The sequence below is a fragment of the Microchirus variegatus genome (assembly GCF_963457635.1).
Source record: "Microchirus variegatus genome assembly, chromosome: 11".
Taxonomy (NCBI): domain Eukaryota; kingdom Metazoa; phylum Chordata; class Actinopteri; order Pleuronectiformes; family Soleidae; genus Microchirus; species Microchirus variegatus.
In genome coordinates, this window is record NC_139812.1 from 20,676,475 (window position 1) to 20,748,563 (window position 72,089).

Consider the following 72,089-nt stretch of genomic DNA (forward strand, 5'->3'; position numbering starts at 1 on the left):
AACACATCGGGGCGGGGCCAGGTAATCACAGAGGAGGGAAACTTCAGCAGACATGAGAGGCAAACAGGAAAAGGGAACATAAGACCACTGTGCGAAATACAGGGGGGTCTGGGGGGGGGGTTAGACCCCCCTGAATAACATTCAAGACCCCCTGAAAGCTTCAAATGCAAAATTTGAGGGGGGGTCTAAACATGTTACAGTGTAATTGGAAAGCATGTTTTTTCCTAAAGAGTTTTGTCATTTCTGTTTTCCCTTTTACATACAATTTGCATGCTTTCTTATCCTTTTTAACCACACAAAATGTCAATTATTGTATTTCTAATTGTATATTTTTAATGTATGGCACTGTGGAAAAGGCCCACACGAGCCCACATCTGACAGGGAATATAGCCAATACTGCAGGGCGGCACCTGGGGTGGTGAAACAGTATTGCGCAACAAATGGGAGATGGGACCCCCCCGATTATTAATGGGTATTTCGCACACTGCATAAGACAGTTACCACCAGAGAGAAAGAACACAGAACCATGATATCGGTGATAATAAGGTCATAAGACTTGCAGATGCATTTACCAAAAATAACTGTGTGGCAGCCATTTGTAGTCCTGTATTTACATCCTATCCGAACATGATCATGTTTATTGTGCTAGAACCACACACACTCCAAAAAAAGATATATATACATTAAAGAGACTGGAGGTTTACTTTGGTGTAGTATGGTCTGGTCCTTAAAGCGAAGGAGTGTAAGAAAAAAAAAAAAAAAAGGCCTGGCTCTGTTCATTTGATAGTTTACCTTGACCCCTGAAGTGTGTCGCTCGCACCCCGAGGGCTTGGGCTGGCAAAACCTTTCCCGGTCCCCCCGTGGGAATGATAATCTCGACGTGGGCGTTTACCACGGACACCAGACACAACACCATTAGCCACAGCTCCGCTGCTGCTCATTAGGACCTTCCCGATCGATACAGGCGGCCACAGGAATCGCCAGCGCTGCGGAACCGGCTATCACTCTTCAGAGTTATTATCGTAAACAGCATTGGCCAAGATTTAGGGCAGTACCCCACTTTCGCTGCGTCTATTAGAAATAGAGGGTTGGAAGGGTAATAACTGACAGACTAAGGGCCTTTCTTTTTTTTTTTCTCTCTCTCTCTCTTTCCAGGACGGCTATATTGGATCACTTGTCCTGAAACTTTGTGCTGTGCGGAGTCATCGCCCTGGCAATAAAATTAGAAGCAGTCAGGAAACATTCCCCGCGAAACGCTGCCGCGCTCTCTAGGGTTTCGGCGTTATGACACGGACGGAGCAGGAAAAAACACTGACACGGAGGAAGTTCACTCATTACTGCCCGAGATATTCAAGTGCTGATGTCTCCCTCAATGAGCGTCGGGAAAAAAACAAAGTATGATTACGCTTAAGCACGAGCGCATGCGAGACGTGCCGGCGCGCGGCGATTTGCTGAAGCTGCAAAAGTAACGCGGCTCGTGTGATGACATTAAAAATGTGCTGTGGGAAAAAAATAAAAAAATAAAAAAAAATCTGTAGGGAATCTGAATGTGAGCAAGTAAATGCAGATGACAGTGCTATTTTTAAAAAAACATTTCAGCGCACCACCACGTGACCCCCCCAACACCCCAACACCCCAACACCCCCCCATGGATGATATCACCACGAGTGGACAATTTAATTATTTTCCAATTCTTTCCCTCTGAAACATGAGGTGTGCAGACATTAGTCAGAGGAAACTGTAGATGAGAAGACACACACACCCTCACACACACACACACGCACACACAAAGGCTAGTCCATCGGTTTCTGGCAGAGAAGAGAATAATATTGAGGCAAAATTGTGAAAATAAGAAAAAGGGGAGATGTATTGATTTTCGGTGGAGCCAGGGAAAGAAAAGAGAGGGAATAAAGAAGTGCTCTTTGGCCGATGTGTCCAAATGATGTCTCAGGGGAGGTTCTTAATGGTGGGGGGAGGGGTGGAGGAGGGTTATGGGGGTGAGGTGGGGGTGACTGGGGCAGGTGCCTACCCTGACTAAGGCATGGAACTGCCCTTAGGCTAGGGCTAATGGTATTGGCTGAGCTTACTTTAAGCAGCTCTTTCCTAATGGCCAACTATGAGTGTGCCACAGGATAGACAGGTATTGATTGGTTCAAATGCTCTTGAGTTGACAAGAACTGAAAGTCCCTCAAGCATATACAATCTCGCAGCAAATTATGTCACACGGAAAGGTGATTAAAAACAGAGGCTCGGGGCAGGCGCACTCATTAAAAGTGTATATGATATTTCTCGTGTTGTCCTTGTAGCCCATTGCTCTCTCTCGCTCTCGTCTTTTGTGTGTTTTGTTTTTTTGTTGTTGTTGTTGTTTTTTTTTTTTTCCATTTTCCTGCCAAAGCTTTTGTCTTTTTTCTTTCTGGTGTTGTTGTTGATTTTTTGAGTTTTTCCTGAGTGAGAAATGTCTCTTTGTATTATTATATAGCAGCAAAACACGCTGCAGACACTTAAGTTTGGTATAACTTTGTGTTACCGTACTGGTAACTCTGGCAACAGGAAGGCAAATAACTTCTTTATATCCTGTTTTTTTTGTTTTTTTCCCAGTAACATTATAGTAATAGCTTGTTAATGAGCATTACTATAGGCTACTGTCAGTGTAATACCTTCACATGAAACTATAATAGATCCCTCAGGCTTATGCGCATTTTATATTGTTATTACTAATCTATTAATTAGTAATTACTACAGAAATGAGAAGGTATAACCATAATATTCCCTTTTACAGTTGTACAATAGGTACTGGCATTCAGGGGATTTGCTTGTGTATTTTGGTGTAGAACAAACACAGTAACAAGACAAATTAAAGCTCAGTAGAAAACAAATTAGGTTGATTTCAGTAAAGAAAAGTGCTTAATTTACAACAATGACTCTATGATATAGAATTACCTGTGGAGATTCTCATTCATCCACGTCATCGTCGTCCAAAATTAGCATCAAACTGGACTTGTGGATCGTATTATTATCTGTACACTGGTGGTAAAATGTAAAGTGATGCCTTTATTATCTTTAGCAGAGATCAATTACATTGATATTTGTGCCTCGGTGCAATCAATCAACGCTGCAAAACAAGCATTTGAATGGAGTCAAATGCTTGTACTTAAAAAAAAAAAAAAAAAAATGAATACAGGTTGTAGGTATTTTCTGCTTTTTCTAAAAAAAAAAAAAAAAACGGTGCATCATACGGGTACACAGTAGTACAGAGAACAATGCCATATATTTGCTTTGTTGTCATGCCCCCCCCCCCCCTTCCTCATACACACATACAAAAAATGCTGTGTACAAGATTTTCTCTTATTCACAAGGGGCGCTTTCTAGACTGCTTGAGGCATCTGCTTTGATTGCATAATTCCCACGAGGCGAACAACACAAAACAAAAATACTGACTGAATTCAGACTTATAATATACCGAACAAATAACATACCAGCCTCACTCTTCAAAACCATAGTTCTCTAAAGAAAAGGAATTGGAGAGTAAATTCAAAGTTGAAAGCTTAGCTCTTTTGCGGTGAAAGCGAGGATGAGGGTGAGAGATGAAACAAACTTTCTTTTTTTTTTTTCGTGCCCGGCTGAAAATGTGCAGCATTACCGAAAACAAATAGGCCATAGCATTCGCATTTACGTACACTTTAACTTAAGTGGCACGTATCTGAAGTAACTTAAAGCTATTTTTTTTTGGGGTTGTGTTTTTTTTTGGAGGCATAAACGCAGGCCTATATTTCAGGAACGACTGCTGAGGAAATGTTTTATTAAGCAGAGGTTCTACAGCAGGTCTCCCATGTCAACTGGTGCTGTGCCAAGTGTAGCGTGACAGTTTCGAGCAAAGTAAACAGCGCTGAACAAATGAAAGTTAAATAAAATGACGGCTGCTTTTCCTCAGGAAAACAAAACACAACAGAAAAAAAAAAAAAAAGAAGGATTTTCTGCATCCAAATGATAGGGGGCTGCACTCAAAGCTCACAGTTTTCTTCTCTTTCGATTAAATGCTCTTTCTCTGGCTGTTTGTGCTTTACAGTGGAGTGTGCTACATCGCTACTTTCTTCTCTACAGGGGCCCCTGGGCTCCCCAAGCAATAGGAGTAAATTAGAGTGCACCTGTTCCAGCTCCAAGATAAGCCATCTCCAGAGGATTTCCTCTGAGTAAAATGAAGTGAGTGAAGAATAAACAGAATATCACAGCATTACTCCGCCAAGGTGAAGTTGCTGCTGCTCTGGGGACACGGTTCGTTTTGCACAACACCCAGCAAAATATCCTCCATAAACCTCTGGATGTAAGACTGTAGGAATGGTCTCTGCTCACAGCGGAGAGAATAGGTGCTGCACTTTTTTTGTGTGTGTGTGTGTGTGTGTTTTGTGTGTGTTGCAACCGAGTCTGCTTCTCGTCTGGATCTGCTCACAACCTTGACTTGAAATGCTGTTATTTGTGGTCTAGGTTTTTTTTTATTTTTTTGTGGGTTGTTTCCAACATGTTTTGACTCAGTGTCAACACATCTGTGATAGTGAAACATCAAACCATGTACTCCCCCCCCTCCCATCCACAGATACCCCCCCCCCCAAACTTTCTTTTGCTATTGCTGTACCACTGCCAAACATTTCGGAAAGTATCTAATTAAGTCAACTAAGAAAACTGTTAGTGCATCACTCTCCTCTTCCCATCAGCTTAGCCACATGAGTAACTCCTTGTATGTTTTCTTGGAGGAAATAAAAGATGTAACCCCAGTGTGCTGCTCAAAGACCACTGACCGTAGATGTCTAGAATGCAAAATTCACTCAGTTGGTTCACACATAAAAGGCATGGATAATTAGAGGAATAATGTAATTCATCATACGTTTGATAATCAGTCTGATTTGGACTCCTGTCTGCACCAGGGCCTTCAAATAACCCCCCCTACTATTAGCACCCCACTCTCCCTCACACCAGTAGTCTGTTTTACCCTCTCTTTGTTTCCCGACAACACATTATCATTATTGTGGCTAATTGCATGCTTTGCCTTGAAGTCGTGCTGGAGACTCGTGATCCGGGGTTGAAACGTGGACAGGGATCCAGTCTTCTCCACAGCTTGCTTTACGCTGCTAATTGCCGCTACCACAGGATAAGGCGTGCTCCTCGCTGTGGCCAGGCGGACGAGGCTGGAGCGAGCGCGGCGCAGGGTTTGGGCGGGGGGTGGGATTCTATCACACGGAGGAGTGGGGGGGGGGGTGGCGAGACGTGGGAGGGGAAGCCAAGGGTGGCATAACTGAGGTGGGATGGGTACGCCAGATTGGGGAGGGAGAGGGTTGTGGTTGGGGGGTAAGCAGGGGGGATGAAACTGGCGTTAGATGTAGGTCAGTGGGAGTGGAGGACCCTAAAGATTACAGTTGGTTAGTGCGACCCCTCTCTGACAGGATCTGAGCCCTTCCTCCCAACAGAGGTGGACCCTGGCTTTTTGTGGAACTCAGCTATTAGTGAGGCTAATAAAGCGCCAGGCAGAAAGTTTTGAACCTCTGATAGTCCAGAGACTCTGTCCTGCCACAGGTCCTGGCTGGATGTTAGTTAATATAGCCCTAAATGACTGGAGGAAGTCTTTAAATGATTGCTAATAAGACGGTGGAGCGCCGGTGTGGTGTATTAAACAGAACTATAGGCACCAATTTTCATTTTACAATCTCCCCTAATGATTGCGTTTTTTTTTTTTACGAGCTCATCTTTTTATTATCTTTGTTTATTAAAGGAGCGTAATGCGAGCGATGAGTTCATCTAACTCTGAAAATCAGAGATTTGCGCGAGCTCTGATAGTTCCCCCCCCCCCAAATTCAGCTGGGAGCGTTAGTTTTACGCCACAGTATCAACTTCCAACTTCAGAAAATGAGTCACAGCTCCCCGATGGGGCTTTAGGAGAGGAAATGGAATCACAGACATAACTAGTGACAAAACCTCCATCACCTCATATAAGATCTCATTCCATCTGTGAGAACTTTGGGTCTAGCCTAGAAAAATAATAAATATCCTCCTCTCATAGCAGGCGCTCCTTTTGTTCAAAAAAAATTGGTTTCAAGCCCAAACAAAGGAAATGGTGTCATTAATGATACATATTATGAACTAGGGCCTCTTAGAACGGTTCCCTACAAATGCAAGGATGAGGGGTTGATCTCTTTCCTAACAAAGGATCTCTGAAATATGAAGTGAAAAGCTACCCGAGATGAAGCTGCTAGAGAAACAGGCGAGGAAGAGCCTATTTCCACAACACAAACAGATTTTCCTGGCCTTTAGCAGTCTCTTACTGGGATACTTTGAGACATATCCATCAAAACACAGCTGTAGTCATTCATATTTCATACCACCTCCTTCTCCCAGTGCTTTAACACTGTTCTTTGATCAAAGGAGAAAAGTCGGATCACAACAGGAAGGTTCCCTGCCAGCCAACAAGGAGATGGAAAAGGCCAATTCACTGCGATTGCTACTGTACACGCTAACGGCTCACTGTACTTCAGCCTCACTCTGGTAAAAGAAAAAAAAAAAAAAAAAAAAAAGTGGAAAAATTAGAATGAAATAAATGAACACCTTGAAAATGTGAAACTAAACTATATAAAATATTCATGACTTTTCCGCAGATGAAATGCTTTTGTATAACATGTTCCTGCGTTTGCTTTCAGGGCCACGGTGCTGCTCTGTTTGCAAAATTGTACAAAACACTTTTTTGTTATAAAGACAAACTCCATCAGTCAGCATGCAGAGTAAAATTCATAATTTCTTCTCTGTCTTTCTTTTTTTCTTTTTTTTTCTTTCCCCTTTGCAGAGTTTGAGATGACTGATGGAAGTCTTTGTTGGATTTAAGAAAGAATAACTGTTCCTGCAACTTAAGTGATGGAATTGCTTGAGAGGCCCGGACGAGACAGCTGGGAGTCGGAGCGCGCAGCTCAAGAGTGTCACCATGTGGAGACACGTGCACATGGCAAAAGAGTGAGTGAGAACTGCTCAGAGCTAATGGTTCTTTTACCTGAGGACGCAGCAGCAGCTCGGATGCTTCATTCCTTCCCTGACCCTCTCTTTCCTTATCATATTTTTTTTGCATGTTTTTCAATTAAGTTTGAACATCAACTGCTTTACATGAAGCCCTCATCCTCACCCACCTTCACCGCATCAATTCCAAGACACGGGCGACTTGCAAAGATCCCTTTTTCCACTAAGGCTCTGGGACAAAAGTGTTTGAAGACCTCCCTGACATTTTAGACTCTCTCTGAAGATGACTTTGCCTTCTACTATAGCCTGCGGGAACGTAGTAAGACCCACACTAAACTTCAATTGATATGCGGTGGCTGATTCCTCCAGGGGAAATTATCATTCTGTTCATAATAAGAGCCCACAACAAGCACCTGGAAAATGACTTTATTATACACCGCGCTTCAATAAAAGTTTCCCCGTGACCCACTGGAAAACGCACACGCTGCGCGGCGCGAGTGTAATTGTGGGGAAATGAATTGAACTGTATTATGCATATGATAAGATGCTTATTCTGAGGCTGAGGCTGCGCGCCGAAAAAAAAAAAAAAAGGATGCACATCTGCTCGGGTGATTGACAGGTGCGCTAACGTGGCGGTAGCCTTGGATGGACCTGCTCTGAGACCTCCCTTCTTTTTTATTTTTAATTTCCTGGAGCCATTATCCAAATATGTTCTGTGTTTTCAGACAAATGAATGGCACACACACACACACACACACACACGCACAAAATCAAAGAATCAAAAATGTATTGCCCTTCATAATGGAATTCCCTCAGAGCAAGGACACGTAACAATGGGCCGTTCTCGGCTTCCTGTCCTTTCCTTCTCTCGGTGTGCCAATGGATGTGACCTCCACACTTTTAACAATGGGGCATCCAGCAACACAAGCACTTGGCTCCTCGCCACGGCAACTATAAGGTTGCTTTCATCGTTGTTGTTATATTTAAGGGTGACATCCTAGCCCTGTCGGCCTCGGCTATTGTCTTCCGCCGTGATTATTTTCTACCGTTGTTTAGCCCCAGTTGTGGCTCTTTGATGAAAAGGTCGCCACTCAATTGGAAAACAGTCATTAAAATGCGGTGGGTACTATTCACCGCCGTTCATGGGGGAACCAACTCAACTGAGCTGGTTAATCAAAAGTTAATTATATAATTTTCATGCAGATGAGGGAAACATTCAGATGAATCCCCAACCCTACAATCATTACGGAAAAATAAATAAAGAAATAATTCTAAAATGCTATAAAATGTTCAGGGACCGGGAGGCTGTAAACAATATGAAGTTTAATTTGAGGTAAACAAAGTGAATATCCACCAGGGGGTCTGGGAAGGAGAAAGTGAGGTTAAATCAAATTTGGAAACATAGATACCAGCAGGTTTTGTTGTCCTGATATACGTGCAATTAGGCAGGTCCTTGATGAGGACACTGGGAGGGAGAAAGTTGGCTTTCACAGCAAATGCTCTGGGATTATTTAAAAGGGGAATTTATGGGATTTTATGCTTTATCTGTAAACATTAATTATCCTCGCACAAGTGAAACCAAATTGAATTAAAACCATATTTTAGGAAGCGTTATAAAAGCATAATTATCTTTTTTATGGGCGTGTTGTAATATTACCCGGAAAAAAAAAACCTCCTCGTAAAGATAAACTGAATTAAATCAATTCACCGAAGGTCTCTCCCTCCGCGGTGACTTTTTTTTTTGTTGAAAAGAGAAAGCACCGGACAAACATCTTCTTCTTCTTCTTCTTCTTCTTTGGAAACTTTGTCGAACACGTTTCAGGAAAAAAAAAAAAAAAAAAAGTCTTTCCCCCCCCCTCGTCAGAGGAAATGATTGTGTTATGCAAATAAGCGGCGGTGAATATTAAACCAACGACGCGAAGTTTCACAAACGAACAAGCATTGTTCTGGAGGTGCAATGGAATGGTGGTTTAATTTCTCTTTAATTCTATGTGCTTTATAATGTTCACCTTTTTTTTTTTTTCTCCTTCCTTCACTCTCTCCCCACACTTGTGCCGGTGGGTTTGGGGTTCATTGGTGTGCATTACAACCACGCTCTAACAATGCGGGGGCCTCCCCGGTGTCAGCACAGTTCATGAATCCCGGGCCCCTTATGCACCGAGCGATTAGTACGGTGCTCCGTCTGTGGGGCTTTGCCAGAAAATGAGTTCTCTTTAAAACATATGCCCCCTGCTGATTCTTTCCCTTTCCTGATATGAAATTCCAATTTTTATAATGAACACCAATTTCCTTTAACGGAGAGGGGAGGGGAAGAAAAGTTCGGCACTTTTGTCTGTTTTGGATGAATGCAGTTATGAAAGCTGCTGTGGACATCACACACACACACACATGTACACACACACAAGACCAAATATTTGGATGAGTGTCTTCTTTTTTTTTTTTTAATTTTGAGGGATAATCAACGTTCACGAGCCAGCGACGGGAATCATCCGGCGTAATTTTCCACATCGCACATGTACGCAACGTGACCGCTGTGGCAGAAAATGGAATTAGCGAAAGTGCGGCGAATTCAATTAAGTCATTGATTTCTAATAAATTGGCTTAATCACCAGCTGTTGTCATGCTAGGATTGTTGTGTCACGAGTGTTGCCATGCTTGTCGGTCGTGCGCCGCTTTCGCAAAAGACGCATTAATCAATTTGAAGTCATTAAAATATGGTTTACAACTTAAAGAAACACCATCAATTTTGGCCCTAATGACCAGATGTGGAAAGAAAGAAAGGAAGGGAAATAAAATGTAATAATTGAATCACCTTTCAGGAAAAAAAACACCAAAAACTTTATAACAGTTTCACACAGATTGATATTTAAATGTTACAGACACAATATTTTGTAGTAAATGTGATATTTGTTGAAGTTTCCCGTCTCCCATGGGCGCTGTTGTGGATGATTCAATTCCAGTTTCTTTCTTCTTGTTTGTGCCGTTGTCGTCGTCGTCGTCGCTCTTTAATTGTTGGGGAGCCTTTTCTTTCGGTCGAACTGTCTGGAATCGCCATCAATCTGAGGAAATTAAATCTCAGTTAGTGGTTTTAACTGCCCACCCACCCCCCTCTGCTTAAATATTTAATCCCACAAATATTTAAAATTTTCATTCGTAGATACGATATCGAAATCGCAGCCCGGGCAAGTTAGATACACATCTGAGAAGAGATAAAAATTAGACATGCACACGCTCAATCATGCAAAATGGGACAAATAAAAACAGTCATTGAGCAGTTTTGTATATTGTCATTGCCGCTGTGGAGCGCGGCGGAGCACAGTGGTGTAGTGTACATTAATATTGTACAATTGAAGTAGACATTCGGTAATAAATTATGTATAATAAGCACTTACTACACTGTATGGTCGGAGTCTCTCTTGGGTTTGGGCACTCGCCTCCTCAGGAAGAGACAGCACTTCTCCCGTGCCCATCATCTAAACACAATAAAAGAGATTTTTACCATGAATGACATTAAACCAAACCCAGCATTTACAGTATGTGCTGTGACAAAAAAAAAAAAAAGAGAAGAAAAGTGCAGGATCAGGTTGATTTGACAAGGTATTTCCGTTTAATTTCATAAAGGCACATTTCCTGAAACTGAAGCCTTATTAAAAACACACACACACACACACACACACACTCACTCACTCACCCTGATTGTTGCCTCCAGCTCTCCCACACTTCTCTTCCCACCTGGTAGCCATCCATAGGACCAGTGCTGGGACAGAGTGACCTGACCCACCAACGCCAACAACAACACCTGCACCATCACTCTGCTGCCTGTTTCCATTAGAGCGGCTGTGGAGGAGGAAACCACATTTGTAATAAAAAAAAAAAAAAAGAAAGAAAGAAAGAAAGAAAAGAAAGAAAAAAACTGTGTGACAGTCTCCTCGCTCTCGGCTCCACAACCTTACACAACACGCTGGGAGTTATAAACCATCGCCCAACATTAATACACGACCACGTCGGACAGTAATTAATAAGAGGAGCAATTGTAACTTAATGAACACTGAAAGTCAACTTCGCCGAGGACTCAGTCCACTCACCTCCTGTGTTTGCCTTGTTAGCATGTGGTGCATTAGCAGAGGAAAGGGGGTTTTATAGGTGTTGCACAAGGCTGCTGTCAGGATTATAATCCCCACTATGCAGGTGTGACACACTAATGGGACACAGAATAGCACTAATGGAGGTGGCTAAGTGCTCAGATATACGGACGTCAACATGGGAGCTCATATATATATATATATATATATATATTTATACACATAGTCGGACAAACACAGGTTTTAACCAGTAACATTAATTCAGGTTTCGCTCCAGTTTTTAGGGCTTTTGCTCCGAAAAAACGTGACACTTTAGCCGTTATTTTAAAAACGGCGTACGTATTTCCTGTGTTCTCTGGATGTGTTCCAACAAAATAATTGAGAATAATCGTACTGTACGGTCGTTATAGCGTGGCTAAAACAACAAATCTAATGGTAAATGCATGTGTGTGTGTGTGTGTGTGTGCTGTATCAAGGGAGACGAAAAGGGGGGGGGGGGAACAAAAGATGCAATCTGACATTTACCTTCATCTATAATTTATTGGTATCAGCTTTTAGCAAACAAATAGTACTTCAAAATCCATACAGATTTCAAAAAGGCAGAAGCACCGTTGGAAAAAAACGAGATGCTTGTGCGTTCATACATCAGCTGCAAGGCCTCTTTGTCGTGATCCCTATAATGTCTCATCCCATCAGCATGACAATACATTTAAGAAAAAAAAAAAAAAGAAAAAAAAACCTTAGTGATGAGTAATGACCACAGCAAAGAGTTTATGTACAATAAATAAATAAAGCAAGAAAGCAAAATGACCATTAAGTGTCATATATATATATATAAACCCATCTCATGACTTAATAATAATAATGGCAGTATAAACACAGTCGAGATTATTCACCCAAACTTAAGACTTAACAGTCACAGAAGCCTCGCAAATAAATATATATATATATATATATATATATATATATATATATATATATATATATATATATATATATATATATATATACGCTTTTGATTTGGCAGAAATGTTCCCTGTTTAAATATGAAAGTAAGCCTAACTATCATAGTCAAAATATGTCAAAAAAAAAAAAAAAAAAAATGCCTGCATGCATATTTTATCATTTTGGCTGAGTTCTACTTCATCTCAATATTTTTTATTTTAATTTTTTTTTTTTTTTTTTTTTCATCTCAGTCCCCGGAGATGAACAAAGTTCAGCCGCATCAATTAACACTTTTCATTCACTCCTCTGCAAACTCAACTAAAAACTTATATATGATACATTATTATGAGGGGCGGTGTAGGCCATAATTCATTTTTTTTTACCTCTCACATAGAACAATTTTACCTCTCACATACACGATTTTACCTCTCACATTTACAATTTTACCTCTCACATACAATTGTTTTACCTCACACATTAAATGTTTTTACGGCTCACATTAAATGTTTATACACATTACATGTGAGAGGTAAAACAATTGTATGTGAGTGGTAAAATTTGGAATGTGAGAGGTAAAATTGTGAATGTGAGAGGTAAAATTGTGAATGTGAGAGGTAAAAAAAAGGAATGATGGCCTACACGGCCCCTCATACATTATACTGTATATGTTAGCCATATAATAATCTGGAGAGATGATCTGACAGACGGACAAACGGCGCGACGATCCCGTTTAGTACAAACTCAACATAGATATCTTTACTGAAGTTGTGTCACTCGGTGACAAGGATTTCACGATTAGAAACGGCTCTCTAATCCACATGGCACTGTTGTTGTTGTTGTTGTTGTTGTTGTTGTTGTTGTGGTTTTTAAAACGCGAAACATGCGAGTGCGTTCAAATTATATGTACATTTGTCAGCAGGACCGTGGACACTTTATTTCCAAGTGCATTTTTCAGTCGTATAAACTCGCAACAGGCAGCAGCTGTTGAGTTATTCACACATAAAAACACATTAAGTTCCTCTTTTTTTTTTTCATTTTCAGCTGAAGGTAAATCACAAATTATTATCCACACATGTCAGATTCCCAAAAGCATGAATGTTGTTTTTTTTGTTTAACTGTATATATCAAACATAAAATTTATGATCCTCATGGCAGTGACATAAGTTAAGTAAGCAGCATGAAAGACAAATAATATTTACAGTAAAATAAACCAAAGGCATTGTGTGGTCAGTGACAGAATAAAGCAGCCACACAGTGGTGTGAAAACGGAACACAAGTGAAGTGAATGTTCCCTCTTAAACACTTTATTGGACCAAACCATAACATTATTAGTTCCTATATTTTCTTCCTTTTTTTTTTACATTATGACATTTGAAGGTCAAGACACCTGAAGCACAGATGCTTTAAATTATCTTACAATTATTTCTGTTTTTTTTTTTTAAACATCTGTGCAAAATGTAAAAAGAGCTTGCTTTTAGAAAACAACATTCAGGAAGAAGAAGAAAAAGAAATTGCATATAAGTTAATAATTTGACCCCTAGAATTATTACAGAACAGTATCTGGCGTGTTATTTAAAATTGGCGTAGTCGGAGAAAATGTCAACAAAATCCTGAACCACCCTGTAGCAGAAGTCGTATTGCTCCTGGAAAGAGAAGCGAAAAAGGAAAGAGAAAGTGTTATTGTACTTGTGCAAAACTCCCACCCCCCCCCCCCCCACCCAAAAAAAGCGTGAATTAAAAACTTGTTTTCCACCTACCACAGTCTGAACCATGTGTGGTCTCTGCATGCGTAAACTCTTGACGGTCTGAAAAACGTCCAGGAGGCCCTCCGCCTTCACCCTCTCCAGAATATTACTGAGGGCGATGAAGGTGCCTGTTCGACCCGCGCCCGCACTGAAACACACAATAAAGAGTATATAAGTTAAAAACAAAAAAAAAAAAATGTCTTGCAGAGAGACTGCACCTGTTGAAAAAAAAAAAAATCTATCTCTGTATGAACGCGAGGAGCGTGTGTCTGTCTAACTGTTCACTGGTTCAACGGACAGGCTTCAAACTTGGCAGGTGAGCGCACACCAGTGTGTGAAGTGCCCACTTTAGCCATGTTTGGAGAGGAAATGGAAGGAGATGTTGGTGGAAAAGAGACAGATTTATCGCTATATATCGCTAATCTGGCTACTTTTTTTCTGAATTAATCAGAAGTGGAAAGTAACGAAATACATTTACTCAAGTTACTGTATTGAATACTTTTTTTGTGTATTTTGTATTTTTTTATTTAAAATCAGGATTTTGTATTTTACTTGAGTACGTATTGACTCAAGTATTGTACTTAGTTACTTTATAAATCCTATCCGTTACTGAGTAAAAAAAAAAATTCAGCACAATGAAGACCTACAGGGGGAAAATATACACCAGAACCAGACGAATGATGATGTGATTAGCACCAGCACTGGTGCGTAAACATAGAGGGCGCGCGACAAAAGTGACGTCATATCCTGTGATTTTCAAAATAGTTTTGGGTTTCTGACCCCTTGTCATATTTCTACTACCCTCACACCCCATGCAAAGTAACTAAGTAACTTTTACTTAAAGTACATTTCAAATGAACTACTTTTTACTTCTACTTGAGTAATATTTCATCAATGTATTGGTACTTTTACTTGAGTACAATATTTTAGTACTTTTTCCACCTCTGGAATTAATAACATAACTGTTCCTGAATCACATAAATTCAGAATAATAGAGATGATGGAATAGGTTGTAGAGTGCTGTCTTTGGCATGGTGTGAATAAGAAATAGGGATAATAATACTGGTCACAATCAATGGATCGGATATCGTAAAGATAACCTCGATACTGGTCATGATATACAGTGCTGAACCAATTTATTGAACCACCTGTTAGAAAAATTAAAAAACATATATATTTTATAAATCTACTTGGCAAAAAACAAGCTGAATTCTACCTTTAAATACTCAAATTTGAGGCTCACTGGGGCTTCTTCTCTGAGATGTCACAAATGAATCGCAAAGCATCACATTCAACCACTAAAACTCATTGTTTTATGTAAGTAAATAACTATAAATGACATCTCAATCAAGAGGTAAAGCTTTGAAAATTTACGGATAACAATAATAATTATATTTTAGCATTAAAACTTCTACCACCTGGTGTATTAAACATTACAGAAACATAAAAAAAATATGATTTGGATAATTATCAGTGCTGTTAATTTTGGTGGTCTAATAAATAGTAAGATCATTTTAGCTGAGTCATGTTGTGGACTGTTTATTTCTTCTTTACGGGAGCAGAATATTTAGTTTTTTACGACACAGTTGGAGAATGATGTCTTTAAAATAGCTTGAAAAGGCTCCGCGATGAACAAATGCAATAATTAACAGTTTTGTAGTTTTAAAAGTGTAAAATGACAAACACTGAAGGTTGTGAAATCGGTATATTGGACACAGAAAAGTGGCATTGAGGCATCCGTAAGGCTTCTAACTTAGGGCACCAGTGTGTGCAGTGCCTATGTTGACGTTGTTTGGATACGAAATGTTAAGAAAAGAACAAAAACACTCTTGTAATCTCGTTTTTTGTTTCCACATTTGAGTGGAAAAAAAGTTTGCAAGAGAAAAAAAGGTGACCTTTGTTTCATAGCACCAATAATCACCCTCACTTACAGAGAGGCTAATCCAAACGCTAACACTAATCAGTGTTTGACTGAGTCAATGTTTACAATGATGGCGGGATGGATGGATGGAGAGAGAGAAAGAGAGATGCAATGCAAGAAGAGATAATGCAACATAAATAAAACAAATTCAGATAGTGGAGAGATGAGTGCGAACGTGGAGAGAAGTGTGCAGAGACGTTGGGGATTGCATCGGGTTAGCCCCGCTCCCCCGAGGCTGAGAAAAAGCTTTAAAAAGCCCCTCTTAGACAAGTGGTGATGAAGGAATAGCAGAGAGTGATGACACCATTTCCTGTCGTTAGCTCATCTTATCAGATTAATCATAGTGGGAGTCAGAGGAGATTTCACTTTGAGAGGTTTTAATTGACTGTGAATCAGTGGATTGGATCAATCCCATAGGGGAGCGCTGCTTTAGAATCACTTCACCTGAAGCTAGGTTCTGATCAAAGCTTTCACAGCTAAGTCTTTATAAGGGATCACAAAAATGGTTGAGGCACAGAACAGCTACGGGTCTACTGAGGCAAACTGTACCATTTATTGTAACAGGCGTTTTGGAGGAAAGAGAGAAAAAAAAACACGCATGCATTAAAACTCCACGATTCGACTGCAAGATGACGCCAAACGAGCGTTTATTGCAGAGTGTGTCATTTCTGCCCATAGGGGACACGACAGAGAAAACGACAAAAGACGTCGCGTGATGACGCCGAGGGAACAGCAGCATGGAATCATGGGAAGTGTTGTATTATTGGGTTTACAGGGAGAGTTTAATTTTCTTTCAGTTTAGGGGTCACCACAGCTGATGTCTATGTCACTCGGCTTAAAAAGAATTTTTGAAAACGAAAGTGGACTGGACTCTTGGAGAGGAGTTTTTGCGAAATACCAAAATCATAGTTTAAGCTGCATCAAACACTGAGACACAGAGACGTCCCACATCTGTCACACATGCATTTTTACTGCTTTAAAACAAAGGGGTTTACAGCAGGGGTCTCAAACTCACGGACGCCCACTTCAAAGTTTGTTTTTGTTTTGATTTAGATTCATTTTCCATTGTAATTTTTTTTTTTTTTTTAAATAAACTATACATTATTTGGAATAAATACGATCACATATGTTGTTATTGCTCACGTGTCACTTATTTCAATGTAAAGTCTTGACTTCCTGTTTATCCAGTTCGTGGTGATGAGGTCACATGGTGACCACAAACACCTCTGTGGCGCCTCCTGCTGTGCATTAGTGCCTCGTGTGAGTATAAACAAGGCTTAAGCGATGAATATAATTAGTAGAAGTGAATATTTCCTTCCTCATGCTAACGTTTCATATGTTGTTGTTTTTTTTGCCTGTAAAGTTAAAGCAGAGTTCATTAAAATGCGACCAGCAGCCATTTTTTGTCGATATTTGAACACAGGAATGTTACATAGTGTGTCTTTAAAGGGGCCTGAGTGTTTTTTTTTTTTTTTATATAAAAACACACACTCTGTCTTGTCCATCTGCAGCAGTGTCAAACTGAAGGTCCTCACCTGCAGTGCACAATTATGGGACGGTTTCCAGACTGCTGCTGCTGCCTCTGCACAGCGGCGATAATGTCAATCATTCCTCTTCCCTCGGCTGGTATTCCGATCTCAGGCCATCCGTGGAAGTGGAAGTGCCGGACATGTTGCGACTGCTTCTCCTGGTGGGATGGAGAGCTTACAGTTTTACAAACGCAGCAGGGGGGCGGGGCCCGCGGTGGAATTTAATTACATTTTAAGCGTCAGGAAGAGTATTAATTCAGGATTAATGCGTTTTAACGTGATGTGTTAGCGGAGGTAGATCATCTACGCACCGGTCTGCAGGTGAGCACCATGTCTTTGAGAGTGAAGGTTTCACACTGTGTGTCAGCCGTCAGCTCCACAGTATAATCTCCAAATGTTATACTGCCCTCTGATGGCCAGTACTGGAAGCACTTTTCCTGTTTTGGCAGGATGACATGGAAAAACAACAATTAGGGTTGACTTGAACCTGTTTATTGTTTCAATCTAATGTCTCAAAAGCACACAGTTGATCTGACGCCAACACGATCTGTATGTTTATATATGAACAGTGAATTTGTGAGTCTTTATGCACAATGGGAATATGCAATTATAAGTGCAGTAAAATGAGGACAATGTGTAATTAATCTCTTAATCTCTATTGCACTAGAATAAGCACTCATTTTTTACATTTTGCTCCGTTAATCAACCTGAAACCTATGGTCCCTACATCCTGATTTGCCTGCTACATCACATATTATTTTTTATTATCAATAGCTTGTTAAAAGGAGCATTTTTTTTTTAAAGTGTATTTACTTGTGTATTTTGTCTTTTTTCCCTTTCAACCTGCCTTGGGACAACAGATGCAAATTAGCCAATAATCTGGCTGCACCGTTACGTTGACGTTCATTAATGTGCAGTGTCCCACATTAATTGGGGGGGGGGGGGGTGGGCATAAATAAATAATTATACTGCAACAACAACAACAACGCGGTGCAATTAAAAAAAAAAGAAAAAAAAAAGGCAAGAGCGGATGTGAGAGGACGGGAAGAAGAAAAACAAAAAAAGAAACTGTAACACAAAACGCAACCAGCACCTTTTTGCAAAGAGTGCCATAACTGTACCTGCTCCCGCTCTTTGAGCTCGGTGAGCGTAACGATTGAGTGGCACCTCCACACCCACACCATCCTCCAGAAGTCCTCCACCGTGTGAGACAGCGGGCCCTGGGTTGCGATAAAATAGTCCTTCTGCCTGTAGCCCTGGAGGGCAGATCATCCAGTAAACAACACTTGAGAGTGCAGCAAACATAACATTTTTGCATTGTTTGTAAAGGAAGCAATGAGCCTTTTTTATACATATAAAAATATATATATGTGCACTTCTATGGGAAATCTGTGCAGGAGGTCGTGTGGGGGTTGCTTACATCAATAAAGGAGGCATTGATGTAGTCGGTGAACTCCTGTCCTCTCTTCACTGACAGTATTACTCGGTTGAAATCATCTGCGGAAAAAGAAAAGAAAGGGAAAATGAAACTTTTCACAAGTGATCCCTAATAAAATAAAAGTATAATAAAGAGGCAAAAAAAAAAAAACAACAACTCTGCTAATTTAAACTTTGCAGTCTCTCCTCAAACTTTAAGGGCCAATTTAAATGTCATTGATCACACGGACACGCACTGATTAGGTGGGAAATCTGTGTACGTCGTGTGTGAAATCAGCAGCAGCGCGATGGACTTTGATGTGAGCGGGATGTGATGTATTATGGAAGTGTTCGGGGCGTATCGCAGTGATCCTTACACGGAATGATTTGAAGCACGCGGTTCTTCTTCATGTTGGCGGGGAGGTTCCCAGTCCTCATGTTCTCCTTCATTATGCGGACGTTGGTCAGCTTCTGATGGAGAGAGAGAGAGAGAGAGAGAGAGAGTGAGAACATGAGTGGTGGACGACACACTAATAGATTAAGATAAGATAAGATTTTATTCCTTTATTCGTCCCACAGTGGGGACATTAACAACAACACAGCAGCAAGACAGTAAAGGATAGTAAATAATAAACATGCACTAACAAGAAAAGTACAATATAATAAGATATTATCACTAAGACTATATAACAGTGTACATTAATAAAGAAAAAAAGAAGGATAAAAATGAAAAGGCAGAGCATTTAAAAAAAGAAAGGAGACATTCACTCGATGACTAAGTGACAATTAAATGATCAATTAATTGCTTTGCATGTTTTTTTTCTAGGATTTTTTGCTCCACAGAACAAAGAAATCATTAAATCATGAATTTAATGAATCCATTTTTGGATCGTGGACAAAACTATCCTCATTTTTGAGTTTTGTGAAACACACCGATTGACATTTTTCAGCATTTTCTGCCATTTCATGGATCAAACTACTAGATTAATCAAGAAAATAATCATTATTCATGTAATAAAATTCAATTTGAACTCAGTTTTCTTCATTTGCACTTAAATTCCGCACTAATTCTATTAATAACGTACCTTTTTACAACAATTATGTATGTTTTTGTGTTGCGCATCAATGATTTTTGATATAAATCCTTTAGGACTGCAAAAATGTGTTAATTATGAATCAGTTTCTAAATTAATAGTCAACTATTTTGATAATCGATTTCAGTTTTATTTAATAATTTAAGAAAAAAAAACAAGTTTTTTTTTTATTTCTTAAATGTAAATATGTTCCGGATTCCTTGCTCCATGTAACAAAGTTATCATTCAAATTGATTCACTTTATGTTTATGGGAAAATCCCATCAAGTATTTGATTACTTGAGAAGATAATTGACTTTTAACAAATAATTAACATAATAATCATTGGTTGCAGCCCTACAGTATACTAGTTAAATTATTGATCTGTTAGTTAAGAGATAAACTGCACACTTCACTTTTGTTGGACTTATTTCAAAACGTATGAATCTCCTGAACTGTTGACACTTTGTTGTGTAAGCTATGTTTTCTTACTGAAACCTTTTCTAAATATTAACTTTAACACTCATGGACAACTGCACCAATTCTACAGAATAAACAGTGAAATCCAAACCATAAATTCCCCCAAATTATTACGTCTCATGTCGAATTTTGAACCTTTTTTTCTTGTTGTTGTGTGAACGTATTTGCACCCTCTTAAATTTTTACCCGTCCCCATAAACTTCCAAAGGTACAGTATATATATGGATGCTACATTATCCACATGATGATCAAAAAAGGCATTATTTACATCGGTGCAGGGCAGTGATTCTAAGACAGGCGGTAAAAAACCAGAGATGCAGGGACAAAAACACTTCATATTGGTCGCGGGCGAAAAAGAAAGAGGAGGCAACGGGGAATAATTATATTCCATGTTTAGGGAACTGTGAGGGGGACTCTTTGCAGCAAAAATGAGAATTTCTCACCAAGCCACGATAAATTCTACATGGCAGATGGCGGTGCCATATAAAGTTTTAGTTGATACAAAGCATTGTTATTTATGTTACTGCCGCCAAGAGCAGCACCCTGGGCAAGTTTTTCCGTGAAAATATACCCGTGCAGGGCGCGGGGCCGACGGGGGACGATTCATTACTGACTGAAATGTTTAAGAGTGAGCTTCTGTCTTTCGTACCCTGAACTCCTCCTCCAGGCCCAGCCTGTCGTGAGGAGCCCTGGTGTTGTGAAGCCTCTGCAGATGGCCCTCCAGAGAGCACACATCCAGCTCCGTGTCTCCATACAGGTAGTACTCCAGCAGAGCCTGGTAGATGAAGGAGTACTGCATCTGAGGAGAGGAGAGGAAGTAGAAGTTTTTGCGGTTGCTTCTTTTTTATATATATACTTATTTTTCCTGCTTCTTTTCGCATCACAGGTTGTTTTCCACGTCCTCGCCTCGTGTTTGTGCCGTGACTGGAGCAGCGTTGAGTTGAGCTGTCAAGTCCGGGGCGCGCGCACACAACAGGGTCGGCAAGGGTCAGCACTTACATCTGTCTGGATGAGTTGACAGCGCTGCTGTCGTATTCTGCTCACGGAGCCGAAGACGTCCACCCTCTGGTCCATGTGCATCATGTCGATCATGCTGTCAATGACAATGAACGTCCCGGTTCTTCCCACACCGGCACTGCAAGCAGCAGCAGCAGCAGCAGCAGCAGCAGCACAAAAAAAAAACGAGAAGGGAGGCATGAAGGTCTGAAGTCAGACTTGAGGCAAAACAGCAAGAGGTGTAGCGAGAAAAACTCAATGTGTTAAATTCAAATAAAAAGGAAAATTAAGATTTTGAATCAATTTTTTTTGGAATTACAACTCAGGTTTCCTCTTTTTGGACTTACATTTTTTGTCTCGTTCTATTCTAAAATGTATTAATAGCATTGATTTTTTTTCTTTTGAGGTTGTTGGTGGGTTTTTTGAGACATCATTTAGGGTTGATTTCTAAATTAAATGGTGATTTGAGTCATTTTTTAACGATTACATTTCACAAAATGTGAATATTTTCTGGTTTTCTTGCAACATGCAATAAAGAAACCACTCAAAATGATACAATTATGTTTATTTTTATTTTATTTTTTAAAATATCACCATTTTGAGTTTTGGGAAACTATTTCTGATATTTCTTGAGAAAATAGCTGACATTTAATTCATCAAAGAAGAAAATAACAGTCGATTGCTGCCCTAAAACATTTAAATTCTTGATCTCTTACAGAGTTTGTTTGACTTATCTCAAACCATATTTTAATCTTGTTCATGTTTCTATTTTATACTATTATTTTCTTATTGAGACCTGAAAACGGTTAAAATATGAATTGTGCTGCATGCTCTAAACCGCCGTTATTCTTGTATCTGACACATTCTTTTCATATTTAACTGATTGAATTATTTTATTTTGTTTGTATCATACATAGGAATTTATGCCCAGCGACGTCAGAATGAAACATAAATCGCACATAATATTTAAACACATAAACCTTCCTGACACAAATTTATAGACGTATAAACTCAACCCAATTTGTGGATTTTAGAGGAGACGTTTCATTCTGGAGGAATTCATTTTCAGGGAGATTCCTGATGTTGTCTATCGATCTTTAAAGAAAAAAAAAAAAAAAGCAAGGAACGTTGGTCTAATAATCACATAACTGTCAAACGGTCCACTCGACAGACTTGTTTGGATAAGAAATGCAGGATATGTGGAGATTTATCGCTAAAAGACTGAATTTGTCACAATTTTCCATTATTACACATAAATAACCATATAATGAACGGTACGGCACTAGTTACATAAGATTCAGCGCGGTAATTATGCTTTATTTGGAATTAACATCAACATAATTGTGCGATTGCCTTCAATAGCATTTATTTACTGACAGATTGAAGAAATGATTGCACAGTGATCTATAAGTACAATGATGTAAAAACCACAGAGGGTCAACCTTTCATCCACATTACACGAACTAACGACTAACGCGATATAACCGCTCTGAACGCGGAGCACACATGTGAAAGTGCTTCACCTCTGAAGCCCAAACAAACTCCTAATAGATTTACAAGAGTCATTTGAGCGAACGACGCCTGCGGGAGCACAGAGCGCCTGGGATTCCACAGTGGGGCGTTGAAGCCTCTTCGGCGGGGCCTCGTTCAAGAACAACAACTCCCCGACACCTGTTGCAGCAGTTGCTACAATCGGTTGCAGATTTATTTGGCTGCGCATCGATTGTCCACACAAACGTACTATGGGTACGTACCATGTTATACTGTATACTAGGAATAGTTTGATATCACTCTTTTATTACTGACATAACAACCCTAAAATACTGTTATTATCAGTCTTTTTTTTAAAAAATGTTTTAAGCTTCTAAGCTGCTAATAGCACATTTGTATATCTATAAAGACGAATCGCGAATAATTTAACCCTTTAACACCAAGCGTATATCGCCGTAGCTAGGTGACGGTTTGTGCTATCGGAAAAAATCCGACGGTTTCTGAAAGCCAACTTACATTTATTGTTGCAGGAAGCCTGCAGATCTGCATCATAGTAGCTAATATATACCAACAATATGCCTTGCATGTTAAAATCTACTTGACAATAAAACTGATTTCAGGTTATTCTAGTGCATATCTTCCCTTATTTAACCATTACAACACAATAAAGTCACCATATGAAACGTTTACATACATTCAGTGGACAAAAAAAAAAAAAAAAGCTATTTTATGGAAACCAGGTGCCTCTGACATAAAGAGTTATTTTAACATAACTCACAGATTTACTGCGAACCAGGATATTTATAATCTCCAAAGTGTTTCCACCTCTTAAATAATAAATAATATCGCAAGGAAAAAAGAAAAAAAGTTCTGCACTCCGGCTACACTGCGTATAAAAAATGAAGTGAACTCTTCTGGGCTAGTGTATTTATATTTTATATACAGTACTACACGTCTCACCTGCAGTGCACAACAATGGGCCCAGCGTACGACGGATTGACAGCCTTGACCTTCTTGAGGAACTTCAGCATGCCTATGGGCGAGAACGGCACCCCGAAGTCTGGCCAGCTGGTGAAGTGGAGCTGAGTGACCAGTCGCGGAGCCCGGGGACCGTCGCTGCCCTGCTGTGAGGCACAGACACACAATGTTAATACTCGCTGTCAGAGACGCTAATGACTGAAAAGACAAATGATGACGACGCTTAATGAAAAATCTTCATGTGCAGCATTTATGGAGGGATTATAGTCACAATAAATATATTAATTGAAGTGTTTAATCACTATAACTGATTTGGTAGAAAACTCACATTTACTGCAAACTAGAAGTGCCGTCCAGTTGGGATTGGGTACCTTACCCCAGGGTCTCAAACCGGCAACCCTTCAGTCACAAGCCCCACTTTTAAACTAAGTAAATACTCCTCTGCGTTTCACTAACAACCAGAACTGTTGTCACACATCCATCTGTCCTGCTTTGTTGAAAGAAGAAGATAATCTGGGAGCTGAAATCCCAGTGAGTGCTTTTATTTTGAAACGGGAACAGAATGTCTTTGCGTTTATGACACACGCGACAGATGCAGACGCTGAAACTGTGAAGGAAGATCATTTTCACTGACTATTTTTTGCTGTGAAATGTGTGTGAAAATGTGAATGTCTATTTCCACTCGCAGGAGACAGATGTGTGCATTAATGAAAGATAAAAGACATCCCAGTCGTCTGTTAAAATATTTTTTATAAAGTTTTTGAATTTTCACATTAGATATTACTTAGTACTTCTTATACACTAAGAAAACTGACGTTGTAAATCAAGAGAGAAGCAGAATTTTCCCATAAACTGAGTTCTTTTTTGCAACTAGAAGAGTAGCCCCCTAGTGGCTGTTCAATATATTCTTCATTCCTGGTTGGCTTCAAGAGGAAAATGTTAGAATACTTTCATATATATAGATATATACACATATACACATATATACATATATATATATACATATATATATACACAAGTTAAGTGAGAATTTGGACAGTTTCCCATAGACCACACAACCAGTTTTTCGCCCCCCAGTGGCTGTTCAGCACATTTCTATATGCTTTGAGTCACCCTGAAAACTAGATTATATATACACTCCAGTATATTTATAGTATAATATTCAGTATATTCAGTCTATTCTGGGGCCATTTTGTTGTCAAAATCTAATTCTGTTTTTGTGTCTGCCTCATAAATGGTCTATCTTTTGTGTGCACTGCAGTGCTACAGCTATAGCCACAGAGTCAGAGAGGGGAATAAAAGGGAATTTTTTTCAATCTGAATGCTGCGCCGCGCTCCGAGACGACACCAAGAAATGAAACACGGACGCTGCCTGTGCATCTAAATAATCCACGGTGTGTTTACATTCAAATATACAAACACAGACCTAATTTCACTCTGTGTTTATTACACACACTACATCTTGCTTTTCATTTATTTATTTATTTATTTATTTATTTATTTATCGTTTTGTATACTATTACAGTTTACTAAAATGTTCTTCTAACCCCGTGGGGGATCATTACTTCTTTTCTTTTTTTTTTTCTATGCAGTTTGGTTTCATTTAATTTTTAATAGCAAAATCTAACAATTATCATAACACATGTTTATAGCGACTGAGAACCTATATTGAAAAAGCACACATGCATGTGTCTCAGTAAAAGCAACATGTATTTCAAAGTTGGGGAGGAGGGTCATCTTATTAGATACATATTTCTTTGTTATTACAGTTTAGTATTACAGTAATTACATTTTCACTGATGTGCTGAGATTTAAGTCAAACAGTAATGTGTTTAAAAACAATAATACTAAAAAAGCCGGCTGTTAAAATAATAATAACCATTGCAATATAATTGTTTCAATACTGTAGCGGCGGAAAAACAATAAGCGGAATAATACGTAAATACAATGTTTACACGACGCGTAAGCACACTTTGAGACGTGCAATTGCATTCAATGTGTCTTTTTCTGTCCAGAAGTACATTTCAATTAAACTAAGAAGCATAAAAATCAATCTCGACTCATCCGACATCTAAAAATCTGACAGCAGATTTACTCCTCATTAATCTCATTAACGATGATTGACATCTTTTTTACTTACATACTGCACACAGAACTTTCTGATGGTATAGTCCACCAGCACGGTGGAATCCTCCATTGCCACGCGCACATTTCCGTACATCCAGCAGCCTTTTTCTGGCCAATATTGATAACATTTGTCCTGCGAAGAGGAGAAAACATTGTTTACGCCTCAAAAAACACACACACAACAGTTTGTTTGTATGTTCATGTTGTATAGTGTAAATAGTCCAGTCTTATTTTTAAGTATTTAAGCTTTAATTCTATCTTGTATTGTCCCTTTTTTGCCAATTCTTGTTAAGCGACTGCTTTTCTTAATTAATTCCGCATTGATCTTTGATCCTTGAGTCCTTTCAATCTTTATTTCGTTTCCATGTTACTGTGTTTGTGTTGCGCCAATAAACCAAAGCAAATTCATTGTGTGTTAGTACTTGGCAATAGAAGAGGTTTTTCTTTTTATAGCAATCCAGTGAGTTTGACCTGTGTGACCCCAAATACTGATACCGAGTATCTGCTAAATCCCTTATATATAATGTAAACAACTGCTCGATGGATCAATTATTAAGTGATTACTAAATTAACCATTATCATATTCGATGAATCAGTTTGTTTTTTATTGTTGTTGCCATAATTAAAGCTACTTTTCTGATTTTTCAGCTTCTAAAATGTGAATATTTTCTGGTTTTCTTTGCTCCTTATAACAAAAAGTTTATTAAAAGTGAATAATTTTGGTTTGTGGACAACATTATTTAACATTTTATGACATTTTATGGACTAAACAACTACGCGATTGTGAAAGTAAAAGCTGCAGTCCTAATATAATGTGTGTCCTGATGCTTTCATTCATCGACAAAAACTTAACAATTGATCGACAATGGCGTTAAATAACGACGGTTTATTCATCTTTTTCTTTTCTCCTTCAAACTGTTTCGCTCTATTAAAACACACGAGAACCCCAGCAGTGTCTGTGCCTCGACAAACATCATTCTAACTTATGGAGGTGATTGTGCCGCCGCCCTCTGTTGTGTGTACATTTTTATAGCGGACTTGTGTATTTTCACACTCCGATTCAGAGGCAATCACGGCGAGTTTGTGCGACTCCGTCAGTCAATAGTCTTCGCGGCGACGTTTCACCTCATTAAGTAGATTCTCAGACTAATTATCATCAGGCCTCTCAGGATCTTATCAACAATTATTCCGTCATTGATCCCCGATGCCTGTATCCTGCCCTATCAAACCTGCTGTTGAGCTCTCAATTGATCATCCCTTCGAGGGCAAAATTTAATGTGATGCTAACCGTAATCTGCCGGGGTGACACTTTGTATAGATTCTCAGTTGGGGAAAGAGGTCAAATAAATTATGCCCATGACTTTGGTTCATGAGAACAGAAAAGGTGGGGTGGTGAGGGGATTGGGGGGGGGTCCACTAATGGTGTATTGGAGCCATATTGATTGCACAGATTTATTCGATAACATATCCTTCGTGGATGGATGAATGGGTGGGGATTGGGGACAGCTAATGGACCTGGGGCCATGCTGTGAGAAGCAAACAAAACAAGACTCACTGCAACTGTCATTCACACACACAATAATAACACCACACTGTGACTACAGACTCGTACATAGTTGCTAAACAACATGATTTACAAAACTGACATCTTGTTCTGTTGAAAAACTAGCGATCGAGACCATTAACTCCTCAGGAAACAGACATTATAAAACAAAAAAAGAAGCAGAAGCTCTTTTTCGCATAGACTTTCATTATAAACTGAGTTCAGTTGCCCCCCCCAGTGGCTGTTCAATATATTCTTCTTTCCTGGTTGGCTTCAGGAGGAAAGTGTGTGTATATTTTTTTTATATATATATATGTGGTCTATGATTGATAAAATTTATCTCCTCAGGAAAATGTTTACTGGCATAAGTTAAGTGAGAATAAGGATTGTTTTCCCATAGACTTCGAATTCAAATGGGGTTCTTTTTGCCCCCCAGTGGCTGTTCAATGCATTTCTATATTCTGCTTGGACTCACCCTGCAAACCAGAATATTACTTCAATATTTTATAACCAGTCTGTGGCTATGACCACTATATCTTCTGGAATTCTCATGGATTTTGCAACGCTGTTAAGGATGAATTATGCTTTTACAACGTACAGTATGTTAACCGGCTATTAGCTGTTAGCATCCACTCTACTTGAGGGCGAATGTTGTGTCAAACAAACCTCCTTTCTTTCTTTCAGATTCGTCAGCATCACTATCGTCGACGTTTTCTGTTCCCAAACCATCCGCCAGAAGTCAGCGATCGTTTCCAGTTTTGGTCCTGAAACAGAATCACCAGTGTGAGTATTAAAAACACACGGCTGCAGATATGCTCATAAACTGTGAAGGGTTATCTGCGCGAGCCAAAAACACATTTACCTTGAGCTGCGATGAATTTGTTCTTCTCTTTATAACCCTGTTCGACAAAAAAACGCGTCACGTCAGTTATAATTTGGCGAGGAAACCCCAATAATGATCTGCATTTAAAAAGCCCAATTCTGTCTTAACACTCACATCAATGTAGGACGCATTTATGTAGTCGGAGCACAGATGCCCGTCGAGGTGACTCAGCACCACTCGTGAATGATCATCTGCAGAAGAAGAGAAACAAGATCAAAACCCTGTAAATAAAAAGTTGTGTCTTGTTTTTCATTTCAGCCCACATCACCTCTCCTTTGGATTTAGTGATCAATAAAAACCGCAAAGCTCTAAAAGTTATATTAACATTGTTTATGGCAGAATATAGATTCTCACTCACATGGCAAAATGTTTGGGTATCTGTTTTTCTCTCTGTTGTGCTCTCTGCTCGCCTCCTCAAAGGACCCGTGGTGGTAGTAACACGGCAGCGACTATAACGAGAGAGAGAGAGAGGCCAATTCTCGTGAGGTAAGAATAAAAAAACTGTGGGTACACGGCCTGCAGACATAACTTTTTTTACGACTATTTTCTTGTTCTATGGTCGCGGGACAAAAGAACGTCGGACGCGCACGCTCGTGCCGCGCCGCCACATATACGCTCTAGTTTCTCTTACATTGAACTCTTCTCTGAAGAGCTTGCCATCGTCGGCGGAGCGGATCCGGTATTCCTCCTCCAGCGAGTCCAGAGGGATCGGGAAGTACCTCTTGGATGGCGAGGGAGATCTGGGGAGAAGGACCACTGTCTGCTCTCCTGTGTTTAAAGGGATATATGGCGGGTCAGCCTGCTAACGCTTCCCAGAGGAGAACATTACAAGCCGCTGTAGCCACCTGCGAAAACAACCCTGACGGCCATTAAGATTTCTACTTTCTCTGGGTAGACAGAAATGATTTCTAGAGTCGTAAACACGGTTCTGCCGCCGCTGCTTGCTGCTGCTGCTGCTGCTGCATGAAACAGAATTTGGCCTTTGTGTTTATTTATTTATTTTTTACTTGAAGAGAAAGTTTATATGGCTCCCTACGTGCTAGGAAAGCTAAAGAACCTTTCCAAAACCTTTCGCAAGCCAGCAAACCTGGACTCCAGATGGCAGAAACCCTGCACGTTCCGTTGGAGATTGTAAATCTACAAATCAAATAAAAAAGAAATAAAAAGTAAAAGACTGCATTACATTTTCATGCACTGGTGGTTATATTGAGTACCTTGTTCTTCCAAGAAGCCATTGGGAATCTTTTTATCCACCGAGGTAACTAGAGCCTTCCTGTGGTTTTTGAACCTACAGTAATGGCAGAGAGAGAGAGAGAGTGAAGTAAACAAAGCAGAACTGTCAGAACACAAAAAAAAGAGGGCAGAGATCTCTGTTGAAAATGGAAAGAAAATTCGATAATATAAAGCGTGTCAGCGCGTAAAGGCAGGCAGGCAAAGAACAAACACCAAAACCAATATCAACCATCTGAGTGAGGTGAAGCTGTGTCTCCTCATGTTGTCCTCTGTGCAGCTTTGTCAGTGAATGAGTGACTGTGGCCTGGAGTTGGTTTTTTTTGTCTACTGTCTTTCTAGAGGTGCAGCTGTCTACCCACAGGCCACTGCTCACTGCTCACTGCACCAGCCCCCACCACTGACCTGACCCCGACACATGCAAACACACACAAAGAGAGTGAGTGTACACACGGACTTATTCACCTCAGACAGTAGACTGTCAGCAGGACAATGATGATAAGAAGCAGGGAGATGATGAGCGTCGAGGGCAACACGTGAGCACCCTGATGGGTGGGGTTTTCTGGATAAAACACAAAGAAGGATCAAGTTAGTTTTTAATCCAAGTTAGAGATCGACTCCAGCTCATAGACATATGCAGATATGTGTCTTAGCTTAGCACAAAGACTTGAAGCAGGTGGAAACATTTAGTTTGACTCTGTTCAAAGGTGAAAAAGGTTAAAGGAGATCATGTGTTGGGCTATTTCTCTCCGACAGCTACCGTGTGTGTGTGTGTGTGTGCGTCTGCTTACATTTGTGACCTCTTTAGGACCTTTTTCTGGCATAAGAAACCTTATTTCTGATGAACTGGTTAAGTTAAGTTAAATTAAGTTAAGGATTAATATTTATATTATATAAAATACATAATATTTTAACTGTGGTTAGGTTTGTTTGTGTATGTGTGTGCATGTTCTTGTATTTATATCTTTATGAGGTCCAAAAAACCCATAAAAACCTGTCTTTTTGTCTGGGCCCCACAACATTAAAAACGCTTTCTCCAGGGTTAAGAATTGGGTTTGGATAAGGGTTAAGGTTAGGGTAAAGTGCTGGGGAATGCATTATGTCAATGATGTCCTCACTAAGATATGAAAAAAACAAAAAAAAACAATTGTGTGTGACCTTATAAAGAAAAACTGCTAACCTGGCTCTTTTTAATTCCCGGTCTTTGTGCTAAGTCAAGCTAACTTAGCTTAACTCCGGTACAAACTTTACATTTTATGGACAATAATTACATTTAGTGATTTATTTAATGAAATGTTTAATTCCAAAACTATGAAGTGTGAAAACAGCCACTGTTTTTATCGACAGATAAAATATATCTTTTTTATTTATAATTATAAAGTCAGTGAAGTGATTCAGTGTTATATACGTCTTAAAGAAGCTTATAGTTAGTCAGAGCTGCATGGGTTAATAATTAAATAACCAAAAATATACTGTATAATAAGATGTTATGTATAACCACTTTGGATTTTTAACCTCAGATTTGCGAAATGGTTCATATTCTTGAAGATGTTCAGCCCATTAAGACATTTAAGCGGTTTCTATTCTTTTCTAAACCATATCTGACATGTGATTGTCATTGATATAGCTTGATTTGAACATCACAGTGAGTCTGTATGAACGGTCAAAACCTGTTAAATGTCATTAGGAATGTGATTCAACACCAATACAATATACATTTGATGCGGCGAAAAACAGGCCTTTTTCATCTTGTAAACGTTGAAGTCGCGCGTTAACGTCTGATCTTGATCCATTGAAGCAGCTCTTCAGTTACCTGCAGTTTGGTTCCCATGGGATGAATTATTCACAGCGATAGAGATCCCGATTAGAAACAACACCATTGTCACTGCAAATAAAGAAAGACATAGAACACTTTAAAAAAAAAAAAAAAAAAAAAAGAGACACACAGTCCATGTAACGCTCCAAAGGTGCCACTAGAAGGCGCCAAACGAACATGAAAAAAAAAAAAGGCTCAGCGCCACAGGATGGAGAGCTCATCTTTGATGAGGCTGGAGTGTGATGTCTGTGTCTCGCTCTCTCTTGAGCAGCTAAAGTCCTTGTGGGAAATCTGCTCGCAGCCTTGTCCTGTCTGGCAGACTTGAAAGAGCAGCCGCATATCAAATAACCTGCTATTCAGACATCAAACCGGAGACGAGGCTTTAAAGCCCAGGTGACACCGACCGCGTCCCCTGTGGAATCGTGTGGATTTCAACCATGGAACCGAGCTCAAGTCTGTGGTGTTTTTTGTGTGTGTGTGTGTGTGTGTGTGTTAGAAGCCGTCTCATTTTGCCCCGTGATAACTTTGATGTCGAAAACTGTTGGGCCTGGCGGAGCATCCTGCTCAGAGAAAACAAAGATGTTTGCACTGATCCAAAGTGGTGGTGCCCAGTGTCAGGGGAGGCCAATTCATTACAAATCAATACATCAAGTGCAATAGACGATAGACATTTGTGACAACAGGTTATTGTGGTGAAATTCTGACCGCAATTCTGACCGTTTGGGAACATTTATCGAGTTTCTGAGACCGATCTATCACCAAAAAACTCAAATCATCATAATTTACATCTTGAATCGTACTGCAATTGCAATATCTGTCAAAATAAAACACAAATAATACACCATATAATGCAACTCTTGTATTTTTATCTTCTATAGATACCGACAAACGTGAAAATTAGCATATAGAGGTTGTATCCTTGGCTTTTTTTTCCTGATGAAAACATCATTCCATTTGCTTTTAGTGCATCTTCTACCCTTTTGACCCCTGCAGCGCAGCATCATTTTATTCCAAAACACATTCTCACTCCACTCTTGTATTAAATTGCTGCGAGCGATCGGTGATTTATTTGGGGCAAAGCTGCGCCGACGTCTTTCCGAAAGAAAAAAAAGGACAATGACAACTTCCTCTCCACCGCGCCAGAATGGAATTGATTCTGACACATTATCCTCGCGTCTTATTATCTCCCAAAAAAAAAGCCGCCAGTTTCTCCAAACTCACATCCATTTCCTCTTTTCTTTTCCCCCTCCCCGTCTTCCGCATAAGAGGGTAAGAAATCACGGAAGAAATTGGGCAAATAGGGGGCGATCTGTCTTAATGGCTTTGATGGAATAAATGAGAGAGGCAAATATTGAGTAACCTAATTTATCCTCTCTTCTAAGTTCCCTTCTCGTTATAGAGGCCGCGAGACTGGATGGAATAATTCATTGTGTCAATTTAGTTCTTCTAGAAATGGGTCATCTTGGGGCCCAATTTGTGATCTTTGAGAGAATCTCTTTGCAAGTAACCCCCCCGGGGGGGTTTCACACTGCCATATCCTCCACAGCCTTTGTAGAGAACAGAGCTATTATAATAGCGCTCTAATAACGTGCTCAAAACTGAAATTGACGTCAAGAAATGTATAAAGCTGTATTTAAACAACTGTGTTTTGGTCGTTATGGTGTCACTCTTTGCACGGAATATAGAGAAAAACACATTTGCAAACACATCAAATGCCTCCTTTTATTTGCTTGTATTCTCTGTGTAATGGAGCTGAACGATGTGGGGGGAAATGTTCAAATGCTATTGGATCTGTGGTATATGTAATGTTTAATGCTCAATATTCCCTCAGTTAAATGTGCTATATATCACATCATCACAGCCTTAAAGGACCAATGTATAGGATTAAGTGGCACCTAGGGGTGATGTTGCATATTGAAACACATTTCTATTTTCTCTGTAAATTAAAAAATATCACATTTTAAAGGTGCCATATGTAAGAATGTGGCCAAAAACGGTTACTACATTCAAATTAAAAATACCGAGGTCTTTTAGGTTTCGTTTTCTGACGTAACTGGCAACCCGTGGTTGCTCGGCAGCTGAGACTCTACTGACTGCAATGATTGGTAGACGGCGGTAAGTGGCGCCACATGCCAAAACATGATTTCAAAACATAAACATGATTTGCAGTCTGCAAAATATTTTTTTTAATGCAAATATTTTGGCTGTACTGTTGTTGTTGGTGAGTTGAGTTTGTTATATGAACATTATTCCTGAGGAGGAGGATTTTATGGCCAGTTGATTTAGATTTATTACATGCATCTTTAAATCTGTTACACATAGAATATTGAATCAATATTGCAAATCAAAGAGCAACTGAAATTTCAGTTTTCAGAAAAATCCAATAAGATTGATTCCCCAAATTCCACAAAATTAGGGAACAACAATTTTGTTTAAATCGTATATATATATATATATATATATATATATATATGAACACTTCCTGTGTGCAATTTTTAATAATTCCATCTATATAAATGTACAGTAACCAAGAGATACCGTATGCACTACATTTCAATTGCAAAATCTTTTCAAATTCTGTCTATTTTTATTACACACACACACACACACCACACCTCCCGTTTTCCACATATGCATGCCTGAACATACGTCCAACAGCCAAAGGCTATATGTTGCATATGTGCCTCTCGCTGCTGGAGGAGCCAATTCTGTGTCCGGCGCTAACAAGCTGACAGTGTCAGCACCTGCTCCGTGTTCTAACCCAGTGGGCAAGTCACATTCGCTCACTCTGACCCGTCCTACCGCTCTATGCCGAGAGACGCGCCGCGCCCCACGGGTCACCGCACAGGCCACCGCATATCTGTCATCTCTTGGCAGGCAAAGGTATATAACGTGTCTATATCTAGGAAATGGAAAAATGGAATTGGAATGGAAAAATATGCCAAATGCCATGGCCACTGTAAATGACTCCATCAAAAAAAAAGAAAAAAAAAGAAAAAAGATAGTCAGATCTAGATTGACTGTTTCCCAGGGCGGCTGAAGGAAACTGGAAGAACTGGTGCAAATAAATATATAGAGTTGAGTCTTATCTTATGATACGGTATTTGCTCTGTGGCCCTCTGACCAACAGAGGGAATTTATAACACAACTCAAGCATATGCTGTAATGAAATAGGCGACATCGTATTGCACAGGGGGAGGCAGGACACTGACCAATCAAATTATTTATGGAGGTCAAATATTACACTATTTTTTTTTCCAAAAATGAATGGAAAAAATAGTTGTTTTGGAGATTAAAAAAAAGCCTTTGGGAGCAAAATCTGACGTGGATCAGGATGTGACTTTTTTTCTATGACATTTTCATATATTTAGTTCTTCCATCCCTCCCTCCTGTCTCATTATGACCCGTGATTTGTGCCATTTACTATAATTAGACATTATGTAGTCAATTAGCGCGTGATATCATCTGACCCCCATATGAAAGACGAGGCGCTGCAGAGGTTTTTCTAAATGAGAGAGAGATGCTTTGATATAATTGGCTCTGCCATCGCCACCAGCGATTACATCACTCACTCCAGATCCCTGCTCTCCCTTTCTGTTTAATGAAACACTAACAACGGCGCGCTTTACTCCGACCTCCAGCACCTGCTTGACGTAAATGCGCCCAGTATATTAAATTATACTGCATCACTTGAACTGGGAGCGCTGAAGCGAATCTCCTTCCACTCATACAATGCTATCTTTGTGCTTAAGAACAGAGATGATGAAGTTCTGCACCTGACTGTGTGTAAACTGTGATACAGCTACAGAAACTCGAAACTCTCAGTGGGGCAGAGAGTGAAGAAAAAAAAATAAAAACCCTCAATGAGATATACTGTACAGCCCATAAAATCCCAAGAGTCACAGCACCTGAAAATGAATATGTTCTGCTTCACTTTGACGTTTCCCTGAAACCTGAAAACGAGCCTCAGAGAAAACTGACATCAAAAATAGAAACACCAACCAGAGAAATCTCTCCCTTCCTCGTGGCAAACCTGCACCATGTTCACACATCTTTATTATTAATTCAATATTTGCCTTTTTTCCCCCCCCTCAAACCAAACTTTGCAGAAAAAGAGGTATCATCCAAAAAAAATCCAACTTTTTACTGACTCCAGCTAAAACTACATTGAAGACGAAACTCTCATTCGTCCACTTAAGCTTTTCTTCCATGAATCAACTTGTTTAGGCCAGAACATGTTGATCAGTGCTTTCCAACCATCAAAAAGTCCCAATCGATTTCATGCGGCCCATCACTTAATATTAGGTTATGAGTTATTTATGTAGTGTTTTGAATTTATGGATTAATTTTGCATCATAAATACATTTATATTGTGAACTATTTATCGTTCCAGATCAAAATAAACACTTTTATTTTGAAATTGTATGAAACATCATCATAAATATTGTTATTTTCTGTCTTTTTTTGCAAAAGTTTTAACTTTTATCACTTATACTGGAACAAACAAAACACTCCACTGTCATAATGAGGTTGAAAACCCTGGTTTAAGTAAACTGACAAGTAAAGCTATTAGCTATTAGCAGCTATTGCTAAAAAAAAGCAGCGTTTTGGACTTAAATGTTATTTATGGCAATAATGTGATTTATTTTCACCCCTGTTTGAAGTGGGCAGTGATTTTACTACAGTGACGTTTGGTCATAGAAAAAAACAACAACTCTGTGGACTTTTAGGGGGTAGCTAGTGTTGTTAGCATGAAGCTAACAGTGTTGTGTTAGCATGACACGAACAGTGCACTGTTTTCATGTTTAGCTCGTGTATTTTATAGCTGCAAAACCTCAATAAGTAGTTTACTACTCTGTAAGACTCATAAATCAGTTTTTTTTTCAAATGTGTATGGAGAAAATCTGTAAATGACAACATGTTTACAACTTTATAGAGGCAATGCAGTGGGGTGTCAATGGGAACCAGCTGGCAACCATTATGGTTTTTATAGGAAGTCTTAAAATCTGTAAACCAGAGGAAAATGCGTAAAAAAAACTAAAGGAAGCACTCAGAGAGTGCAGATCGCTGCCAAGGCTATAGGTTTCCCAGTGTTAATACACTCAAGTGAGCAGCCATATCTAGGTCACCACCACAATCTAATAATCACTTCCTGTTCTGGCCGTGATCCAGAAGATGTCATCAAACTCAATTTATGCTCAAACGAAGAAACAAACATGACTTCCTTGGCAGTGGCAAACATAAGATTTGAGGGTTTGGGAAACACAGAACATTTTTCCACTGTTTTCTGACACTTTATGGACCAAAATAAGCCTAAAATGGCTGTAAAAGACATAATATTCGTATACACTCGAGGTTTTGATATAGGTATTAGAATGGAAAAAAGAAGTATTGAGTCATCCCTAGTATAATGGCTGCCATATTCACCATCCTTTAGCATATCTGCAGTCATCCATCATCTATAACATTAATTTGGCAAGAGATAAAAACCCTGGACAGGATCCTCGTCCATTATCAGGCCAACACACAGTGTCCAAAACAATGATTCACACCCTACGTTCACTTTAACATCTCCACTCTATGTTTGGATTGTGGAATAAAACCAGATTAAAAAAAAATCCACACACAAACACACACACACACGAGGGGAGAACGTGCAAAGGCCCCGTTTTCTTTGTTGTGGTTGTCGAAAGGAACCAGTGGTGGACCCCACAAACCAAAACAACGCAAACCCAGTCGACCAACAAACCACATGTTTTCCATTACTTACAGTAGCCGTTTCGACATGACATTATGGCATGTAAACAAATGGGAGCGCCTCAGACTCGCCGCTAAAAGCTTGCTTTCTAAATTATTCAACATGTTCCATCAGTGACGCTGAGTATTCACATGATTTCTGACTCGGGGGGGAAAAAATAGTCAATCTACCTCTGACATCTAAACACCTCCAACACAAAGCGTATTGTTAACAATATGACACTCAAGGTCACAAAAAAAAATAACATTGGGATTTGTAGATGGGGAATGAGACAATATTCCTGATGCCGGGGGGGGAGGGAGTTCCAGAGGCGGGGGGCGGAGCGGCTGAAGGCTCTGGCCCCCATGGTGGTCAGGCGGGCAGGAGGCGCAATGAGGCTGATGGATGAGCCAGATCTGAGTGTCCGGGAAGGGGTGTTGATGTGAAGGAGGTCAGAGAGGTTTATGGATGGCCTTGAAGGTGTGAAGCAGAATTTTGAAATCGATGCAGAATTTAACCGGAAGCCATTGAAGCTGTTGCAGAACAGGTGTGATGTGATTGATAGATGGGATCCTGGTGATGATGCGGGCGGCATCAATATGGATATTGCATTTCATCCTACACTCTTAGAAATAAGGGTTCCAAAATGGGTTTTTCAAGGGTTCTTGGTTCCAGTAAGAACTATTTTGATCCAGAGAACCCTTTAAAACCCCTTTCCTGAATAAAGGGTTTTACAAGGGTTCTTGGTGAAACCCTCCAAAATGGCTACCTGGAGCCAAAAAGGGGTTCTCCTATGACGACAAGCAGAATAACCTTATATGGTTCTACTTAGCACTTTTATTTCTAAGAGTGTATAGTATTGAATTCGGCTTTATTTATTAATACAATAAAACAGACGGTGTCAAAAAGATAAAAGGTATCTCCATCCTGTCTCAGGTTCTTTAAAGATCGATTCAGCTTCAAAGACTGATCCACATTTGTGTCTGGCAAAAGACAGATCTTGACAAGAGAAAGATAAAAGTTTTTTTTGTGTGTGTGTGTGTGTTTCCACAGAGAGATGAAGGAACAAGACAGAGCAAAAAAAAAAAGAACAAGGAAAATAACATAAAGAGCCACCACTTCCACTGACAAGAGCCAAGGCAGAGAATGGAAGCAAAGGCACAAACACATGTCAGTACAGTGTGAGGCCGAGAGCAGAGATGAGAGGGAGGATATGGAGAGGAAAAGGAGCAGGAAGAGATGAATGTCACGATTCTGGGTTTCAGCGATAACAGCCATAATGGAAGACATCCTTGGTACACAGAGGCAGTCAAAGGGATGAAGCTGTGCTGTCTGCAAAACTGTATTTACAAACGCTGAGGCTTTGAGGGTGTCTTTCAAAGCGACACTTGTACCAGATTTCTAACATTTCCTATCAAAAAAAAACACACATCGTACCAAAACGCCGCGCTGCATCTGTCGCTCATCTCCTCGTACGCTTTTACCATCAGCTGCACCGCGGCTAAGAGGAAAAGAATCGATCTAAAGGAAATGATTTGAAATCCATTTTGGATTATTCCCATTAATGCAGCCTGATCCATTTAAACAGACCTGACCCTGCTCTGTTGTCAGACGGATTAATGAAAAACAGACTTACATTTCCGAGTGAAGCCAGGAGCGTCTCGTATCAGTTGACCCGTCTGTCCATAGCAACCGCCCCGATACCGATTTATGTTCTGGTCGGATTTACTGGTTTTTTTTTTCCGTCCTCAGTCATTCTCTTCACATCCCCTCGTTGAGGAAATCGACAGTTGCACAGGACGGGAAGATAAATGGCGCGGTGACTGAGGTCGTTTTACAGGCTTCGGTAGATCTTAAGATTGAGGTCGAGGCACAGTGGCTCATACAAATCTGCAAAAATGAAGCAAAAAAGGGCATATAATGTTGTTATAATAAACACAAAAAATTATATTTCCTTATATATACACATACAGACTAGCACAGGGGTTCTCAAAGTTTTGATACCTGAGGGCTAATTTAGGAACCCAACATTGGACTAAGGGTCGCCAAAGGAATTTTCATGACCAGATTGCAGTTCTACAGTTAACACTTGTTGGTCTGTATCCAATAATGTCCAATAAACATTCAACAAGCTTAGTAGCTCCTGGATTAAAACTATCAACTGTAATTCATTACAGGCCTCCAGAAATGTTTCTGCGGGCCGCCATTGGCTCGCGGCCCGCACTTTGAGAACCAATGGATTAGCACATATGACAAAGACTGCTAAAACTCAACAAACGAATCAACTATCTCCTTCATTAAATCTGCACGACAGCAGGAGGAAACAGCAGGACGGCATTAACGTCAAGTAATTTGACCCTGATGCTAGTTTTGTTGCACGATACCTTACTATAAAGTAGGGATGAGCCAATGTCATATATCGGTATAAGCAGATACTGGTCAAACTCACGGGATCAGATATCCTAAAAGGTAAAGTATGAAAACCAAAACAATCCCCCCCCCCAAAAAAACACCTATATACTGACGGTCCATCATTCCTGTCCTTGTTTTACCTCGTTTCCCTCTCCGTGTGAATGGATCTGGCTGATTACGAGCACCTGTGTTTGATCACCACCAACTACCAGCTGCATAAAGACCTTAGCTGTACAGTCATATCCACATTGTGGCTGCTCAGCATAACCTTTTTTTTTTTTTTTTGTTCTCCCCCAGAGTTTATAGTTTGCTTTTGAGAGGCAACTCTAATGGATTGTTTTTCTTCTTGCTTCTTCAGCGTTGCTTCAACTACCACCATAATAATATTATTAAAGTTGTAAGACGCGTATGCCTCTGAGTCTGCTTCTGGGCCCAGATTACGCACGCCGTCACACATACTTTACCAAGCGCATGCTGTAAAAGAATAATTAAAGACATTTTAACTGAGTCATGGTCAGAATGAAAAATAAAACTCAGAACTTGCTGATGAACTATTTGAATCAGGTCTGGTTGGAGCAGGGGGAAACATCTGAAACATGCAGGTCAGTGGGTCCTCAGCACCTGCCTTAAATGATAAATAACTTTCTACATCTTTAGATTTTACATCACTTTCCTTTAAAATTTCGTTTTTGGAAGATAATCCTTGAAATGAAAACAATTCATTTCTTTCTTTTTCTATGTCTGAATAGGCCGCTCATTGACATTCACACTGTATACTTAACCTTTGCAAAAGGTTTTCTCGGTAAAGAACAATTAACTAATTACTGTCCATGAACAGATATCAACAAAGTAAAATAACCTAATCAGGAGTCTCCCAAAATCAAAAACTTAGAAGTCAGAGAGCATTGTATTTGTTTAATTATTGCCAAAGTCCTATCATCATCTGAATTAGGGTTGAAACAAGTGTTTGAGCCTTTAACACCAAGTGTATATGGGTTAATTCATCAATTTGATAAACTATTTTGATAATCGATTCATCGTGTAAGTATTTATTTATTTTATTTTTTTTAAGAGTTACAATGTTTCTGTGATTTTTCAGCTTCTTAAATGTGAATATTTTCTGGTTTCTTTGCTTTTGTGGACAAGACAGAGACATTTGAGATCGTCATCATCTCCAGCTTTGACAAACACTGATTTTCAACGATTACTTAATAATCGACAGATGAATCGATTATGAAAATAACCTCCAGTTGCAGCCCTAATCTCAATATTCAACATCATCACAACACTGCATGTTTTCCTGATACTGTACTCTCCCTATACTTTAAATGAATTCAGGTCAAAGAAGTTGAATAAGTGGGAGTTTGTGTCTGTGAACGCCGGTATTGTCTGAGAGTTCGACTCTGCGCTGCATTTAATTAACTGAACTGAGTGCATGTGGGGGCATGTGCAGATTTTTTCTTTTTTTTTTTTTGTTGCTGCACATGCTGCCCTGATGTTTGTTTACTGATTAGTTCTCTCCTCTGCAGCGAGCTCATAGAAGTCACTGTTGCACAGCAAAAACATTAGCAAGCCATTTATCTCCAGCTGCGCAACAGTAATTTGCTTCAAATTAAAAAAAAAAAAAAAAATCATCTCTTGCTTACATAGAATCTCACCGCTTTCTTCCAATAACATAATAGTTTAAATGTTATAACAGTGAACATGAGAGCAGTGTTTTCTAATTAAAGCTAATTTGTTCATGTTACATGACTGTAAACTACACTGGAATTAATTCATCACTGTTTGCACAAAGACACGACTGTGATGTTATCCTGTCACCCAAGTTTGAGTCCGAGACAGAAATAAAGACAGAAAAGCCTGGCTCTTTCGCCCTCTCACTCCCCCACTCTCTCAGAGTCCCACCGCCCACAGGTGTGAGACACAAAGACATATTGTTAACACTTGGCCGCTGTGACGCAGAGAGCAGGAGAATTAGTCACCGGACCCAGCTGGACGAGCGTCCAGTCACTGAATGAGCAACATAATTTTCCCCTCTGTGCTGTAGAGTCAGTCAGGGGGCTCTGCTTTCCAAACTTTAGCAAATACTTTTGGTATTTCAACAAAAACATGTTTGCCATTAAAAAAAAAAAAGGCACCCGCGTTTAAACGAGAACCGTAAACCCTGGTCAAACGATCCTTTTATAAATGAAGCATTAAAACGTCCATAAAGGACTTCTGAGACCCGAGTTACAGTGGTTCCATTCTTTGAAATGAAAATGACATACTGTAGGTCAAACGAGGCTGCGGTGAAGGCAGCAAACCTCTGTAAGTTGGTATTTTTATGTAATGGTTGCCTGCTATGTCACTGAAAGAATCCTCATTAATAAATGAAATGGTGCAGCAAAGTACCAGAACCATTAAAAGTGAAATAATAGAAAAGAACTAGACAATATGTACAATACAGTGTATATATATATATATATATCTCCCTCTGTCTTTGTAATAATATATATATATTTTTTTTAAAGTCCAGTTGTAAAGATGTAACAAGATGTTGGATTTACCACTGCAACAAATATTAAAGGTGCATTATGTAATAAATCTAAAGCAACTAGCCTCCTAATATGTCACAGAAACTCAGGAATAATGTTCATATAACAAACTGAACTCACCAACAACAACAGTACAGCCAAAATATTTGCATTACAAAAAATATTTTTGCAGACTGCAAATCATGTTTATGTTTTAAGATCATGTTTTGGCATGTGGCGCCATCTACCGCCGTCTACCAATCATTGCGGTCAGTAGAGTCTCAGCTGCCGAGCAACCACAGGTCGCCAGATACATCAAGAAAAGCGAAACCTAAAAGACCTCGGTATTTTGAATTTGAATGTAGTAACCGTTTTTGGCCACATTCTTACATATGGCACCTTTAAGAATACACGTACAGAACATTTATATGTGAATAATCACTAGATATTTACCCACATTATCCACTGCTGAGGAGTGATTTGTTTTCCAGTTAGTGGTGATAAGCACAATATAAAAAAGTGAAGTGCACCTTTACACATGATGTCTATGGTCCACGCGGCTCAAATGTCAGCAATTTAAGCAGCAAAAATGTCAAAGCTTTAGCTCCAGTGCGTTTATTCCACACAGGTAAATGTAATAAATGTAGAGCTGACATGAGAGGGTCAGGTTCAAAGCAACTACTGGGTTAGAGGGGGGGAGAAAAAAAGACCTCATTACTCATGTCATGTGACCTTTGACTTGGCCAACAAACATAATCCTGTTCCCGAATCTGTCAATCAAAGATGAATCACACAGTAACCAGGCAGAAAATGGTAATATTAGCCATGCAGTTGCTTCTCATGAATCTGAGCATGTCTTATAGTTCCCAGGTGAATTCATCTGCTATATCTTCCCTGCTGTGGCTCTTATTTAAAAAAGTAAAGCTGTGGGTTTTAAGAAAAATTCTAGTTACCAAGGACCTGGCACAAAAAATATTAATAATAGATACAATGGGTAATGTGGCGTACTAAAGTAATAATACGCTTCAAAGTACTCGGCTAGACTTCTGGCAAAGATAATATATTACTATTAATGTTAAAAAGCCTGAGCTAAATGATAATGTGTATAAAAAATGTATAAAATATGCTAATTTATTTATACCGCGTTTCACTTGCTGCAAAAGTCCTGCGAGAGACTTTGACGAAAACCCGTCGTATCTTTTCACAGGGAGAATTGTTCTCCTCTCGGCGCGTTGCATTCAGGAGACGTGCTGACGGCATACGATTACTGCAGACACAGGCACTTCCTTTCTGTGCCACTCTGCCCATTGACTAACAGGAGAAACATGCACGTCATTAAAGTTTGATGGGAGCGCAGTCATCACCCCGGCCCTCTGTGGTTCAAGCATTAATTCAGACCTAAAGAGGCAGCAACACTGCAGCTAATCACAGAGGCTAAACTCAGATGCTAAACACAGCGGCTAAACACAGATGCTAAACACAGAGGCTAAACACAGATGCTAAACGCAGCGGCTAAACACAGATGCTAAACACAGATGCTAAACACAGAGGCTAAACACAGCTGCTAAACACAGAGGCTAAACACAGATGCTAAACGCAGCGGCTAAACACAGATGCTAAACACAGAGGCTAAACACAGCGGCTAAACACAGCGGCTAAACTCAGATGCTAAACACAGAGGCTAAACACAGATGCTAAACACAGCGGCTCAACACAGAGGCTCAACACAGAGGCTCAACACAGCGGCTATACAGCGGCTAAACTCAGATGCTAAACACCACAGCTAAACACAGCGGCTAAACACAGAGGCTAAACACAGATGCTAAACACAGATGCTAAACACAGAGGCTAAACACAGTCATGTGAAGTCAAATTGTTTATTTTAACTTTACCTCATTATTAAGTAGAAAGTAGTCATAGAAGTAGTAGCATGCACAGTTGAAATTGTAGCAGTATTATTTGAAGTATAAGTAGTATAAGTGGAAGTCATAGTAGATGTAGTAGTATTGATAGAAGTAGTGTCTACAATACTGTAGTAGTAGTAGTAGCAGTAGAGGAAAGAGTACTGATATGGAAGCAGAAATCGTAGTAGAAGTAGTGGTAGATGTAATGGTGGTAGTAGTAGAAGTAGTAGTGGTAGATGTAATAGTAGTAGTAGAAGTAGTGGTAGATGTAGTAGTAGTAGTAGTAGAGGCAGATGTAGTAGTAGAAGTAGTGGTAGATGTAGTAGTAGAAGAACAAAAGCAGTAGCACTAGCAGTATTATCTCATCTCATTAGAAGTTGTTGTAGTATAGTTCTAGTAGAAACAGTTCTAGTAGGAACATTAGTTGTAGTCTTAGTAGTAGACGTACTGTAATAGTTGAATACATTGTCATAGTAGAAGCAGAAGAAGCGGAAGTATTAGTAGTATTAGAATTATTATGAGTAGTAGTAGTAGAAACAGAGAAAGGAGTACTGGTCGTACAAGCATAAATCATAGGCGTATAAGTAGTAGTGGTAATGTAGTAGTGGTGGTGGTAGCTGTAGTAGTAGTAGTAATTATATTCAGATTTGCGTGGTCATAATATTTTGAATTGATGCTTACAGGTGCTTTTCAAAGATAATGATAAAATGAATTCAATGAAAAGTTCTATAACACGTTCCCACGCTGCCTCTCTGACGCATTAATCCAATATTGATGACTTTTTACTCCTCAGTGTCACACGGTTTCCTGATAATGACGAAACCACAGTTTTGAAACAAGTATCACGGGAGAAAAGTAGGTCTTCAGAAACCCTCAGTGTGGCTGTAGCGAGGCTGTATTTTGACAGTCAGCTCAGAAAACTCTGTGTTTGTACGTTTAATTCAGTCTGTGCAGCTGCACACTGAGGACAAAAGGCAGGGCCTTAAAAAAGGAGCCAGTTAGAGACTTCATATAACTTCATCTTCACTCCAGTCCAGAACTTGAACTCACTGACCGAGGTGGAGACATCAGTGCTGTGAAATTAGGGGCTATACTGCCGAAGGGGAAACAGCTGAGAAATATTATTTTTATGTCCTTATATTAGCGGATGAGTAGAGTAATTGCTATAGTCTCAAGTTTTGAGGACTCTGAAAATGACACTTCTGGGACACAGTGTAGGTGAAGCGAGGGACACCAGTTAATAAGCAGCACAATTATAGCTCATTCTGTGGCGCTCAGCCAGTGATAACAAGTTCGCTTCAGTCACTAGAGTCCACTATAGACTGTATGTGGTATATACTGTGAAGCGAGTAACAGGAACCCTCCTATAAGTGTAATAAGGCTTTACAGGTCTACTGCGTGATTTTAGGGTTAAGGAGGGTTCACTGGAAGAAACTTATATGTTGCATAGATGACTCAGCACTGCTTTTTTCCACTGATGCAGCAGCCTGCAGCATGATATCAGCCTGATACAGTCTCTGTAATCAGTTTTGCTGCTTTCTTCTTCTATCTTGGTCCAAATTAGCTTGCATGATCACTCCAGCGTGGCATTCCTTACTCACATTCCTGTCTCATGACACTGAAGACGCACGGCTCTCTTTACAGCAGGTACTTAGCGGAGCACTTAAGTGACATCCCAGCTCACGGAACGTTCTGGAAAATGTACCTTTTGATAGTGGGAATGTTCACTGAAGGTTCCCACCCAGGTTCTCCTGCATGTGGTTACCACGGAAAGTTCTTCCAACTTCCCCTAATGTTAATTTTTGATTGGTTGCACGTTTTGGTTCTCAGAATGTTCCTTTGTCACAACCTTTAGAGAATGTTATCTAACGGTTCCCAGAATGTTACCTTTTGGTTGTGGGAATAGTCCCTGAAGGTTCCCACCCAGGTTCTCCTGCATGTGGTTGCCACGGAAAGTTCTCCTAACGTTCCCCTAATGTTAGTTTTTGATTGGTTGCATGTTTTGGTTCCCAGAATGTTCCTTTGTCACAACCTTTAGAGAATGTTATCTAACAGTTCCTAGATTGTTACCTTTTGGTTGTGGGAACAGTATCTGAAGGTTCTCCTGCATGTGGTTACCTCGGAAACTTCTCCTAACATTCCTCTAAGGTTAGTTTTTGGTTGGTTGCACGTTTTGGTTCCCAGAATGTTCCTTTGTCACAACCTTTAGAGAATGTTATCTAACAGTTCCCAAAATGTTACCTTTTGGTTGTGGGAACAGTCCCTGAAGGTTCCCACCCAGGTTCTCCTGCATGTGGTTACCACAGAAAGTTTTCCTAACGTTCCCCTAATGTTAGTTTTGGTTCCCTGAATTATCCTTTGTCACAACCTTTAGAGAATGTAATCTAACGGTCCTCAGAATGTTACCTTTTGGTTGTGGGAACAGTATCTGCAGGTTTCCCCCTAGGTTCTCCTGCATGTGGTTACCACGCACGTTCTCCTAAGGTTAGTTTTTGGTTGGTTGCCCCGTAATGTTACTTTATCATAACCTTCATTAACATGACAGAATTCATTATATATACACTGCAACTCATTTTATTTAACTCAAATGTGTCTTTGATAAATTAATAGGCAAATTAGATTGAATTAAAAGTTGTATTTGAGGGATTTTGGATCATATCGACTATTGTTGATTTTCACCTACCCATAAGTATGTTTTTGTGTAGTGTAGTGTAAGGGTTTTTGTAGTTTTAGAATAAGCTCCTATATGTATTTAAGTGCATTTTGTCTTATGAAGATAAAACTTACTAGACAAACAACATCTTTTCTCAGTATATGAACACCCCCATAATTACCTGATGAGTGCATCAATTTGTTACAGTCTGCAGTCTGGCCATTAGATGTCACTAATTCATACACATCTCTAATGCAGTTTGCTGCGTGTTAATGATATACGACGAGCAAGAGAAGTCAGAGGATAAGACACTTCTTCAAATTAAATTAAAATTGGGCCGTGACATTACGCTGGGCGCCACTTTATTGCAAGATGTGGCTGTTGAGACTTAAAGAAGGGCAGAGCTCCTTTGGCCTAAATCCAGCACCATATACTGTAGTAAAGTAACAAAGTCATTTTCTTATCCGACACGCTTTATCATCATCATCAAGACTGCAGAGACAGCCAGAGTGCAGTCCAATCAAGTGTTTTATGAGCTCTTTCTCCTCTAACTGTTTCACCAAATAACTTGCACAGGTCAGTGTGTGTGTGTGTGTGTGTGTGTGTGTGTGTGTGTGTGTGTGTGTGTGTGTGTGTACGCAGACTACCCGACAGGATTGAATGTAACCTTTATCCGCCCAGTCACGACCATATATTTCAATGGAGAGCAGCAGAAACACCGGAGTGAACGAGTCGGCCGTGAATACCGAGTGTAATCAAGATAATAAACTCTTTAAACATAAATCAGAATTACTTTGCCAACTCATTTCAGACTTGAACGTCTCTGGGCAAAAAGCAGCTGGACTGAAGTTGGCTCCCATAACGACGAGATTTAAGTTGATTATTTTCTCTCTCTCTCTCTCCACTCCCCGATGTTCAGCGCCTGTGTCGTATGCGAGGTACTGAGTGAGGTTTTTTTTACGAGCATCATCATCATCATCTATCATCGGTGGCAACCTAGGAATTATCCCTGGAGCAGATGGACGTTATTCTAAGCAAACAATAGCAGAGTTTAATCAGTTTTGTTGACTCAGTGACTCATGTCTATCGTCACAGGCTGTCAAACAGAAACAAAAAAAAAACTCCTGTATATAAATGTGCACAGTGGCCGACATTGATGCTAAAGCAGTTTAAATACAGGGCCTGTATTTAGTGTGCATGCATTTAAAACAATCTCCAATCATTCTCACCCTAGGATAGTGAAAAGCCATCATCGGGAAATTAATTTTGGTCTAACTATGGCACACGTATTCCCAGTGGGCCCCCAAAAAAAGAAGATGTAGGCTATGAAGCACAATATGCAGATCACACACACACAAGGAATGTGAGATAATTCTAAAATTAGCAGCAGCTTTTTTTTTTAAGGGGGGGGGGGGTATTTAATGAGAGCAGGAAGTGAAGGTGGAGTTATTGTGAATGAGGTTATGGTGAAGGAGGGACATTTATAATTCATATGAGTCGGTGACATTTTTTTCCCACACTGAAAATGTGGTTTTCACACCATTAGACACTGAGGTTTTTTGTTTTTTTCAAACAACTCACTCCTGACGCACCAAAGTCCTTGGAGAAAATCTATTCCAATGTGTGGTTTTTTGACTTATGTGTTTTGAAATCCATCTTTCGGTGCCAACTTAAGATGGAGCAGCAGCAAATAAGCAGTTCCTGCATCCACACGTTTTCTCTCTTGTGGAATTTGGTGTGGGAGTGTAATCAGCAAACTTAAAGGTGCCATATGTAAGAATGTGGCCAAAAAACGGTTACTACATTCAAATTCAAAATACCGAAGTCTTTTAGGTTTCGTTTTCTGATGTAACTGGCAACCCGTGTTTGCACGGCAGCTGAGACTCTACCGACTGCAATGATTGGTGTACGGCGGTAGGTGGCACCACATGCCAAAACATGATTTCAAAATATAAACATGATTTGCAGTCTGCAAAATGTTTTTTTTAATGCAAATATTTTGTCTGTACTGTTGTTGTTGATGAGTTAGGTTTGTTATATGAACATTATTCCTGAGTCTCTGTGACATATTAGGAGGATTTTATGGCCAGTTGCTTTAGATTTATTACATAATGCACCTTTTAGATATCAAAACACTCTTTTTCTTTGTGTCCTCACTGGCAATCAATTGTCAGTGTCATGGTTCGCTATCAACTTTGCGGTCTGCTTCAGGTCTTCACCCAAAGCAACGGGTTTAACCATCACAAACTTCACCGTGGTGATGTGAACTGGACGGGATGTAGAAAATGTTGCTTATGCATGCAAATCCCTTTACAAAAACAACATAAATAGCTTAAACGTACACATTACTGTCTGTGTTTATGTTGTCCGCTTGCACCATGTGTGTCAGCCATGCATGGACAAATTGCAAATGTGAGCAAAAAAAAAAAAGGACCTTTTTGTGTTTATCTAAATCACACAATCTGTCACTCTTAGGTCTGAAGTCATAACAAAATAAAAACGCACGGATGCTGTGTAAAGCATCACTATGGCATCCAGCATGGTTGTTTAGTATGCAGCCCACAGGCCTATGTCTACTACATGCTTACTACGTGCAGCGTTTTCCATCTAAAGCAGTCAGGATGCTGCTGCTGCTGCTGCTGCATAATATCCAGCATCATTTATAGCAAAAAAAAAATGCAACGGCATCAATTCCTCTGCTGTTTTCCCACAGTGAATCTACACAAACACATATTCATTATTAAAGAGAAAAGAATGCCATGCAGCATCCCGGTGGTCGCAGGGTGCGTGGATTTGCTCCACTAACCCATATTGACTGTAGTGCATGTTGTTGAGAGGCGAGAGCGTGGACAGCATAGAAACCATCTATTTCTGTGTGGCCTGGAGCAAAAAGCACTTGTTTTTAAATGTTAAATGTATAGATCCCTTACATTACAGATAGAGTGTTAACAATGAAAGCTGGTTTAATGAGAATCGGCGCAAACAGTCGATGTTTACGCATTATTTACGCATTTAAACAGCGCCGAGGGTAAAATAGAGCACCTGCTATCTTTGGCTTTTATTCCCTTTTTACGCATCTTACCGTGTTTTGTGCGATGACCTCGCCTCACACGGCACAGCAGCAGCAGCAGCGGCTGATGAAGATGATGAGGAAGATGACGATGGTGATGCTGGCGTGTGTTTTCCTCTTCTTCTTCTCGCGTCCTTCTGAGAATAGCACAAAAACGACGCGTGAAGCCGACGAATCATCGGAGCTGTTTTAAAGATGCGTCTCCTGTGCAGACAAACAAACAAACAAACATGTCTCTCTCCCCCCCCTGTGGATGTCCCCTTCCTCTCCGACTGCCTGTTTCTGTGCCGAGCCGAGCCGTGTGATGGCAGCCTGAGTGGAGTGGAGTGAGACTGGAGACCCTCCTCCCTCGGGCGCAGAGCCGTGGATCAGGTGGACACTCAGCATCTTTCACATTCCTGCACTGCTGCTCGATAAAAGGCCCTCTTTTTTCCCCCTTTTACATAAGTCTGTTTTCCCTCTTCCCCTATGGCCATTTTCATGCTTGACATTTCAGCATGTGACGTTTGTTCAATACATTAAGAAAAGAAAAAAAACACAACAACAACAGGGGGGCTTTAACTACAGCATTCATGCAGTGTTATTATATTGGAAGAACTCACATTGACCTTATCATCAAACCCTGTGTTTTTATGTCATGTGGTGTTACAGTGCAACTCCAGTTAAAGGCTCATTTAAAAAAAAAAAAAAAAAAAAGGTTTAAAGTTCACTGGGATCAGAGCATCATAAAATCAATATGGACAACTGGGCAAATGTTTAACTTCTTTTAAACAGTACATTTAGATGGAGCATCTGCTGTCACAAAAAAAATATAGTTTGTCCTTTTGTTTTGGTATTTTTTTTTAGAAATATAAACTTAATCTTGCTGGTGGTCAGGCGTTATGTTTACTGTCACATTTTTCCAAAAGGGTCCTTCAACAAGGGCTGAGGTTCTACCTGGAACCAGAAAAACCCTTTTTCCCGAAGAAAGGGTTTTTCAAGGGTTCTTGGTAACACTAATGGTTCCAGTCAGAACCATTTTGATCCAGAGAACCCTTTTAAACCCCTTTCCTGAATAAAGGGTTTTAAAAGTGTTCTTGGTGGAACCCTCCAAAAGGGTTCCAGGTGGAACATTTATAAAAAGGTTCTACCTTGAGCCAAACAAGTTTTCCTATGAGGACAAGCCGAATAACCTTATATGGTTCTATTTAGCACTTTTATTTCCAAGAGTGCAGGACAAATTGAAAGGTAATGACAGGATACTTTGACCAATCACAGAGCAGTTCACCCAAACTCCTATTGGCTGTTCCACTACATCTATCCTTCATATGGTACAAATGTATATATAAACAGGATGTTAAAAACATGTGTCTAACGATAAATGCAAAAAAAAAAAAAAAGTTCATTGGCAGAGAGTTCCCAAATTAAATGTTTGAGATAGATCTTCCACGCTGGCAAAGCACCTGCACTGTTTCACAACCACATTTTGAACGGATGGTGCGTTCACACTGAAAATCAACAAGTTCACAGCCTGAAAAGATGGTTTCCTTGAGATGAGAGTTAGGAGGAAGGAAAACATACTGGTGATTTCAGCTGCTCCCTCAAATCTGGAGTGATTTTGGCAGAGAGAGTGTTTCATGCCCGGATGTCCTTCATGATGCAACCCTCACCATTTATCCAGGCTTGGGACTGGCAGAAGGAGCACATTATAGATGGAGTCAATTTAGAGTATCCAATTAACAATGAGGACATTGCCCTTGCCCTGACCTAGTGTGTACACTCTTGTGTGTAACCTTTAACCCTTCAATCACAAGCCAAGTTCTCTTTCTGCTTGGCTATGGGTTTCCCAACCATATGATTTTTCTTGGAAATTGGATGTACCATCCCATCCACTCATATTGTGCATTGCCCCTGCCACTGATGATGTAATATAGTGGTTCTGCTCAACCTTTTATGAACACAGGCTGGTTCACACACAGGGCTAGCACACCAGCAGGGCTCCGTGCCGGTTCTGGTTCCCGAACCCATTTGAACTGGCCCGGTGCATTCAGACAGAATAAATAACAGGTTCGGAAACGGAAAACTTGGTTCTCGAGGGAACCAATAAATACCTGGTGCTTCCCTGCGAACCGTGACATCACCACTGGGCGTGCCATATTCTAGGTTGCGAAGACGAGCGTAAAGTAGAGGAAGTGTAGAGATTTCGCCTTTGTTGTGTTTACTTTCGACCTCAGTAACGAGGAGTAACGTCCTCCCACTTTGGCCCACTTTACATTACGCTTTTAGCGACGTCTTTAGACACACCGCCCGTAAATCTGGCACGACTGTACGATCGTAGCCGCCCTCCCGCATCCGCTTTTGCATTTTTATGTAGGCCATCTTGTTCCTGGATGACTCCAGCTTCTTCTGGATCTCGTCCTCCGACCAGATACTGATCAGGCACTTGGTTTCGGAGGTGCTCCACGTACAGCGTCCAGCGCCATCCTTCACCCCCGCCATTTTTTTTTTTCTGGAACAAAAGTCCCGCGGTATATGCTAATTAGCGCGCGCTATATGCTAATCGCCCAAACCCTGACTTCCCGCTGTCGCGAGCCTGACGTGTTCTCTGTATACGCACTTTGAAGTTGTCGGGGACTCCCGCCGATTTGTCGGGTGACCACTTTGCAGTTGTCGGGAGAGAATTTGAACACAATTTGACAGTGGGAATTCTCTTTACACGCGGTTCCCGCTGTCGCGGAAATCGGAATGTAAAGTGGGCCTTAGGTTCCACTTGGTGTGAACGTGGGCTGGTTTGCCAGAAAGCACTAAGGTCCTCAGACTCCAGAACAGAACCGTGTCTGTCTGAAAGCCCCATTAGAGCATCATGTGTCGGTGTGAAAGCACCCAGATTGATTGCCTCGGGTCATCTGATGAGCTCAGGACAGAGTGGCAATCACAGAGTGCAAGTAGTGAAACTCAACATTTACGTATTTTTTTTCCAGCTATCCCGCCTACTGCAGCTTTAAATACTTGTGCATTTGCATGTCGGATACTTGCTAGAAAACGAGATACAGGGGATGATTCTGTGTGGCTTCTCCTGAAAATGCACTGCTATTTTGTGCTGACCTACTGCGGGAGCCACACCGAGTTAATGGACTCATTCAATCTATAGATAACGACCAGATACATCGATTTTTCCAGTTGCAATCTTGAACACTTTGGTGCAGATTGATTTTGGTGAAGGCAGCGGTTACTGGTACAGGTAACATGTTCATAATACTACAGTGTACTGGAGATGGAGGGGTTTGTCAATGCAAAACTGGCTGATTGTATAGCATTAGCGCTTTCTTTAGGTTTCAGGGTAGTTTTCCCCCTGACATTGGATGATACATCGAGAACAGTAACATCAGCGCAAAGGTCAGCATTTACCGTGTTAAAAGCCCAAAGGAGAGCCTCTATCTCTCTACAGCAGTAATTACCAAAACAGTGCAGTGTCCATGACCCTACAGTCTATACTGCAATGCTGTTTTTTTGATTTTTTGTTTTTTCTTTAGCTATAAGAGCACATAATATATGGCAGTACGAAGATAAAATAGAGGAAGAGACAGTGTGGAAATCACTGTTATATGTATGAATGTGAATTAGTGAACAGGAAGTAACTGTGACATCAGCTGAATATCCATAACCGCAGATAAAGATAATCAATGCTTTGTTTCAGATTTGATCTCATTTTACATACACTTTTAAGTGAAATATATGCGTCTGCTTCACACAGTGCATACTTAGGGTTTGTTTTCCCTTTGAAATCACACCAGTAGCACACACTGGTGGTCAGCAGGGGGCAGTGCTGCTTAATAAATTGTTCATAAACCCCTTGTTGCGCTGAACTCTTTTCTTTCTGTGTGCAACAGTGAACCGATCACTCACCTAATTCACCTCATCACACTGAATTATGACAGTTTCAGTCCACTTTAAACCACACTCAAGCGTACTGCTCATCCACAGAGGAACAATTTAAGTTCTATAATATAATATGTCATAAATACAGAATCTTAATGGAACGATCACAATCAATTTGATTTTTTTGACGCCAATTGACAACAGGCATTTAAGTCATTAATACAAGTCTGATTGCCTCAGCCACACACACACACAAACACACACACACACACACACACACACACACTGTGTATTTATTTATTTTTATTGTCAGAGTGAAAAGCACAGAGGCTATATCCGGAACAATAATTATCTGTTGTCGTAGGTGAGTTCACTTCCTCAGAACTCGGGCAGAGTCGCGTTTAGACCTCCGAGGGAATTGGGGGGGAAAAGCTCTGCACCTGCATGTCGAACGGATTTCTGTCCTCGGCCAAACCAAACGTGTCCTTCATCACTTCCTTGAAGAGGGAATCCCTGAAGCCTTTCAGAAACTGTTTTTATTTATTATTTTTTTTAAAGCCCTCTTTTTTTTTTTAAAACACAATGGTCCATTTACACCGTTTTGATTCACCCAACACGAGGCAGAAATGCTCTGTCAGCAACAGAACGACAACACGTCTTATAAGCTGCGCGCTCCAGGACTCGTAGCATCCAGGTGTATTGTTCTGAAATATAGGCCATGATGACAAGTTGTTCACCGCTGGCAATGATACAAATGTGTTCTTTCTGTGCCTCCGACGCCAGACCCGAGAGGAAAAAAGGGGGGCTGGCTGTAAGCTTTATGACAAAATGCTTTATCCTCCATTAACCTTCACACAGTGGGTTCCAGGAGGGGATTTCAGGTGGAATAAAGCACTGGTGTCAATAGGCAAGTGTGTCACTGAGCTCAAAGGAGGCAATGGGCGAGCAACGAGGCGCTCCCTCCGTCCTTCATTTCTCCTCTTCCCTTTTTTTGGGGGGGGGGGGGGGTCATTCCTTTGCCGAGCTCTGACAACGACCACTGATAAGGAAATGATTAAGTATCAGCGACTCAAGCGCAATCTAATTCACATTTTCTGGTTTGCGCTGCAGATTACAGAGGAAAGAGCTACGTCGGAAGCTTTTTCCCCCTCTAATCGCACAGTTAAACAGCTTTTTGATTACTCTTCATAAAAGGCCATGTGTGTGTGTGTGTGTGTGTGTGGAGCTGAAACTAATATGACTTACATTGTGCCGCCTGAAATCCATTTACAGTACATTGTGTTTTTTCGGAACGTGCCACATGGTGGAATTTTCAAAATATGGTGGAGTGTGTGGAGCTCCCTACTCAGCGAGGCAATTCAGTGCTGAAGTGAAACTGTGACTGAAATGTGTTTTACTACTGTGGTATTTACTGTTTATTTAAATGGGATTATTAATGAATGTCAGTATACAATATGCTGCTAATTTAAACCCCTTGTCCTGTTGAAGCTTTTCAGGCGCACAAAACAAGCAAACCGCTTCAGTGACTCCTGATTATCGGTTCTCAATGAACTGTTAATCTGGACGGTGGGATAGTTCGATTTTTCCCCACTTGATGAACACCCACATTAAGGGCCAATTCCAATTCCTATATTAACCCTCAAGCTCAACCCTTAATCTTAACTGGCCCTCAAAACCAAGTGTTGAGGGTTATTTTGTCACTTAGAAATGAGACACCCCTTAATTGCAGATACGTCTTCAGACTGTGGGGGGCAGAATAACGCAAAAAGCTGCGTCCAGTCTGTCAACTCCAAAAAAGAAGAAGAAGAACACATTTACGTCACGATTATTTATTACGATCCGTTTGTCAGTCAAGTTATTAGGTTGTCAGTTAGTTATAAGATGATACTCATACAAATACCACAACCACGGACATATTCAGCTGACAGTTACCACACACCACGGCTTATTGAAAAGTAAACCATAGCAAACGATCACTTGTCCGCACCGGTCGACTATTGACAAAAGATCGTAAAATAAAAATAAATGTTACGCAACAATGACGTCAGTAATCCATAATATGGGCCTAAACTAAGATAATACAATGGTTTTCATCATTTTTATATCTCTATTAAAGAAGAAAATACTTAATTTGTAGTGTACTCGTTTCGCTGCTTTCGGCGCCATCTTTGTTATATGAAAACATGCAATGCATTCTGGGTAGCCCTTGATCCCAAGTGTGGTCTCGGAAAATCTCAATATTGAGGGCGATACAGCCCTTAAACTTGCCCCTCAACTTAATTTTTCTGAGAATCGGGACAGCACTTGCACTAGAGGGGGCGCGCATTTTTGAGATTGAGGGTTAAGATTGAGGGTTAAGCAAGGAATTGGAATTCACCTTAAGTTTGTTCAAACTTAAAGTTACCAAATGATATGAAGACAACTCCATCACATTAATATATGTAGATATTGCCAGTTAAAGTACTTTTTTAAGTTTGTCAACGTCTTCTTTTTCTGCGTTTATTTCAAAGCAGTTCATAAAACTGGCAGTAAAGTGTTTTTTTTTGCACATTTGGTTCGTTTCAATTCATTTATTTCAGTGGGTTTTGAAGGTGGTGATTCTGGAGCCTCGTCACAGTGAAGCAGTAAATGCTGTTCAACATTTCAGTACATTTAACTGAAAACACAAACTTTCTTAATGAAGTGTGGTTATGGCAGCTCACTGACGCCTCTAGTGGCCAAGGTATTTTTTTTTCGTAGCTATTTAAAGGGTTTAAGACCATTTTTGCATTTTATTTATTGAAAAAAAATTAAAATGAACACACATAATATAGTATATAAAAAGGCAGATATAACAAGCAATCAGCCATGAAATTCCCCCCCCCATGATGCATCTGGGCACCCATGCAAATGGAAATGACAGTCAATAAGGACCAGTCTGCTCTTCATCAGGGCTCTTCATTAAAGTCAAATACCGCCCATTAGCTTATGTAATCCTCCGCAGCCATTACCACATGTGACCTTGACATGTCAGTCTGTATCCACTGTGGAACACACACAAAAAAAAAGCCCCAGAAAATATTCTGAAAAAGTGAAGTTGCCCATTTTTCCAGAATAGCTTTCATTATCTGGCAATTATTTACAATTTTTTAGCAGTACATAAATAGTATGTTTGAGTTTTTGTCTTAATGTGCAAAAACAGGCCGAACGGGCATTTTTCCAATTCTTTCCTCCCTGGTGACAAAGACGCTGATTTGCCAGCTTCCTGCAAAATTACCGTAATAACCACGTGTTGGCTTTGATGTGCAACTTCTCAGCTTTCACAAACCTTTGGAAATCGTTAAAGGGTTAAAGACTCTTCTCCTATGCTTACTTTTTTTAAAACTCGTATTTACTGTGTTTTATGGATCGTTTGTACCTTTTCCCCTCCCCCGAGTGGTCGACCTTGGTTGTTTTCAAATGTGCCACAGAAATAAAAGTTGATGTGACTAAAACTCCACTCCGTAAGTTCTCACAGAGGTGTTGTAAACCGCACTTTGGTCACTTCTGAAACAGCCAGTTCAGTGTATTTAACTGGCCCTCGGGTTACAGTCAGTCCAAACAGTGTGACGTTTCGCTCTCAGTCAACCGCAGAATGTCATCATTCCTTCCCCCTCTCTCTCTCTCTCTCTCTCTCTCTCTCTCTCGTGACTTGCTGCTTAATTGAGCTGGATGCACATCAGTGATTTCACTTAGAAGAAATCATCAAGATTCAGACAAGCACCTGGTCTTTTATGTGACCAGAGAAGGCTGGCAGGAAAAATGATTACCGGCCTCATTTCTTCTCTATAGATAGTTGTGACCTTTCCAATTGGCACGTCCCCCACCTCCTCCCTTTACGAATATGACAAGCTTTTCTTTTCCAAAACCAGCAGTGATCTTGCAATTAATATGCACATAAATTGCATGTTTGCCCGTTTCACAGATTGAAGTGAGAACATACCGTACAATCAGTGCGGCGGTGCTTTTGACATTCTATGCATCCTTTGTTCGTTGATGTGAATATAAATTATAACTTAATTTGATATCGGATATTAAAAAAAAAGTAGAACAAAGAATAAACTTTCTTTCATGGTGGTCATCGTCTTTCCACTTGAGCACATTGATGCTACGATAGCTGGATTTTTAAAACACCAACATCAAGACCCTGATCATAGAACCATATGAGAACTGTGAGAAATACGAACCATGAAAAGAAAATATACACATGGGATAAACAAAAACACAGCTTTTACAGTCCGCGGCAATAACTCCGTTCTCTTCAACGTGTGTCGTAAAATGATTTTCTCCCCAGTAGTTTGGGGGCGAGAAAAGCACGAGGAGTGATTGCCACAATCATTGTTCACTTGAACGGATTACATTTCGGTGAAAATGTGAGGATGTGCAATCAGTGGGGAGTAATGGCTCAACAATGAAGTGACGGGACGATCAAAGCAAAGCAAAAACGCTCGAATGCATAGTGGCTGCTGTATTCTTCGCCCCAAAGAAGTTCCATGAGTTTGTGGGAAATGGTTTGTGATTTTTCACAGTATTGCTGATTCACAGCGTTAACTGCAGTCGATTTTCATGGTGTGGTTTTTGTCTCAGAATCCCTATTAGTTGAGCATGAAAAAGACTTTTGGGATGATGTTGTACTCAGGTTATATTAAAAATGTACACTTCCATTATATTTTAAAGTTAAAAATTAATTTTTAAAAAAAGCTAGGAACATGTGTTGTGAGGTTGACCAGCCAGGCACAGCAGACCAGAGTACGAGCATTAATGAAATGCTTTCTTACTTTTGCGTGACAGAAAAGGGAATCATTCAATTCGGGTTTAGGTTATGGAGAGGAATTCATCATCTGACTGCAGAGAGAGGGAGGGAGAGAGAGAGAAAAGGGCACAGAGAAATATATCCCCGGCACTTTATCTGTGTCTCACTCTCCGTGGGAGACTTAAAGCTTTTTGTTCTTGCCCCGGTTCGTTGTGTGTTGTGTGTTGCGAGTGTGAGTCGATCAGGGTCTGAGTGTCTCGCCGTCTCTGGAGTCCATCGCTTGTGATTGTATCCTTGCCCACATGCATTCTCGCACACAAATACAGCAATCCCCCTACACACACACACACACACACACACACACACATACAGTACACTACTGTGCAAACTCAAAGTAAAGATTTCACAGATAAACTCAAGGACACTCGCAAAAACATGCACACTGTGTTTGTGTATACCTCTCTCCCCTCTTGCCTCCACAGTCGCTCACACCACTGGTTCAAGGTAAAAGCCAAAGGCCTTTTAAATCAGTTCTTATTTGATCCAAGGGCTTCTCTGTCCAGGGGTGAAGTAGCAATTTTTATAGTGTCAGTCAGGGCTCTAAGGGTGGGACGTGAACACCACCTGCCTGCAGCTGTTCTAACAGTCTCCACAAGATGCCCCGTCATTCATTTCTGTTTTTTCCCAAAACTTCTCCATGATGGAGCAACTCTTTTTTGTTAATGTAATAATAATAATTTAATAATAATTCAACGTGATCTCTGATTGAACACAGCAGTGAAGGTTGACAGTGGGCGGACCTTTCTCTTGGAAGATAAAGCAGAAAGGTTCAAGTCTGCAGGGGGCTTTTTTCCACCCTTCTTCTCTACATAGCTCCCCCTACAGTTCTGTAGTAGGTAGTATTGCAACACCATCAAAAATATCCTTCCATTGTCTAAAGGCCCTGATATTCGCACACAGGGCACGTGGGGCCCAGCATGCATCGTGAGAGTGGCACGATTTGCATCATCAATGCGCAGGGTGCGCATGTTGAATTTCCGCCTCACCAGTAGGTGGAGTATTAAGCCTCACTTACCAAGCAGAAAAAACATTTTGACAATCAGAAGAAGTAGTCACCAAGGATAGTCATCTGAGGCCCCACCTGGCAACCCTCAAACTGACTGACACCACGACTCTTCTTTCAGAACCAGACATGTCCGAGGGAGCTGAAGCATCTTTCTCTTCTTCTTCGGTAGGATTATGTCCTATTCCCAGCGTCCAGACCTGTACCGCCACCCGATGGTGAAATCAGATACTACAAGACCCTGATGCGTGAGTATACCACGGGCCTTAATGCTTTTTCCTCGCCATCACAAGCCGTGCAGCCATCCTCGGCATCCGTTTTGTAATTCCAATTCTTGAAAAAAGCTGTTCAAATTTGCGTGTCCTCTCGTTCAGCTGTCTTTTTCTGAGCTTCTTTTTTCGCCGGCTCTGCCATGATGAACATAGATATAATATAAAGTTTTCACTGCCTTGATCTTGGCTAGGGTGTGTGTGTGCGTGTGTGTGTTGTGCCAGAAAGCAATTTGTGTTTCTCATGAGACCCAAAAACTTTGTGAGACCTCCTGATTCTGAGAACTCCGGGTCAGAGGTCTTGATCTTGCAAGGCTGGTTTTCCTTTAACAGATGGTTGGTCTAACCCCACAACAAGACATTTAACCATCATGACGACTCTGAAGCTGTTAAATTAGGCTAAAACAAAATCCTGCTTCGTTCCACTTTAAGCCCAATTAAAACAAAAAGCTGATGCCTATCGTCAGCCTTTTTGTATTTAAAAAAAAATCCAACTTAAGGGTTCTTGTGCGTTTCTTTTATAAACATTCCCCTTCTTCCATATGCCAACTCATACAAGCTTGTGGAGGGGGTGAGCATCTCTTCACTGGCAAACAGTCTTGTTTGTGGAGTTCTGATTCCAAATTGTATAAAAGTTTTTTTCTTTTTTTTTTTAGAAGACCTACTTCACAGTGTGAACCTGACCTAGTTCAAAATTGGCAGACACATCTCAAAGTTAGAAAGAGACTTTGCAGTTGTGGGACCTAGCAGGACTAAAACAACAACAGCATGACAAACAGTGAAGCGAAGACATGATATAACTGTTGTTTGCAGTGTTTGTGAGTTTCTGTTTTTCTTTAGCTGATGGTTTAGTTAGGACTGGTTGCAGAAAGATAAGATAGATAACTTAGCATTAAGCTAATTTTAGCATCAAGTACAGCGTGTGTATGCGTTTATGGTGAATAAGCTGTGTTTTGTTTGAAAAAATAGTCTTACGGTTATTCGATTGAACCATGTTGACATGCCAGTGGAGGTTGTTGTCTATGAAACAGGAGAAGCTCATTTCAGGCCTAGTTATTTATACATAAATTCCTACATAAATTCTGCAAACAAACAACCAGGACAAGGAAATGTGATAATTATGTAAAACTGAAGCGCTATAATAGTGTTTTCTGGCAACATCCACACAGGACTGAGGCAGAAAAGGCTCCACTGATATCATGTATGTTTCTGCAATGTTGTCAATCAAAAACTGGTTCTGCCTTTCAGACGGTTCTGAAAGGCAGAGACCACCCTTGGGAGCAAGGGCTACCCAGAATGCATTGCGTGTTTTCACATAAGAAATATGGTGTCGAAAGCAGCGAAACGAGTACGCTACAAATTAATTTGTCAATAGCCGGCCGGTGCGGACAAGCAATCGTTTACTTTTCAATAAGCCGTGGTGTGTGGTAACTGTCAGCTGAATATGTCCGTGGTTGTGGTATTTGTATGAGTATCATCTTATAACTAACTGACAACCTAATAACTTGACTGACGAACAGATCGTAATAAATAAACGTGACGTAAATGTGTTCTTCTTTTTTGGAGTTGACAGACTGGACGCAGCTTTCGCGTTATGCTGCCCCCCACAGTCTGAAGACGTATCTGCATTTAAGGGGTGTCCCATTTCTAAGTGACAAAATAACCCTCAACACTTGGTTTTGAGGGCCAGTTAAGATTAAGGGTTGAGCTTGAGGGTTAAGATTGAGGGTTAAGATAGGAATTGGAATTTGGCCCTTAGTTTTGAACTGCAAATACAACACAGTACAGATTTGACAACATATTAGCTTCCCTTGCTGTCTTAGGGCAGCATGCGGTGGTAATCATTTGGAACTAGAACTGGGTTGGTGACACTTTGGGTGTCAAAAGGCGACCTAAACAGCAGTCGGCTGAGAAAAGACACACGAGATGTCCCAGAAATATTATTATTTACGAGCTATTATTCCCTAAACTGGCAGCCAGCAGCGGGTGACAGACATGCAGACATGAAACTATCAACTGTTTGTCAGGTTGGACAAATGACTGTCTGGCCGTTCCGAATCATGTTTTTTTTTTTGTACGTGAAAGTGCAGGTGTTGCAACATCGTGACACCCACAGGTGCAAGGCAACCATCTCTGTCCATCACCGCTTTCGCACCTTTAACGGGAGCACGGCTCCGTCTAAAGCCTGGGCCTTAGTAATGATGACCACAGGCACAACAACCATCCGTAATATGTGTCCACTCCTTCCTTCGGGGAGCTTGAGAAGGATCTGCTGTCAGTCTAGCGGTGGAAACATCTGTTCCCATTAAATTAGTGCGGCCCTGCTGCGCGAGTTATCTCAACTGCACTCCGTTTTACCGCCCGAGTCCTGCGTCTGTCGACAAGAGGATAAAACAAGATTAGTTAAATGACTGGAAACCGGCGAAGTGGTAAGGGAGGGACCGAGGGGTAGAGGATAGAAAAAGAGAGTCAGACATTTCTCCTCCTGTCGTCTGCTCTCTCTCTCTCTCTCTCTCTCTCCAATTAGGAACTGGGGACTGTCCTCGAGTGTAGCGAAAGGGCTATGTAATCACCTCATCCATCAAATAACTTGTCACCCCACAGCTTAAACCCATACAGTATTACACGAGTCACTGTGCGAGTGGCCTGTTAGAAGACGCTGATATGGACACATTTTTTTTTTTTTTAGACATTTGGTTTTGAAGAAAAACGCTCCGCTATTTCTCAGCATCAGAACTCATTTTCAGGAGCAAACACTGAGATGTTAATTTCAATTCAATTCAACTTTATTTCGCCACGTATACAGACACTAGGAATTTGATTTGGTCTTCTCCACGCAGGCAACAACACAGTATAACAGAAAGACAAAACACAATACAAGGACAAACAGTACCATTATAAGCAATAACTTAAAGCTCACATAGAGTGGTCCTGTTGCACTGATGTTAGTTATGGAGGTCTACTTACATACATTAACTTGTTTTTATGGTCAGAAACCTCCTAGTTGCTGTAAACGAGCCAAATAGAAATCTGTCTTTTCGCTGTGCTGAGCCGCGACATTTCAGACATAAATCTCACCTCCAGAAGACAGAGTGTGTTGTGATTGGCCAGCCACCGTAGAGCCTTCCAAACGGTCTTGTGATTGGCCAATACCCGGAAGTGACATATCCAGCACACCCGCTCTCAGAAGCGCAGCTCCCCCCTCTTGAACGGTGGATGCACTGCTACTCATTATCAAAACATTGTTTTAACAGTGTTTAAAAATAGCTTCGTCACGACTCCCCGCCGCAGTCCCTTTTATGACTTTGACCCAGAGTCAGAAGACACTGTCGCTCGTGAAACGCCTCCACAACGGACGTTATTCTTCATCTGCGGTTCAATGTACGCAACCGGATGTGCCCGGACTAGTGCCCGGAGCGGGAGGATCTGCTGTTCCGCAGAACCGGTGTTTACGTAACCGGAAAGGTTTTTTCAGAGATCTCGCTGAGCCCTAGATTACAATCAAACACAGCATTCTCAGCAGTGGCCGAACTGTTTGTTTAGAACCTTCAAGGTAATGACGCAGATACACACTAAAAAACGTCTAGGTCCGCTTTAAATATAAGGTATGTGCAGGTTGGGTAGGTGTAAGTGTTCTTTCTTGATTTCCGCCTTTGTATGACTGTACTTTTGGCTCTCTTCTGAGGAGTTGAAAAGAGATGGATCAATCTCCACAGTTCTGCTTCAAAGACAGGTGAAGCAAAGCAGAACATTTATCGGAGGCTGCTTTTGTCATGTAAACGTCTACTTCTGTGCCTTCACGCGAGATGACTGCATTTGCTATTCAGCAAATACACAACATGGCCACGTCTCAAGGCTGCTGTAGGCTACTGATGTGACACACAGGGTCCAAAAACCCTCCACAAATATTTACACCGTCATAAAATATCACTGTGCTTTTAGCCAGGGGGGGGACGAGCTCCACCGTTTACAATGCATTTTTAACAGCATGCGCGATGTGCTGCAACCGCAAGTACTCGTAAGCTTCACAATGCAGTGCGGCTTTAAAATGAAATGAGCATCAGTTTTACCTTTATCAGTTTGCTTTATTGTGAATCACAGTTGCTTTGGGTGCAGGTGATGATGGCGTGAGGGATACAGGGCCAAGACAGATGAGGGGAGAAATGAGATATCTGGAGGGGGGAAAAGCAGCTGCAGAGAAGAGAAGTAATGGAGGAAACTCGCAGAGAGAAAGCTCTGCTGAGAGTCATGACAAGAGGGAGAGAGAGAGAGAGAGGTGACAAAGAAAGGCCTAAAAATAGAGATCTTTAAATGGAAAGACAATCAAGTGACTTTTGCTACATCACACATTTGGGTTGAAAGAGAGAGAGAGAGAGAGGAAAATGCCCCAATGCTGCAATTCAGAGCTTTGCACCCTTGTGTAAAGTTCTGAGGCTGAAGAGAGGCAACAAATAACTGGGAAATAAAGTCTATAAAGTCCATAAAGACTCCCTGTGGAGGAGGCAAGTGGTAAAAGGAATTGTATACAAAGTGTAGGGATTATTCTTGTTTTAATTTCTTTGTTTTAAAAAATTGAGAATCCTCTCAGTGCTGCATAGTACATATTGAGAACACTGTTTTAGACTGATATTTGATACCGCTAGGAGCTTCTTCACAGGCGTCAATTTTCTCCCTTAACTTAATCCCTTTCCCACAATGTTAAAGGTGCATTATGTAATAAATCTAAAGCAACTGTCCATAAAATCCTCCTAATATGTCACAGAGACTCAGGAATAATGTTCATATAACAAACTGAACTCACCAACAACAACAATAACAGTACAGCCAAAATATTTGCATTAAAAATAATATTTTGCAGACTGCAAATCATGTTTATGTTTTGAAATCATGTTTTGGCATGTGGCGCCACCTACCGCCGTCTACCAATCATTGCAGTCAGTAGAGTCTCAGCTGCCGAGCAACCACGGGTTGCCAGTTACGTCAGAAAACAAAACCTAAAAGACCTCGGTATTTTGAATTTGAATGTAGTAACCGTTTTTGGCCACATTCTTACATATGGCGCCTTTAAATATTCTCTAAAGTTGCTCTAAAACCATCAAGGTAACTGCGTGTGTGTAAGGATTGGTGACATCCAATGGTGAGATTGTAACAGACTGAGACATACGATCAAAAATATATTGTTCTTTTATGCGTAGTATAAAAGCTTCTCAGTAAGCTTCCACTTCAAAAATGTCTTCATAAAAGCAAGGTCCTTGACTGAAATATATTTAAAAAGGTTTTGAAAACCAAACTCTGTTTATTTTTAAGTGAGTGCACATTTCTAAAATATACTCACACATATGGGCAGTACGTTATGTTTCCACCAATGCACTTTCCCAAGTGTTACACGATATAATAACTCTTTGCAGAGGAGTCTTTTAATTAGAATCGGCTGATATCGTATACAGGTGAAACGTTTCCATGTTCAGGTGAAGTAAGGAGCTAATAACGATTCAGCCGAGCTCAGCAGTTGTCATAAATGTAACGGTGAGAAACGGCGGCGGCGGCTATCGTCTTTCACCCGTAGAGTTTAATTCTCAGCACTGTATAAGTCTGATTAAAGCTCATTGCTGTGCTTTTCAACACAACGACCGCAAGCTGTGATAAACAACTTTTTAATTGCAAACGCCTGAAGTGTGACCAGTGTCAGAAGTTTGTTTCTCAGTGGCTTATACCTCACACTAATGTGTGACACCAACAGTCTATTCAAAAATCTCCAAATGCTCCTTTATGAATAGACAGTATTATATGGAAGCTGCACTGTATAGATTCCCAATGGCTCGGCAATGCTGCGTCTCTTAGAAGTGAACAGGACGATCGATCAATGAATATTTATGATAAAGTAATTATTACCGCCCTCGACATGTAATACATCACAAATTATCTTTGCTCTGATGAGGACATAATTATCCCTAAGGGTTTTGCGAGGCTTACAAAGAGCTTTCTCCCTCTTCTCTCTTCTCGTGGTCATTGATAATCAATGTGTAATTATTCTTTCAATATGAAACGCAATGAATATGCAAAGACACAAACACAGAGGCTTAATCTTTCTGTCGAGTTCTTAATCACTCTGATGAAATATTGCTTTTCTCTCATTTCCACGTCTGAATAAATCACTGACATTAAATGAGATAAGAGAATTTGTACTTGTACGTCTTTTTTTTTTTCCCTCTCCCTCTCACTCATAAATCTGAGTGTGCATATCATTTAGACTCGCTGTAGCAGTTAACTTTTACAAGCGTGGTATTCCTGGCAGGAAATGTGACAAATACACTTTTTTTTTTTAACAAGTCTATCTGGCTGCGCCGCTCTCTCTCACTGCTGTGATAAACAAGGCTTTATTATTTTTTTTTAATGTGGATCTCGTCCGTGACAAACGTTTTCCTGCATCATCCTTGTATCATAAACGATGATTTCCCAGTCTGCAGCAGTCACGAGCACACTTAATTAAAACGAGAAATGAAGCACGATCTCGCCTTCGAGCTTTCAACGATGTTCGGAAACAAAAACCCCCCCCCAAAAAAAGCTTTGCCATTGTGATGCAACACAGGCACACAATGGAAGCTACCTTTTTCCCTGTGTACTTTATGCCCCGTTTCACAGTGTGAGACATATGTAAGCATAGACTTACGAAAGAGAAAGGAGAGACTCTCTCACTCTACACGCTGAGGAACACAAAGACACCATCGTCGCCTCTCTTTGTAAACTGGTTCCCTTTGAATTATTCATCACTAGTCTATTTGTCAGAGAGATCCCGGTGTGCTTGCAGAGGGGGTTTCTAAACACTAAATAGCTTTCACATCCAATAACGCCGGAGAACACCCTAAACCTCCGTAAAGTCTGCGAGAGGAGGCGACGGAATGACTCACGGAGACTGAATGTGTCAGCCGAGCTCTAACCAGCAGAGGAGAATCCTGCTGCATGTGTCACCGTCAGTCCCCGTCAGAGCCACTGCTTCGTTTCTCATTGAATCCGCCTCCCACTCCCACTCTCTCACACACACACACACACACACGCTGCATATACGTCTCTAACCGAGACTCAACCGATGGGAAAGAAGGGGGCGGGAGTCAAAGGCACGCCGCCCCGGTTACTCTAGAGGCCTCAGAGTTCACAAGTAGATTTAACAGAAGGAGACGTTAACCTCGACTTATTGGTTTTAAATCAGCCAGACACCAAGTGAGAAAATCATTAAAGCGGACCTAGACCGGAAGTTCCAATTAACGCAGTTTTTTAGTGTGTATCTGCATCATTACCTTGTTTATGAAGCCCTGAAGGTTCAAAACAAACAGTTCAGCCACTGCTGAGAACGCTGTGTTTTATTGTAATCTCGGGCTCAGCGAGATCTCTGAAAAAACCCGGTCCAGTTACGTAAACACCGGTTCTCCGGAGCAGCAGATCCTCCTGCTCCGGGCACTAGTCTGTGCACATCCGGTTGCGTACATTGAACCGCAGAAGAAGAATAACTTCCTTGTGGAGGTGTTTCACGAGCGACAGTGTCTTCTGACTCTGGGTCTGACTCCGGGTCAAAGTCATAAAAGGGACTGCGGCGGGGAGTCGTGACGAAGCTATTTTTAAACACTGTTAAAACAATGTTTTGATAATGAGTAGCAGTGCATACACCGCTCCAGAGAGGGAGCTGCGCTTCTGAGAGCTGACGTGATAGATTATGTCACTTCCAGATACCTGGCCAATCACAACACAGGTGGGAAGGCTCTACGCTGGCTGGCCAATCACAACACACTCCGTCTTCTCGGGCGAGATTTATGGCTGAAATAGCGCGACTGACAAGCGCTTCGAAAAGGACAGATTTCAATCGGCTCGTTTACATCAACTGGGAGGATTTTGACCATAAAACAACTTAATATATGCAAGTAGACCTCCATAACTCACATATGTGCAACAGGACCACTCTATGTGACCTTTAATGTATGTAAGTAGACCTCCATAACTAACATATATGTGCAACAGGACCACTCTATGTGAGCTTTAAAGCTGCAGTGCAGAACTTGTGGCCAAGGCTTTTTCTGTTTGTTTTAGAGCTGTTGGTTCTAATTTTTTTTATATATATACCAAGTACCACCTGAAAGCATATTGAGCTCTTGAAGTAACACCATTATCAGCAACATTAAAATACAGTGGTGTAAATAGGCTGAGCAAAGTCAGCGACAGTCTTTTCATAGGAGGCAGATTCATTCCCAGTGCTCTCATCATCATCATCATCCTCCTCTTCCTCACAGACTTCACACACTGGTATAGTGAGATTATTATTTAAAGGTCCCATATTATGCAAAAGCAACCTTTTAACTCTCTTGAGGTCCCATCAGTCGGCAAAGTGTGAAAAAAGATGACTCGTGTTTTTGTGCTCCTCCTCAGTCCAAGTACAGGAGGTAAAACATGCGATGTTGACTTCCGCGCTCATCGGGACGTCGCAATGCGCTAAATTCCTGGAATTGTTGCCTCGCGGAGTTCCGCTTTGTCCGTAAAACACGCGAGAGTGCTGGCGAGGGCAACGGTATCTGAAAGAAAGATAAGAAGTCCACGAAAAGTTCTATTCTTGGCTCCACAGTGCAGCACAGAGTTCTACACAAGCTTCCAGCCGCAGATGATTTATCTGTCCAGTGGATACATGTTATATATGATGGCAATGTGCCTGCTAGAGCCTGCAAATCATCACTTTTCCAAAACTTTTCCACTTTGTCTCTGTGGCTGATTTCCTGTCCCTTAAGTTTCATTTTACACACAGTTTGAGAACTGGTGTACACCGTGTCCTTCATACTCGGAGTATCAGACCTGACTGAGGGAGCGTTTGTGTGTATACAGCAGCAGTGCGGAGATAAAAAGTGTTTCTCTTCAAAATGCTGGATGAGACACTTTGAGTTTGTCACCTTGTGGGCCATTATTGCAAAGACAGTTGCTGTGTTACTTTTGGTTGGCCAACAATTATTGATGTGCTACTGAGCCAAGAGTTTGGAGAGTATGTTTCCCGGAAATAACAAAGTAAATACGTATAAATATTACGTGCGACGCTTATCCCGGCCTGATTAGTTATCTCCTGCAAATACACTACAAGTTTTACTTCGGAAACTTTCTCTGGCTGCTTCATTGCATTTTCAGTCGTACTCAAAAACTGTCAGCAGCTGCACTTGAGCAACGTTGCCGTCGGCTTCGTCCGTCTCGACTCAAATTAAATCACGTCCTGTGGGACAGTGTGTGCATGTTCCCGGGTTGACATGGGATCTAAGACCGACTTAAGCAGCTCTCGCTACCCCTGTTAATGAGTTTGTGCGACACAATTCAGTAATGGCTGCTCACAGATCAATAAACTTAATCACTGCACACATACAGTATTGTGTGTGTGTGTCGGCCACGATTAGATGTGTGGTTTTAGCAATGCTTTAATGACCGTACAGTATCATCAATTCTAAGCCATTTGATTGGAACACATGTCAAAAGTGTCTGGTTCTCTCAAACCTGGCGTGAAACCATACTTAATGTTATTAGTTAAAGTTGCCATATGTAAGAATGTGGCCAAAAACGGTTACTACATTCACATAATAAATAAAGAGGTCTTTTAGGTTTCGTTTTCTAACGTAACTAGCAACCCATGGTTGCTCGGCAGCTGAGACTCTACTGACTGCAATGATTGGTAGACGGCGGTAGGTGGCGCCACATGCCAAAACATGATTTCAAAAACATAAACATGATTTGCAGTCTGCAAAATATATTTTTTGAATGCAAATATTTTGTCTGTACTGTTGTTGTTGGTGAGTTCAGTTTGTTATATGAACATTATTCCTGAGTCTCTGTGACATATTAGGAGGATTTTATGGCCAGTTGCTTTAGATTTATTACATAATGCACCTTTAAGTGTTAGTTATGGCAAAAAAAAAAACATGTGTTTGTTCGTCACATTCACAGATATCTTCTGTGAAAAGACATCCATTACGCCAGGTTAATTCAAGAAATGTTTGAGCATTACATACAACATTTGCCAATAATATTATATATAATATATATATATATATAAGCCCAACTTTTCAGCCCAATCCCAAAAACAAATAATAAAAAAACCAAAGCTGACAGTGGCCCCAAAACTCTTCAAAACCTCCCCTCTCTCATGTGCAGCAGTCATTCTCTCGCAAAGGCCAGCACACTACTGCATATATGAAGGGTAGGGCATGATTCCAAGCAGCTGCTGTGGCAATTAGCTCACCTGCACCTGCCACCTCCACACCTCCAAACTGCTAACCACACCCACCACCACCACACACACCACTGTTCTGAGAACACACATTCAGGTGGAGCTGATCAGCTAATCAGCACTGCATGAACTCATTTGACATTGGTCTGATATCAAAAAATGCACTTTATTTTATACTAAATCCAGCTCCAAATTATATATAATAATAAGGTGTTTTATGACACTAATATTAGACACACACACAACTTTACCTCAAAAAACACACTCACTATCACAGAAACAGAGCAGTCATTTGATTTCAGTACAAACAATTCAACTATCTTGAGATCACAATTTATTTATTCAAATGTACAATTTAGTCTAAAAAGTAATGACTTCAGCAACATTAGCAATTTATTCATGGCTTAATGTTCCAGTGTTTAAACCCCCATAAGACTCAATGAATGTGTTCAAGGTTAAAGAGCAGCTTTTTTAGTCATCAGAGCAAAAAAGAACAATCTTTTTTTTCGTTTTACATTTTATTGAAAATTATTGGATTTGGCTGAAAACATTTACATCAATTATGCTACAGCGAGACATGTCGTTTGATAATTACATACTGCCAAACACAAGAGCACATGCTAAATTATGATGAATAGGATTTAAAAAAATAATAATAATAATTAAATATTGCCAGCAGCAGCAGCAGTGCCTCTATTATTACAGCAGAACATTCATAACATGTCATTAAACATGGAATGATTTTTTTTTTTCCTGTTACACTGACGGTTGCTGACATCAGCATTTTTCAACATGTAACACAATGAACTGATCGATCAGTTGGTGGCCAGTGGAGCACAATAGTAAATCGATGTAAACCGACCTCCAAACATTCTACCAGCTCGACACAGCCACACGTGAAAGCTTTATGGGTTTAAAAAGATAATCATCATCAGTAACGCAAAAAGATCATTCATGTTTTGGAGCTGTATTCATGCCACAATCACATCATGTGATACATGTGTCAAAATGGTGAATGGAGTGAAATAAAGCAAGTAGTTTAAATGAATTGACTTCCAAAGTAGTTCCTACAGAGCTCTGGTAGCTAATTAGCATTATTTGGAACCAAAACAATGCCATTTTGGCAGGAAGCTGCACTGTTCAAATTCTTATATTGAATAACAGGCAGCATATACAAGGCAATATGTCAGGCAACCCTTCTCTTCACCAGCTATTTTCATAAAAAGTAAAGATAGTGGATACTTGTCATGTCCCATAATGACAAAACTGTCGGATCACTGGGTCACCAGAGATTCCCTTGCGACGGCAGTGATCTGGAACGGGACCGTATCTATCTATGTTGCCCGGGTCCTATGTTCCCCGGTCACATACAAAGCGGGGAACATAGGACCCTTTCTGTAAAAAAGGGTTCTATGTTCCCCGCTGTTAACCCAAAAGGAGAACAGAGGACCCTCCCCCTTACCCTAACCCTTACCCTTACCCTTACCCTAACCCTTACCCTTACCCTAACCCTAACCCTAACCCTTACCCTAACCCTAACCCTAACCCCAACCCTTACCCTAACCCTTACCCTAACCCTAACCCTTTACCCTGGAGCTCCACACCCAGGCTTCCACAAAGTGGGGAACATCGGACCCTTTTTTATAAAAAAAAGGTCCGGAACATAGGACCCGTGTAACATAGGTACGACCCCTCTAGAACTGCCATAAAACATGCTCAAAGGGAGCAAGAGGAATCCTCAGGCATTGGATTCCATTGGTGTAGTGATCTAATCATATCAGGTAGAGAATCAACACTAAATGTTATTTTACACACGTTAACTATGATGTGTGCAAGTGCTCTCAGGAATCGGAAGAGAGAAAAGCTTGTAAGAACGTTGAGTGACTGGAGGTCAGGAACAACGTCCACTCCCGCTGTTTCCATACTTGTGAAAAGCACATTGTCAGGGTCAGGCACATATTCAGGTTGTCAGGTTCTGTGATAAATTGTTTGAGCTCTGTGGAATGAACTCTGACGGCTTGCAAAAAACGCCGTTTATTTATGCGGACGCTTTTCCTATCGACATGGTGGTGTAAACAAAGTTCTGTGCAGCAAGGGAAAGAAAAGATAGAGCAGGAAAACTAGGATATAACAGTGATTTCACAGACTCAACCGGGGGAACTTGAATGCAGAGACCCAGGTGAGAGGAATGAGGAGATTGAGAACAGGGAAGTGCTAACGAGACAGACGAAGGGCAAGTGTGGAAGGAGAAAGCATGGAGCAAAGAAACGCAGCTGGGAAACAGGACAAACATAGAAAGTATATTTTAAACATGCATAAGAAGATGAACTGTGCTCTGTGCAATTGTGTTTG

At 40.5% G+C, this 72,089-nt stretch overlaps 2 protein-coding genes across 2 annotated transcripts; both read right to left on the reverse strand.

Annotated features, from left to right (window-relative positions):
* Nucleotides 1-9,995: 9,995 nt before the first annotated feature.
* Nucleotides 9,996-10,822, reverse strand: gnrh3 (gonadotropin-releasing hormone 3; the record flags this gene model as incomplete). The annotated part of the gene is made up of 3 exons (XM_083898032.1): nt 10,682-10,822; nt 10,383-10,463; nt 9,996-10,049 (listed from the first exon to the last, which is right to left on the reverse strand). The coding sequence occupies exons 1-3, from the start codon at nt 10,817-10,819 to the stop codon at nt 9,996-9,998; spliced, it is 273 nt and encodes a 90-aa protein (XP_083754158.1). The 5' UTR covers nt 10,820-10,822.
* A 2,763-nt stretch (nt 10,823-13,585) lies between these two features.
* Nucleotides 13,586-49,575, reverse strand: LOC310934237 (receptor-type tyrosine-protein phosphatase epsilon-like; the record flags this gene model as incomplete). Its single annotated transcript, XM_083897921.1, has 21 exons — nt 49,546-49,575; nt 38,618-38,871; nt 31,242-31,313; nt 29,894-29,990; nt 29,413-29,486; nt 28,830-28,966; nt 28,557-28,647; nt 28,313-28,389; nt 28,178-28,214; nt 27,982-28,079; nt 25,786-25,905; nt 23,628-23,791; nt 21,180-21,315; nt 20,830-20,979; nt 19,006-19,099; nt 18,633-18,709; nt 18,334-18,468; nt 17,524-17,649; nt 17,219-17,370; nt 13,775-13,910; nt 13,586-13,660 (listed from the first exon to the last, which is right to left on the reverse strand). The coding sequence occupies exons 3-21, from the start codon at nt 31,306-31,308 to the stop codon at nt 13,586-13,588; spliced, it is 2,043 nt and encodes a 680-aa protein (XP_083754047.1). The 5' UTR covers nt 31,309-31,313; nt 38,618-38,871; nt 49,546-49,575.
* Between the last annotated feature and the right edge of the window lie 22,514 nt (nt 49,576-72,089).